Source organism: Eschrichtius robustus, chromosome 1 (assembly GCF_028021215.1).
Source record: "Eschrichtius robustus isolate mEscRob2 chromosome 1, mEscRob2.pri, whole genome shotgun sequence".
Lineage (NCBI taxonomy): Eukaryota > Metazoa > Chordata > Mammalia > Artiodactyla > Eschrichtiidae > Eschrichtius > Eschrichtius robustus.
This window is the reverse complement of record NC_090824.1, coordinates 186,823,300-186,891,448: the sequence shown is the minus strand read 5'-3', so window position 1 is coordinate 186,891,448 and position 68,149 is coordinate 186,823,300. Positions and strand designations below refer to the sequence as shown.

Sequence of the window (68,149 nt, the reverse complement as noted above, 5' to 3'; positions counted from 1 at the left end):
TTTCTGATACTAGTTTTGTTATTTATCTCACAGTAAGCGAGTATTGTGTCTTTATAGGTACAAACCCGCGCATGGCACCTATATCATGGGGCATTATGAGAAATTTCATTAAAAGGTATTCATTTCAATTATATTTTCAGTTGATATTCCGTTAATGGCTTTTGGAAAATTCCATTTAATGAAGCATATTAATCTTACTAGGTGATTTTTTTAAACTCACCATACCGCCTAGCAAGTGTCCTGCACGTAGTAGGCCCACAATAAATATTCATTTAATGTACAGTATTGTTGTTTAAAAGCTAATTGCTGTCTGAGCTTTATTCTTCAGAGTAAAGCAAGGCTTTATTTTGTATGTACACCTGAACTAAAATTTCTAAGTAATGATTAGGAAATTTTCAGATAAATTAGCTTTAAAGATTTTCAATAGTTGAAATTAATATAGGTGAAGAGTTTTTATTTACCGGGTAATTTAGAATTGTCTGTATTTAAATAGCCCTCAAATGTTAACCACCTCTCCATGTAAAAGTCATTTTCTTACAAAACAGACTCTAACTTAGAATCAATCATAATATTATTGTTACATACACTTAATTGTTAAAAAGTTTAGTTAGGTAATTCTGAAATTTAAATTGTATGTAATTTAAATTTTAAAATCTTTTTAAGAATCAAGGCCTAATATTTACTTTAAAGGGTTTAGTTTGGTTAATCCTGTGTTTGGCTTCAGAGCCACTCCTTTTGCTATAAAATTGATATGCATTGGTTATATTTACATTTTTAGGTAAAACACCGTGTAATTACCAACAGAAAAATAATATCTAAAAGATGCCTTTAGATCCTCTAGGCGTTACACAAACCTCAATAACATTTCAGAGCTGGGCTATTTTTTTCCATGATGCAATAATACTTAAAGGTGTCACACTTTAGACTTTTCAGAGTATCATCAATATAATGTAAGGGCAGGAGTGTAAGGTCCATGTTCCCATTTTTTTACTGACACTGAAGATTTGCATTTCTGTTATAATTAAAGTGTGATTAAAGTGACATATTTAAGTGTCCGTTTATAGGATACAATAAGGTTATCCAAGTGAAAAGATTCTGGACATGGAAAAGAGGAAAATCAGTTTTTGAAATGGAAGAGAACCTTGCAAGAAATGAAACATATCTTGGACTGAAAAAAAAGAAGAATCAGAAATTAAACCGAATTGCTAAATACTATGTGGACCAAAGAAGATTACTTTTTAAGATTTAAATGTTTTCCTCTATGAAAGGGGCCACTGCTTACCAAATCCAGAAACAAGCCCTAGAATATGTTAATTAACTGCATTGTGTCCCAGAAAGAATGAGGTTGACAAATTCATTTTTTTATTCCTTCAATCAATAAACTGTTTGCCTAGTACATCTTAGATTTTTTAAATCTATAACGTGTATATTTACCTCTTGGAATTGTACAGTAACAGTGCCAAATACCACCATGGCCCCATAGGGTGCATCTTATGAAGCTTAACATTCCTGGCGAATTAAACACACAAGCCTCCGATCACTTTTTGTCAGTCTTTACTGTGGCGCGTAAGAGCCAAACTGTAGGTAATTTTTATATGGTGGTAATTTACCCCAATTTAAAAAGCAATGATCTTTGATGCAAGCAGAAGTGGAAAATATAATGACAGAAAACTAAAGAAAGGTATTACAAAGACTGACCTGGAACGCTTCTTGTCCCTCTCCATCCCCACCCCCATTCATGCCCTGTTTTCCGCCCATTTGTTGTTTTTCTCACAAGTATATCATGACTTGCAACATATTTTTTTTAATTTAAATAAAACCCCCAAATGCCTGAAACACTAAAAGGTGTAAAAAGATTCACCTTCTGCAATCAACTACATAGCAGATAAACTTATAAAGCTATTCTAAACATCCAAAGACTTATAAATAAAAAATGTAAATTGAATCCAAGTAGTTGGGGAGGGGGACCATGGGAGGATGAGTGTGGAAGGAATGAACAGATTGAGAGTATCTAATTTCAACACCAATTTTTTTTCCGTTCAAACCTTTCCATAGTTACACCTCAAATGATTTCTTATATAAGAATTTCTCCCTATATTTCGAAATTACTGAATGATTTCCGTGAGGAAATGCAAGTTTAGGAAGATCCGCAAAATGAAAGTGTTAAAATGCAAACCACTTCTATAGCATTTCAAATGCAAAATCACAACCACCACTACCTTTAACTGACTCTTAAGGGTTCTTTTCAAACAGATGCTGTTTATGAACATCATCTGTTAACTTCTTTCTGGTAATTCAAAACTCTTGTCAAATGATGTTTTCAAGATGACGTGTAAATATAATATTCCATTAGAGATCAATTCTAATTGGTTTTTAAAAATCCACCTTGGGAAACCAGTGCTGTATAATACACAGACTAGTAATGAGCATTTTAGAAGGAATTTCCTCAAAGTCTATTATCAATCTAAGTCGAAATTACTGTCTTGCCCTAGTAAGGTTTGGGCAAAAGGACTGAAATTATTTCTTCATGAGTTTTCACGCACGATGACTTTGGTCTTGTCTTCAAGATTCGCGAGCACTTGTTGGAAATCTTCATTTTTTAAAACTGTGATGCTTGCCAGAAATATTTTTTCCACATGCCTCACAAAGGAAAACAGGCAGAGTTTCGTAGATTGCTTACAATTATTTCTTTCTAAAACGTGGTATAAAAGCTAATGACACGTTTTTCCCTTTTGAATTTCACTGTTATTTTGAAAATGCATTTCACGTTAAGAAACCAAGCCTGTTTTTGTTAGGGGTAGCTCAACCCAGCCTTTTAAAATTAGAGTCCTTGTATACAACAAAGAGCTGAATAATAACAAATAGAGACAGCGAAACGTGCTTTTCCGAACTCCTTTGAATCCCGACATTCATTTTCGAATCCATACATTTAAAGAGACTTAAAATAGGATATGATGGGCTCTAACTTTCCAGATCCAGAAAAAAAAATCGCCCACATTTGTCTCTATCTACTTATCACTTTGCAAACATATCTATGCTGCTTTCCCTCTTCTTTTCGTGTGTGAGTCGCAGCCTTGCCCAGCTTCCTCCAATTTAGCGGCACGTTGTAAAGCCTTCTTCCTACGCGGTCTGGAGTTGGGAACCCCTCGCGGGCCGACACTGATCATAAAACTTGCCGCGCCGACCCGACCCGGCCCAAGCGTTGCAGTTCGGGGAGGTGGGGGTGGGGGCCGAGTCGGGCCGGGGGACCCCTCCCTCGGGAAGGACGCACCCGGCGAACTGCCGCACGAGGGCCGAACAATGGGGGCGTCCGGGCGAGCGGGACCCGGCTCCCGCTTCCTCGGCGGCGCCGGCCGCGCGCCCGGCCGCCCCCGCCCACCGCGGCCCTCCCCGCCCGCGGTTTCGGGCTCTCACTGCCGGCCTCAGCCTTCCTCCCGAGCGCCGCGGCCCGGCCCGCCGCTCGCCTCGCCGCCGCGCGCCTCCTTCCCGTCCCCGGGCTGGCCCTCCTTTCTCCGACTGCGACACCGAGGCGCTGCCTTCGGCGACTCCAGCTTTCGCTGCGGCCGCCTTCCCGCTATTTCCTTAATATATTTTCTAAATTTCTCCTTTATTTTCGGAAGTGGTTGAGATGTCTCACTTCCACCTTAATTTCCATTTGCTATTTCCCTCTGGAAAAGATGCCCCCAGGAAATCCAAAACCTAGAAGGAACTACAGCAAATCCCATAAAACCTTTAACTCTAAATACGTCTTTTTCTTTTTAATTTTAACGCATTTATGTCGTCTAACCTGGCAAAAGAACTCTCTTCTCTTTTTATTTCCTCCTTTAAATACTGTTATTTTAAACTCTCCATCAAGTGCATTTTGATGAGAGGACAGAGAATGTGTCCGGCAGCACGCAGCAAATCAGAGGTTTTATCTTACGCCTCCTGGGATGGTAAAAAAGTGGAACGTGGACGAGTAAGCTTCTAGGGAAGAAAAGCAACACAATTCGCTGGAGACGAAGCCGGGCCAGGCGGGGGGAGGCGCAGCGGGGGCGTCGAGGGCCCTCGGGCTCCGGGCAGGGGAGCTAGTCTGGGAAAGAGAGAAGGTTTTAAATAGCGGGGGCCGGGAGGGCGGCGGGCCCGCGCATGACGGTACTTTATGAGAAAGGATGGCGCAGCGGATGAGATTACTTTGCTTTCTCATCCCGTAAGAAAAAACTAAAGTTGGAGGGAGGCGGAGAGAACAGCCATCCTTATTTCCTCCCCACGTTTCCGCAGAAGGACCGGGGCTGCGGCGGGCAGGGAGAGGGCGCAGGACGAGGTGGACCAATAGCAGTCAACAGGTCCAGGCCGCCGCAGGGCAGCGGGGCCTGGCCGCCGGGCCCCCTCCTCTCAGATCCCCTCCCCCCTTCCCCTTCTCCTTCCCTCCCCTCCCCCGCAGCCCCGGCCCGGCAGGGGAGGCCGGCTCTGCACTCCCCGCCCCACCCGGTTTGACTGCGGCCGTCTAGGCCTGGGCTCTCGGGGTGGGGGTTGGGGCGGGGGTTCCCTGCCGGAGAATCCTCCCCCGGGGCTGGCGGCGGGAGGGGGAGGGGATGGAAATCGGGGAATGGAGGATTAAGAAGGACTCGAGCTCGGCACGAGCGCGGCCCGCGCGAGGGATCCTGGGTAAAAAGTGGCCGCGCGGCACCGGGAGAGCGCGGAGAGGAGCCGGGGTCAGAGGTCAGGGCCCTGGAGCCCGGCGTGCAGATCCCCCCCACGTGAACGCAGCGAGCAGGAGGAACCTTTTTGTTTTCGACCGCGCCAGCATGCTCCCCTATTGACCGCGCTGCTTTTCCCGGGCCGCTGGAGCAGAGGAGCTCCATCCCGTATCTCCTAACCCCACCCCCCTTCCACCACCAACACACTACCCAACTCTACCCTTCCTCTCAACTCACTTCCCAGCCCCCCGTACCGGGCTTGCAATAACGCAGTAAATTTGCTTTAACAACAAGTGGGGGTGGTTGCATTTACTCCTCCCTCTCTTCTCTCCTCCCCCTTCTCTTGCTGCGGCTCTTGACACTACTACAAACCAGGACTATAAACATAAACATGTGTCACTGTAACTGGGCAGGTAATATACGGATTTGGGGGTAGGGTGGAGGGGGGCTTGGTCGCCGCTTGGGGGGCAGTAAAAAAATGTGTGTTTCACGTGCTCGTCGGCTTTGGGGGCTCCCCCCACACACCGATCCATTTATATAATGCCGACTGCACTCGGTCACTTACTCATTCAGCCACACAGACCCACAAAGGCAGACTTGCCGATAACCACCGTACCCAAAAGCACATACATTTAAATACGACTCTCTCCTTTCCCAGCCACCGCTGCTGCCATTTCTTCTATCAGCAAACAGTAGCGTCAATTCTTGAATCCCCTTTCCTTTAGAAAAATTCTTTTCCACATAGCAATAGAGAACATTTTTCTACCTAAACAGTATGCCGCTCTTTTTTCCCATAGACAGTAACCTACATATTTTGTGCGCAGAAGTCATTTCAAAAAGCAAGTAAGACTATTTAAGTGACTGAGTTTGAAATCTGTAAAGGTTCTTCCTTGGGCTTTCCCTTCCTGCATTTAGCAACTTCTGCTCTAAGTTGCTGCGACTGGAGCTGTGGAGATTAGCCACAGCAAGCCTTTATTATTATTATTTAGTCCATATTTACACTGCCGATCAACTTCTTTCTCTTTCTTAGTTCAGCAAGCCTAGCAACAACTGCTTACGGTAGAGTAAAGCGAATCCTCTCGCTTTCTGGCTTGAAACAGAGGGAGATTCAGAAAATGTTCAGATGGAGAAGTGGTTCCCTTTGTTCTTTCATTGTTTCTCTACGAACTGGTGGATACAAGGACAAACACTTACCTTCTCTTCTTTTTGCTCCCAAAACCAGACGTTCCCATCAGCCTTAAAATACACAATCCACCTTGAAAGTAACTACGAATGTCGGGAGAGTTTGTATTCCATTCTTTTTCGTTCTCTGCCCTCTTTTAGCGTAGGATTAAGTTGCCGAGCACGTTGCTGCAAGCTGTAGCCCCCCGCCTTAGTGAATCGGTCACGTTTAGGACCCTCTAAGTCCATCCTAATTCTGCCAGTAGAACTGAGGGTATTGGAGCTCTAAACTTTCAAAAGGAAAGGGGCCCGCAAGTACCCAGAAAACTTACGTATCCCTTGAAATTTTTTACTAGTGTATTTTTGTACCACATCACCAAATAGAATTTGCCAAGAAATATTAGATATTTCTTCGAGGAAAGTGTGTGTGTGTGTGTGTGTGTGTGTGTGTGTGTTTAAGTTTCTTCTTAGCAATGTGCTGCTTAGACAGATGGAGTAACAAGGCAGGTTTGTATGGACATTTAACGGAACGAGTGGGTTTTCCATAACGTTTGTTATGCCATGTGTTTTTTCAAAACACTACTGGAACTGAGAAAGGAAGCAAAGAGAAATTTGAATTATAACGTTGTGGAATGACTTAAAGAGAGGCGCTTGCTTGAAATGAATTAGTGTAAAAATTGGCCTCAAAAGCAAAAAGTGAGATTTTTAAAGTTGAAAGACAATTTTAACTCTATGATTCCAAAATTTAGCAAGTGACTTTTCTGGTTAGCGTGTGATATGTGTCAGTATTTAGTGTCCAGCCTGGTGGGCATTACTGCCCAAACCCTGTTTAAATCTGATTATGATGTGATTTGTTGAAGTCATGAATACGAAATGATCCTTGTGTATCCATAAATGTGAACTTGGGGTTTTTTGATCTCCCGCTTTTTTGTGTGCGCCCAGTAGCTGCAGCAGTGGAAGACAGTGATTGGCTCCAGTGCTCCTAGAAGGATTTGGGCTGAAGCCAGGGGAACAGAACCAGAGGATTCCCTTTCCAGAGACCATCAGGCCCCACATGCCTTATCTTTCCTTTCTCCCCTCATGGGTGCTCAGAATTTCAGTATGGCTTCAGCAGCCCATAGGTAGGCCTCAGCACTGAGTGTCATCACTTCGGTTTCTACACGTTTGGCCCTGATGGGAAATAAACAAAAATTGGGGTAATCCAAATAAATTGTGGGTCTTGAGGTTTGTGTATTATTTGATACACCAACATTGAACACTACTTTCTCTGATTTTTTTTTTCTACATTCAGGATCAATTGTGAGAGGCCCTGGTGTCTCATAGGAAAATATTGCAACAAAACAAGATAATTGGGGGAAAGGCAGTTGCAGTAGGAAAAGTGGCTTTTCTTTGATGGCATTTAATTGGAATTAAAAGATTCTTGAGCTGTAAACATTATTTATTCAGCACACATAAGCAGGCATTGTTTTATCACCATCATAATTATGGTGTCCTTTAAGCTGGCTGATAGCAGGAAAGATAAGGGAATGTGCCTGTAGATTCAGATCAGGTCCTGCTCCTTTCTTTTTTTCCCTGCCACCCTCCCTCCCTTCTCTCTTTACTACCCTCCCCCCCCCATTCCTTCCATGGTCACTAGGGTCCCCCACAGCCCTTGAGATGAGGAGAGCAGGAAGATTGTGGCCTAACCATTTCTTACATCGTGAAAGTGATTTGTACCACACTCTAATTTGACACAATCTGTAACCTTCTTGTCTCCCTTGTTTATAACTGCTTTTTAGCTTGCAATATGTGTTATCTGAAGAGTTGCCTATTGCTCACCTGTATAAAATCTTGTCCACTAGGGTTTGTTGCTTTACCTTTGTCTAATTTAGAAAGCACACTCTTAGGGCTTTTTCAGAACAAAGCCTCACAAAACCCCCTTTACCTCCAAGGATTTGCAAAGTTATAAAGGCTGCATTGAATTCAAGATGGGTCAGGGGGTAAAAAAGGGTAGAAGGTCACTGCATTTTGATTATGGGTCAGTAGACAATATGGCATATACTCTGTGTCCCAAACTTCTGTTAAAAACAGGATTTTTAAATGCCTAAGAAGAGAAGGATGGGCCCTTTTGGAGACTTGCCCTGATTTGTTTGGATGAGACAAAAAAGAAAAATATTAAAGAAAATGTACTAAGTTATAATTTAAGTTGTTCCTTAATTTAGCCATTTCCTCCTCCTCCATTCTCATTTTCCCCTCCCCAAAAGCAGAGAACATGTGATATGACATAAATTTAGGTAAGGAACTGTTGACTCTCACACAAGATTTTATTGTCCTATATCCTCAATTAATTCAGCCATATAAGACTTTAAATTATTATTATTTTAGACTTTGTTATGTTGTAAGTATTATAGTTACTTTTGGCTAACAGTACAAGGGACTTCTTTTATTCTTCTAACCAGTATACTTACATTGTTGAGGCCTTTGTGATGTTCCTTAGTCTTTTCTGTCTGAATTCATTTTGAACAAAATGTGCCAGCAATCACTAAAACAAATGTATATGGTGAAGAGTTAGGTGATGGTGGTGGGATTGGGAGGGGGGTGATCCTCATTTAAATTATGTATGTATGGGTGAAGGCTGGGAAGGGAAAGGATTATTTTAATGCTCTTCAGTACTTTAATTATATGACATTGTAGTGTAGAAATGCAAAAGTACTCTTAGGTTTTCCTTCAGGTTTTCAAAAGAACTTTCCCCATTAGTAAACTACTTCTGCAAATTGCTATTGCATTTCCCAGCTAACCATTTAAAAGACTGTAAATGCCGTGTGCATTACTTCGCTCCAGAGGAAAGAGGTCAGACTGAATTGCAATGGTATTTAAACATAAAATACAGTGAAAATAAATCAAAATAGAACATTTGAAGATAAATGTAGCACATCAACACAGGATAAGTAAAGACAAATATGTTCATATCTTCATAGCCCATCACTTTAAAAACTGAAAGTGCTGATTTTTTACAATAAATGCAGAAGTAAGTGGACATTTATGTATTTCTGTCTGTATTTGCCACAGAGGATCTTCCTCTAGCAAGCAGCTTTGTTTTCAAAGCTAAAATACTTTTTATGAAAGTGTGTAGGTTATGCATTCCTCACTGACTAAATAATCGCATTTAATTAACAAACTCAATGCATATCATATATATGCCTGAATTCTCAGTTAAGTAATCCCCTGGACCCTCAGAGATGGATATACACATAAATGTTAATTTGGGCGTATCCACCCACATATGTATATGTGTTTGAGAAACATAGAAGTTGATATATCTTTTCTTAAAAAAGAATTTGAATACAGTCCATCATCTGAATTGGGTTCATCTTTGATTGTAGAGGCGGCTGACATGGTCAACATATTTATCAAAGAAACCCCCTGGCTTTTGAAGAATAGTACTTTATACATCTGGATCTGCACATCCAGGCAAAGTAAGTAAATTATTGCATAACTTTAAGCATAATTGATAACAGACACCTTTAATTTTTCATCCCCATTCTTTTGGCCAGCTTTCACATTAATAATCTAAGCCATAAATGTTGGTAGCTATTGATCGAAATCCCCTGTGTGCATGCAAATCCATCTTAAAGTCCCCTGCCTTTCATGTGTGAGCGCTCAGGGGCCTCTGCTAGATCTTTTTATCGGGATCGACCCCCAATGTGCCTGGAGAAGACCCCGGATATACAACGTGTCCTGATGGCCACAAGAAAGCTGTCTGTCACATTCTGTGTGTGTGTGTGTGTGTGTGTGTGCGCGCGCGCGCGCTCACGCCTTCACACACACACACACACACACACACCCCGATGGGGAAGTTAAAGGAACAAAAGAATGTATTAGACAAGAAGAAAGATGTGTAATAGGAGTATTAAAAATGTATAAGTGTGAAGGTACCTGAGTGCACATACAAAGATATTCACATAAATTGTATACATAGACCCAGTTCCCAAATCTTTTGGCCTTTATTTTTCTCCATTTGACCCAACAGATTGTAACTTTAGTTTAAAAAATACTATTCTGTTAGTTTTAAAAACCACCCATATTGCCAGTATTTTAAAGGTGGAAGGGGAGGAAGGAGAGGAAAAGGTGATTTTGAAATGGTTACTAAGTCATGTTGCCTTGTGCAGGAGGAATAGGAGTGTGAGAGTGTGTGTGTGTGTGTGTGTGTAAATCTAAATAGGAATCGAGAACAACTAGAACTACCTGGCCAAAAAAAAAAGAATGTTCTAGCCAACCTTTTGTAATGTCTTCTCAGAGGCTTTTTTTGAGTTTACTATTTCTTGGCTGTTTGAGTCTTTGGTGGAAATCTTAAAGCTGGGGGAGGGGAATTGGACGGGGTGGGGTGGGAGGGAGAGGGCTGGCAGTATATAAGTGCATCAGGAGGAATTTTAAAACGACCTTATTGTCGCTGGCAGTAGATTCTGGTCATTATACTTTAAAAAAAACACCAGCATCTGCTTTTCCTGGAAACTTTGCTTTCTGCTTAAACCTTTAGCATTTTGCCTCCTGCGAAAGTGAAAGAGAAAAACGCGGTGTGATAGATCCAGATGCAAAAGAAAGCCAACTCGGTGGATGGTATTAGCTGTGACGAGGCATTGTTCATTGCTGCCTCTCGGTTACGTTTAAAGCCTGAAATATCACGAGATCCATTCAATGATCCTTCTCTCATTCAAGGGACAAAAATGTAATTTGCTGTAGCTCTGATTTCTTGGATGGAAATGCTAGCCTTAGATTTCAAAGGCAAGAACTAGACATCGCGGTTTGTACACACATTGATTAAGTTGAAGAGCGGCGATTACATCTGTGCTGAGTGCAACAGTAGTCCAGGGCTGACTTTTCAAATCCCAACCTCTGAGTTACAGACTCTCTTAAATAGGCTTTCTTAATTTCCGGATGCACTTCTTGAAATTCCCAATTCTCTTCAAAATTCCTGGGAAATTACAGGGAAGATGAGGGTGGGGGTGGGGAACTATGGCTGAGATTTCATTTCATGCAAACTACCTTTTTGTATGTCTGATTCCTCGGTTTTTAATCTCGCTCTCTCTCTCTCTCTCTCTCTCTCTCTCTCTCTTTGAGCCATACCTGCTTGTGCTAGCCAGACCAGAGCAGGGGAAGCTGGAACTTTTGAATGTGAAGGAAGAAATTATTGTACATTTTTTTTCTTGCAGGCTCAGAAATATCCGTTTATTCTTTTAACCACACGGATGTGTCTATTTTTGGAAGAACAAGGAAACATATAAATGCCTGAGTTGCATTTATGCTGTAGTTCCAAACACCGAACAGTTAAGAAGATTTTGCTGAATTTTGCAAAGCAGCCAACAAACCGCCTTGGGATTGTGGTAATGCGACTGGGAAGACCTTTGCTCTCATTTGGCAATATTTTGGATATCCTTGAAAATGACACCAAGATATACTTTAATTTGACTAAGAAGAGGTTAAACAATATTGATATTCATCCAAAGTGATTTTTTTTGAGCAGATGCTTGGCTTTCATGGGAAAAAAAATGGGAGTTGTGGAAGATTCATTTAAACTACCTACCAACCAAGAGCATCACAGACCACTGAAGTAGTCTGCATCGTACATCAGCACTTTCTTTTCATCGTTATTACCTAAAACCTATGGAAGCACCTTGGGCGTTTTACATTTTCTTTTCTTTGCTACAGAAGCAATCTGCTCCATGGAATTCTGACCTGTCGTGAACAGGACCCTGGCTAAGGCTGTGCTGGGGACTCTAGGACCATCCCGCCTCCAATCCAGCCTGGTTAATTGTGAAAAGTGTACACATTTCTGGCTTATCTATGCTTTGTTATGGGTCTGACGTGAAACTACCTCCTCCCCACCCCACCCCCCAGCAGAGAACCAAAATCCAGTTGAATTGTTACAGTGTTTCGGAGCTGGAGCCTTGAACTGCTTCCTTGGTCAAATAACTTTGTTTCTGGTTGTAAAAAGGCATTTTAGGGGGGGGAAAAAAAAAAAACAAGGAATATCGAGAGAAATTCAAAACGTAAGTCTGTGCTGGGGTGGTTCACTGCGCGGATTTAACTTTGGAGCTCCCAGCCGGGCTCCTTTCCCCACTCCCATAAGGGAAATACCAGGCTATTCTGCACGTTTTCACTTAAGCTCCATTTTCCAAAGGACAAGGGGGTGGGGTATATGTATTTAGGCTTGATAATGTTTTAAAAATGCTTTTCTTTGAAATGATAATAGCTATAGCAGTAAAATGCAAATAAAGCAAAAATAGGCAATATTCCTTTAAAGGCGAATATACAGGGCTTTTTTTTTTTTTTTTTTAAGCGTACACACACTGCTTCTGATGAAGTCTGTGAGTCAGCCTGTTTCTGAGCTCCGATAGTTTAATGGAAAGATTTATATACCGACTGTATTATTTACTTTGGGAGGGGAGGTGGCAGTATAAGGGTATGCTAATTAGTGGGAGATTTTGGGGGGAAGGGGTGGAATATCAATTTTTATTGCATCACCTGTCAGGAGTGTCCAATCAGCGCTGGCTTTAGGGGAATTAATTGATGAAGGTGTCTCCGGACGAGCTCACTTCACTCTGTCATTTTATTTGTAGCTAAAGCAGCGGCGGGAATAGCAGCTGCATTTCTTTTCTCTTTCTCCCTTCACATTCCATTATCATAGTGCTCCAATGGAGAAGGAAGGAATAGAGGGGCCCAGGTACTGATCTGCATCGGGGACTTAGACCAACACACTGGCAGATCAGAAACCGGATGGTTTTTTCCCTCTTTTTTAAAAAAACGAAAACCAAAAAAAAAGCAAGAATCAAGTCAGTGTAATTTCATAGTTTCCCCCCCCCCAATAATTTCGCCTAGAGTTTGGCACTCCCTTCGCCGGGAATAACAGTCTTTGTTATTTTATTAGCAGGATGCCTTGAGACACACGCAGCATCTGGTGGAGGATTAACATACATACATGTGTATGTATGCGTCACGTATATATTTACTGCAAATGGTGGGGATCGTTTAGTGCCCGAGATGGGAGACCTGAAGTCAGGTTTTGAAGAGGTGGATGGCGTGAGGCTCGGCTACCTCATCATTAAAGGAAAGCAAATGTTTGCCCTCTCCCAAGTCTTCACGGATCTGCTGAAAAACATCCCGAGGACGACCGTGCACAAGCGCATGGATCATCTGAAAGTGAAAAAGCACCACTGCGATCTGGAGGAGTTGCGGAAACTCAAGGCAATCAACAGCATCGCCTTCCACGCCGCCAAATGCACTCTCATCTCCCGGGAAGACGTGGAAGCGCTCTACACCTCCTGCAAAACCGAGCGCGTCCTCAAGACCAAGCGCAGGAGGGTCGGCCGGGCCCTGGCCACAAAGGCGCCGCCGCCAGAGCGCGCCGCCGCCGCCGCCGCCGCCGCCAGCCCCCGCCCGGGTTTTTGGAAGGACAAGCACCAACTTTGGCGGGGCCTGAGCGGAGCCGCGCGGCCCCTGCCAATCAGCGCGCAGTCCCCGCGCCCGGGCGCCGCCGTCGTGCGCCCAGCCGCCCATCTACCTCAGATTTTTAGCAAATACCCGGGCTCGCACTACCCGGAAATCGTGCGCTCGCCTTGCAAACCCCCTCTAAACTATGAAACTGCCCCGCTCCAGGGAAACTACGTCGCTTTCCACTCGGACCCTGCTTATTTTCGGAGCCTGCTGTGCAGCAAGCACCCGGCTGCCGCCGCCGCCGCCGCCGCCGCCGCCGCCGCCGCCGCGGCCGCCGCCGCCGCCGCCGCCGCCGCCTACTACCAGGCGTCGGCGGCCGGGCCCCAACCCAAGGCGGCGGCGAGCGCCGGAGGCCCCGTGAGCCTGACCTACCGGTGCAAGCGCAAGCGCGGGGGCGCCAAGGACTGCCTGCTGGAACCCCACGCCGGCGCCCGCCGCCTGCTTCTGCTGCCCAGGTCCTACAAAGCCAAGGCGGCGGCCGCGGCGGCGGCCGCGGCGGCGGCGGCCGCCGGGGCCACTTGCCTGGAGAGGTTTCATCTGGTTAACAGCTTCTGCCCGCCTCCCCACCACCACCATCACCACCACCACCATCACCACCACCACCATCACCACCACCACCACAGGGCCCAGCAGCCGCAGCCGAATCACCACCCCCCTCATCACCACCGGCCGCAGCCCCATCTGGGCAGCTTTCCCGAGAGTTGCAGCAGCGACTCCGAGTCCAGCTCCTACTCGGACCATGCAGCCAACGACTCAGATTTTGGCTCCAGTTTGTCTAGCTCCAGCAACTCTGTGTCCTCGGAGGAAGAGGAGGAGGAGGGAGAGGAGGAGGAGGAGGAGGAAGAGGAGGAGGACGAGGAGGAGGGGGGCAGTGGGGCCTCGGATTCCAGTGAAGTCAGCTCGGAGGAGGAGGACTCGTCCACGGAGTCGGACTCCAGCTCCGGCTCCAGCCAAGTGTCAGTGCAGAGCATCCGTTTCAGGCGCACCAGCTTCTGCAAGCCTCCCAGCGTGCAGGCGCAGGCCAACTTCTTGTACCATCTGGCCTCCGCCGCCGCTGCAACCAAACCCTCTGCTTTCGAGGATGCCGGCAGACTTCCCGACCTCAAGAGTAGTGTCAAAGCGGAGTCGCCCGAGGAGTGGAATCTGCAGAGCTGGGCCCCCAAAGCGTCTCCGGTGTACTGCCCGGCCAGCCTGGGGAGTTGTTTCGCAGAGATAAGGAACGATAGGGTATCTGAGATTACATTCCCACACTCTGAAATTTCCAGTACTGTAAAGAGAACTGAGCTGACAATTAACTGCCTGGCGGAGGGGGCCTCTTCACCTAGCCCAAAGACAAACAATGCATTTCCACAACAAAGAATACTCCGAGAGGCTAGGAAATGCCTACAAGCAACTCCTACTACATACTGTGCAGATAACAACACAATAGCTGCTAGGTTCTTAAGTAATGATTCTTCAGGAGTGGCAGCAAATTCAGAAAAAGATTCCAAAATCCCTCATTGCACTGAATTTGCTACGGATTTGCCCTCTTCGCCAACTGATCCCGAGGTGGATGCAGCAGCAGCAGCAACTAAAGCCGAGAATCCCTGCACTGACACAGGCGACAAGACATTGCCATTTCTGCACAATATTAAAATCAAAGTAGAAGACAGTAGTGCTAATGAAGAATATGAACCTGACCTTATTACAAATAAGCTAAAGTGCGAGTGCAATGATACAAAGGGTGAGTTTTACAGTGTGACTGAAAGTAAAGAGGAGGACGCCTTGTTAACCACAGCCAAGGAAGGTTTTGCATGCCCTGAAAAAGAAACTCCTTCCTTAAATCCACTGGCTCAGAGTCAGGGCCTTTCATGCACTTTAGGTTCTCCAAAACCTGAGGATGGGGAATATAAATTTGGTGCCAGGGTGAGAAAAAATTACCGGACACTAGTACTGGGAAAGCGACCTGTACTTCAGACACCTCCAGTCAAACCAAATCTGAAATCAGCTAGAAGTCCTCGTCCTACAGGTAAAACTGAGACACATGAAGGAACACTGGATGATTTTACAGTTATAAACAGACGCAAAAAGGTAGCCAGCAATGTAGCATCAGCAGTGAAAAGGCCATTTAATTTCATGGCAAATTTTCCTTGTCCACCATCACTCATTATTGGGAAGGATGGGGATTTGTGGCCAGCATATTCCTTAAACACCACTAAGGATTCCCAACCTCCTCACAAGGCCCATCCTATATGGAAATGGCAGCTGGGCGGTTCTGCAATACCTCTTCCACCTAGTCACAAATTCAGGAAATTTAATTCATAAAAGCGTTTTGGAAGATATTTTCTTGAACCATATTCCCTTCCTTTTGTTGTAAACTGCACAGGATGCTTTGTACAAGTCCATTAATGTGTTACACCCCTTTTGGAGTCCTGGTTTATCGCATTTTGAAGACAGAAATCGGATTACTTTTTTTTCCATTGCGGGTTTTTTTTTTTTTTTTTTGGAGTAGGGTGGGGGCGGGGTGGGAGAAGGGTTGGTTTACATTCCACAGACTATACTTCAGGCTAAAGACTCAAGTAAAACTCAGTTATTACAGTAGAGCTGGAACACTTTACTGTTTCAATGCTAATAATGCACCTGGTACCTCAATTCAACTGCTACAAATAAATGTCAAAAGGTTGAATAATAAATATTACAATGAGCCATTAAGTTTATGCACTAGATTTCAGACCTGAAAGTGTAACTGTTAATTCAGTGAAAGTTTGTTAGGTTACATGGTTACACAGTGAGGTAGCAAGAAAGCCCAAAGTGTTCTCTACTGGAGGTCTTGTTTGTGGGGTATCTTTTTCTCCCCTCATTTCCTCTCCAAGAGTCGTTGCACTTATTATTTTTTTGAGTGGAAATATTGGGGAGTCCTGATTGAATGCTGGTAAAAGCTGCCTCATATATACTGAGTAAAGTAAATATAATATTGTCTTTTCTTTTTTCTTTTTTTTTTTTTTTTTTTTTGTAAAGGGTGTGATTTTACTTTTACGGGCACTCCTTGCGATTGGAAAAGTCCTTTTTTGTGTTCTCACCCAAAATTTTAAATTAGGTGACTCTTACTACTGTCCTGCTTACCTTGTGGTCTGAACATGACTCCTCAAACTTGCAAAACAATGAAAATATTTCTCTTAATAGCGGAATATGTTATGGTCTGACTCTTTATAGTGACAAAGCAGTAAAAGCGACCGAGAAAAGTAAAATGGGTCAGAAGTATAAGAATACCCCAAATGAAAAATAACAGTTAGTTCAGGGCTTTTTGGTACCAGAACTCAGGCACTTGGATTTTATTACCTTTTACTTTCTCTGCATCTCTCTAAACTTCTATTTTCAGACCATCCTGTGTATAGAGCAGGAGAGTTTCTACTGCAAGTGACAATCAGAGGTGATTATCTATATTTGCACTTAAAATCAAAGTAGTTCAACATGCAAATGGTTAGGGTCTAGCCCTTGGTAAGGGCCATGCTGGTGTACTATGTTGTGATGATGAAAGCAGTAAATCAAAATTATGGAAATTTGCACTGTTGAAAAGCATGCTTTAGCTTTATTTTCAATTAAAAACACTGTTTAAAATTCCTGGTTCCATACATTTCTACTTATTCCAGATTGGAGAACAGTTAACAGGAATGAATGGTTTTGTTGACATTTTCACTTGTAATGTTTTTGCCTGAAAGAAATGCATTTATTGGGTGTAATGTTTTGTTGTAACACCATGTGATGAGGCCAGTCAGGTTCTGTGCAAAACACTGGTGGATTTCTTCCTAAATAACAACAAAACTTTACACACTTGTTACAAATCAAGTGCAAAAAGTTTCAGGTTTAAGAAAGTGAAGCAGAGATCACTTGCTATTTTGATGAAAGTTAAACCTAATAATTTTGGGTCCACCTCCCCTAGTCTGACAAATTATATATCTCAGATCTTTGCCATCTTAAACCTAAGAAGTTGCATATATAGATCATAAATCAGAAAACAAAACAAAACATCAATGAAATGTTTACTGTGTGAATTTAAGTCACTAGTTCTCATGGAAATTCAGTTTTTTTTTCTTAACCTTTTAATTCCTATTCCCTTTGAAATTTTCCTTTTGTCTATAAATGTTTCAGATAGATCTGGATGGTCTCAGCCCTAATTGCTGTATATGCTCTGTGGTTTTACTCTTATTGTAAAGGACAGAGTCTGAGAGTACCTGCATCCAAATACATTTGGATGGAGTAAACAGATGCTTTGAACTGCCTCCCTTCCTTTCCTTCTTGAATGTTGCCAGATGTAGGTTCAATGGATTTTTTTTTTATTGGGATGATAGATATGGTCAAAGCAAAAATTGGGGGATGTTATCCTTGAATTCATGTTTGTGTAATTTCAAAGACCAGTACAAGTTACAGTTAAAGCTCCAGAAAGCTGAACCATTGGCTTCTCAGTCAGTTCTTTCCTCTTTGGAAGGCAATACAGAATTTGGGTGCAGTGAGTTGTCCTGTAAAATCAATCTGCAAAAAGTGTGACATACACACACTGGAAGTCTGTAATTTCTACTCTTTAATTACTGCTAAGTCAAGAAAGTTCAAAGTATGACTACTACATTTAGACTAGTACTTTTCTTGTTGGCTATGGAATCATTGTGCCTAAATTATAAATTGAGAATATATTTGAAGCTTACAGATCTTGGGTGTGGGAGGACTGCGAGATGGAATAAGCACAATTTAAAACAAATATACCCTATGGAATTTCTGACATAAAATATTGGCCTACAGCTTTGACACTTGGTCTCCAGCCCTCAGAGAATCAATAGTTTCAGTTTATAGCAACTGGAGAATGAGCAGCATGGAGGCCGAGGCATTCCAGAGTGATACCATCAAAAGGAAAGAAATGAAATAGTCAACACAAATTTCACCCCACAGTATTACCACAAGCCAGCCAACCAGAGCAAAACCTGAGTTGGGGCTTCTGTTAGGAAAGTGTACCAAATGGTATACAGTAACTTGTAAATTCAAGGTATTCTTTCAATTTCTGGGAGCCCCTTAGCTGTTTTCCCATTCTGCTGTATTCTTAGTACAGTTTACTTCATTTTGGTTGGTTTATGATTAATGACAGTATCTAGATTTTCTAAGATGCTATAAATGTCCCATTTGTTCAAAAAGTTAAGCCTTATTGAGAGAAAAACAAAAGTTACCTCCATTGATAGATTGCATTTTTACATTTAAATGTTTTCAGGTGAGAGAATTTTTTTTAAAAAGGCACTATATGGTTCCAGGGTCACCGATTCCTGTGTCTAAAGCTCAACACTTATAGGTGTAAGAAAAATGCAGGAAAGGGCTCTTTTTCTGACTTTTTTGTGGAAACAAGTTATTTTTGGTCTCCTGTAAAAGTAGTTTCCTGATAAGACTGTGAAATGAAGATTTAATTATTTTTTTAAGAGATGTGTGTACTCTGTCTTCCACAGTCAGGTTATCTGCCTTTTTTAGCAAATGCAGCGTGCTCTTTCTCAACTATTTACTTTTTAAAGTGGGTATTCTTTTGTACTGGCTTACTTGATTACAGTGGAGTATACTCAATAATGGTTGTTTATTTTAAAATCAACAACAAGGAGCCACCACTAAACAGCAATAACATAAACTAGATGGGCTGGTGTTTGGACTTTTATCTTATCCATGTCTGGGTGACTTTCAATGGTCTAGAAATTCCTCAAAGTTCTAGTCACTAGAATTGGAAGTTTCTGCTGATATGAGAATGCTAGTTTTGTGTGCATGCAGGGAGAGATGTAGACTAATTCCTCAAAAGCATTTTTTTTCTTTCAAAGGAAACAAAAATCCTCTATGGTAAAACAAAAACAAAAACACAACCATTAAAAAAATAATAAAGTATTAGCATCTACAAAAGACAGAAAATGTGGTGAGTTTTGCTTCACCTTGAAAATACTTCCTGCTGAAAAGAATGTGAAAAAGGGAGCTCCTAGAGCCAAACTGGCGTGGCGGGGGGAGCAGAGATTTAAAGGCTCCCCCATCAACTAACCTCAGGAAACTGGCAAGGAGGAGCAGGGCTTCCACCTTAGGGAGTCCTCCGGGTCACCCGGGCCTTCGCCACGATTTTCCCCTTCCCTGTAAGGAAGTGCTATTTTTAATGCTAGCTTTGGTTTTGGTTTGCTCCCGAGGCCAGAGGGCATTTCGCAAACTAGCCTGGTGGGTGGGGACGTAGGGCAGATCTAGGAGGTGGGGGAGGGCTGCATCTTACCTGTTTGGCCCTCTTTTGCTGGAAAAAAAAGGAGGGGGGGGGCCAGCTATCATTCTTTGCCCATGCCCTAGGCCCCCTCTCCTCTCTCGCTCCTTTTCAAACTGTGGCGGCCTCACAAGCTCCTACTTTAAAAGGCCTGAGATGTTTTGCATGAAGCCCTCACAATAGGGGTTGAGGGAATTGACAGTTTCAAAAACAAGGCGTTCAGTCCTTTCCAGCTGCCGGGCCCGCTCTCTCGCACCAACTCCTCGTCCCTCTCTGCTGGGGGCGTCCTCGGGAGCGGGCCGCCTCCCCCGCCCCGCCAGCCCGCGTTCCGGCCGCCCCACCCCGCCCCCAGGCTGTGTTTGTAAACAGGGGTCAGTGTCCAGGGGCTGCTGGCGCGGGGTTGGGGACTGGCAGGCTTTGGGGGGGGAAGGCAGGGGACAGCCGAGCAGGCTGAAGGCCGGCCCGGGAGCCGAGGGGGCGTCAGGGTCCCTTTCTCCCCCGCCTGCTCCGGCCACCGCGCTGACCCAGGGCAGCTCCCGGCTCTCTGGCCTGGGCCACTGCCACCACCAGAAAGATGTGCAAATGCCGCCATTTTGCACGGTGGCAAACAAATTTCTTTGTGACTTTTTTTCCCGCCCAGCTCTTGCTCTCCTCGGAATGAACCAACCCGCTCCCCGGGCGGAAAGGCCCGTACCCCCGTGCGCACGGCCCCCAGCGCCTTTCGTGCGGCCTCACTGCCCGGCGACCTCGTGGCCGGGCCTACCCGGAGCAGGACAGGGGCGCCGGGGCGCGCGGCCGGCCTGGCCTTCTCCCCGGGGCCGGCCCTCGGGGGCTGGACCGCCTTCCGTCCCTTGGCGCTCCTTTTGTGTGGCCCGGAGTCATCTCCCACCCCCGCGCACGCACACGCCGCCTGGCCATTTCTCACCTTCTCGCCCAGGCCTGAGCTCTCTTCCCCAGGCAAATGGGGCCCAGCTTTTCGCCTTGGGCGGAGGGCTGGCCAATGCCTCCAACTGCGTTTGCGGAACGCAAGTGGCAAAGGGATGGGGCTTCACTCTGGGGCTGCCGGCGGGGCTGCGAACGCCCCCTGGGAAGTGGCCCAAGAGCCCAGACCGGGAGTCGGGGGAGGGCGCGGGCGCGCCGGCGAGGCCCGGCGGAACCCCCCAAGTCGGGGAAACGCGATGCGGCCAGGCCTACTTCCTTTGGCGCCGTGGTTCCTGTCCCTTGGAACCGCTCACTGCATCTGAAAGTGGAATGATGACCTGGAAACGGGAAACGTGAGACAGTGACCTGGAAAGCCAGCCTGGGTTGGGGAGGTTGGAGCGCAGCAATGCAAACAAAGCTGCTTCGAGAGGAAGAGGGGAAACAGAGGTGCACCGCAGACAGGTCACAGGAAAGTGCAACAAGCTTGTTTTCCCGGGTGTTTAAGATGCAGTCCCAGTTGTAAAGTGTGTGAAATTACGCACTGGTCTCTAAAGAGTGCCTAATTTATAGTAAATAGCAAGGTCTTTGTAAATGGCTTTATTATGTTGTTTCTTGTTAATTGTTGAGAAAATCCCCATTGTTGAGTGTGAAAGGCTTTATGAGCTAACCTGGTCCTGGCGCAATCAGAGGGCAGTAAATGGCCGCTCGGCCTCCGAGGCCCAGGGCGGAAGCTGACTCCGGCCGGGAGCGCCACGGCGACCCCTGGAGACGCTGCGGGACCTGGGAAGAAAGTGGCGAGGGGGTCCGGGCTTTCGTGGATGAGAAGGCGTGTTTTGAACTCGCGAGCCCACGAGAGCAGCTTGCTGAGTGCTGCGAGGAGAACCGGGCGGGCCAGGGCGACCCAGGCGGCGAGGCCGCGGACGGGCGCAGGAGACCCGGCGCCCCTCTCCGGTCACAGCCTGGACCGCAGGCCGCCGGCCCCGGACGCGGGCTCGAGCCGCGCTGTGTGGGGGGGTGGTGGGGGAGTGGAACTGGTTTTTGGGCTTTGTCTCCAGTTCTCCGGCCGCGTGGAGCGCGGGATCGGGCCGGTTCGGCCACGCCTGCCGAACGCCCAAAAATGCAGGGCCAGGGACTGGAGAGGCTACAGGCAGAGAGGTCCCTGAAGGAGGGCTCCAGACCCCTGCCTGCGCCTGCTCGTCTTTTGTTTAAAGCTTTCTTTCTCCTTTTCTCTCTCCCTCTTTCTCCCTTTCTCTGTCACGCGCGATCTCTCTCTCTCTCCTTTTCTCCCTCTCTGTCTCCTTTAGGAACCTGAAATGGACACAGAAGACAAGAGAAATAAGAGGAACCGTTTTTGGTTTTGTGTGTTTGTGTTTTTAAACAAGGGAAAGGATTTCTTCTTTATTCTAAGATAAGATATTCCCATCTCCTTTTCCCATCTCCTCCAGTTCTCTTTCCAGCCAGTTGGGACCCGGGAAGGGTATGGGCTACCCTATAAGGCGCTGGGTTCATTTGATTAACTTGGAGGGGAAGACCCCGCCGGGCCCTGCAGGCCTTGAGTGGGCGGGCGGAGAGCGCCTCCCTGGGCTCGGCCCCGCGGCCTTTCCAGGACTTAAGACCCGGTGGGTCGGGGGGAAAAGCAGCAGCAGCCTCTCCGCAGCCTCTGAGCTCTGACCGTGCAGCTCGAGGGAAGGGAATTTCTTCGAGAGAGCCGGCACTGGGGGTTGGAAAACCCTGGGTTAGGTGGACGTAGGGGCTTGGACATTAGCGAATGCAAATCACAAGGCAATGTTAATTCCAGTCAGAAAAACCTATATTCAGCTATCTTCCTTCCCTTCTAAGATGGCCCTCTGCTTGCGCACTCTCGCTCTCTCACCAAATTAGCTATTACACGAAATCCCCTTGGGTTTAAAGCACTTGTTTCGCGGATTCGCGTACAACCCATATTAACTATGCACTTTCTGCTATTCCTCTTGTGACTGTCCCTGCCTCTTCCTTCTTTGCGGAGAGTATGATGAATTTTATTTTAGCCCAATCGATGCGTGCAAATACTGGGATAACACAGCCCGTACTCCTGCGATGGAGGCTGTTTTCAAAATTGAGTTTAGGGATCAATATTAAGTCGAAATGCTCCAAATTGCACGAATTCACCAAATTCAAGCCTTGGGCTCCCAAGCCCCTTTCCTGATTAACGGACTCGTGGGCAGTTAACTGCGGTTCCACCGTTCCTGCTTCTCAAAACAGTTTGTTTTCATCATGTGTCTTTGGCTTTCCCTAAAGATGACTCCAGTTTGTTTAGAAAAACAGGATCCCAAAACGTGTGGAGTTAAACCTCCGTCAATGGCTTCCACGGGGGAACTGCTGACTGCCATTCCTTTTCTTTCTCTACCTAGAACCTAACAGCAGCACCTAAGATTGCCAGAGTGGGTGCTCACAAAACGTTTGCCAGGTTGAATAAATGTTTCACTGGTCAGGGAGCAGCCCTGTCCTGGGCCACTAATTGACTCCCACGACTTCTTCCCCCAGAGCCGAGCTATTGGGGCTGTAGCACAGCAAGCTCCCTATTCTTTGGTGGCTGCAGCCAAGGCTTCAGGACAGACTGGTGCCTAACTGGGGGAAGGGCACTGGTTGTCCCCTTGCAGGGGACGTTAAGGCCAGATAGGTGGAGGGAGAGAGGTTTCAAAAGGGAATTAGGAGAGCCTGCTGCCTGCAGATGTGTGTGTGTGTGTGTCCATGTAGTCTGAAAAGAACAGCTACAAGGGAAACAGGCCAAGTACCTGAGATGCTAGGGTATTCCCAATTCCTTAGCTCCTGCTACCTGGATCTTCCTTCAGTTGAGAGGACTGGAGCAAGACAGGAAGAGGTGGAAAGAAAGTGGCAGGCAGCCTAGAGGCTCTCCAGTAAGATCCAGTTATTCATCGAATCAGTGCCATCAGTATGTTTGTGTTTGACCCTCTTGGATGGAAGAGGCTTAGCAGTCAATACACTTAGACCCTAAAATGTCGCCAGTCTAGTGCAGAACAACTGCTCATGGGTCTGCAAGGCCCTCCACAGCCAGGATGCTCAGAAGGAAGGGAGGGAAACAGAGGGGAAACCATCTGAGTGGCTGCCTGCCCTCTTCCCCAAGCCATCAACACAAACAGACAAACAAACTCAATTTTCCTGGAGTCTGGGCTGTTGGGCAAGCACATGTGGGGCATGGAAGGGTTGGAATGTAATTCCCATTGTTAGTGCTTGCCCTCTTCAAGATCAGTTTAAGTTAGCTCCCGGAACAACACAATACTTATGATAGGTGATGAGCAGTAGCAAGGAAAAGCAGTAGGGAAGAGAGAGACTGCACCAAGCTTAGGCAGAAGCCCTCCCTCCTTCCTGTGAAAGTTAGACATGATGCAAATATGTAAGAGATCTTGAGGCTACAACTTGGTCAGGAGGCAAGAGTTTCAGTCTGAAATGACTGGAAAGGACCTAAATTCTTGGATCTCCCAGGAATAAAGGCACATTTTACGTTCATTCTCCCTTGCGTTTCTCTAGATTTCTCTTTTTCCCTCCCTTTCAAAATGAATACCCTCATTGTCAGTGGTGCAAATGTGCAAGATTAGTTTTCTTCCTCTACATTGAATCCAAATGTGCAAACCAGGGGATGGTTAAGCTTTCAAATGCCTGGTTATTAGATCCACTCAAAGTAAAAACCTGCATCCTATAGTAGAAATTGCCATAGCCAGTTTTTTTTTTCTTCTTCCTTTATCATCACTTTTTTATCTTCTACCTTCTCAGCTTGTCCTCTTCTTCCCCTCCCCCTACCTAACACTGCACCCAAGAGGAGACTTCATGGGGGAATACCAACAGTTAGCAACATTTTCTCCAGAGGTGGAAAGAGGGTAAAATCTGGACTTAAAGCAATGCTGATAGAGGCGGCGTGGGAGCCTGTGGTGACCCTGAGCTTCGTTGCTGGGGTGAGGGGCCAGAGCTTCCCAGCCTCTTGTCCTGCATGTGCTGAGCTATTCCGGTTAGGCTATAAAAAACAGTGTGGAGGAGGGTTCAACTCCATAAACACCCAGCTATGGTTCTAACATGGAGTACATTGCCAGATGCAAATGCAAAGAGATACTTTTAATTTTGTTCCAAGTGTTATACATCATGTGGCAAAGTGGTCTTCAGAAAGCCAAATTTGATTTTTATCTGTTATAATAAAGACTTTTAAAAAGCGACCTTAAAAATATATGATTGAGAATTAAAAGGGTGTATGTCACTAATACCAGAGTGTTTCTCATCTGAGTTTAAAAGGAGAGGTGAAAAAAAAAAGAGAGGTGGTACTTTTCCACCCCTCCTAAATAAGGAAAAATTTTAAGTAGAAGAGCTTGGTTAACATGTGAATTGTTCAATTGCTTTGCTGCTCATACAATTCCAGGAAAATAAAAATATTTTAATCCTTGTTTTTTAAAATCTTTTTACATCTTATGTTTTGTAAATTCGGGAATCAGTCATACACGCCTGCCACCTTCTTTAGAAAAATGACCTAAGAAACATCTGCTTTCCCTGAAATATCAACATTTCCTATTATATTATACATTTTGGTCTGTGGTTTGTAGTTTAACAGTACCATTGAATAGGAGAAAAACAGAACTTATTTTGTATAATTTAAATGGGAGGAAAAGATACCTTATTATATAGACTTAGGGAGGTTGCCAAGGGCTTCTAAAATCTTGTTCTTTGTATCAATCTCTAGCTGATTTATCTGAATAGGATGCAATCCTACATAACATGTGGGCTACATATAATATTCTGACACAATAGAAGGATTTCTAGAGGAATTGGAAGCATCCCGATGGTGGATTTCCTCTCTTCCTGTTTTGAAACATTAGTGTATACTCCAAGGTTGATTTTAAATATGGTCTTCTTCAAAAAAAAAGTGCAAAAATGATTATTAAGAGAAAGGAAAGCAGGAAATCTTTTATAAATACTGTTAGGACCATTGATCCCAGTTACCTGCTATAATGTGAATGGAATCATTATGGCTGTTCCATTGACACTGTTTCTTCATTCAGGATCCTGGCCAAAGGAATAGCATGTCGATGTGTAAAATTCTAGCCAAAGATAAGCCATTACAATGGAAATCGCGATGTGCAAAGTCTCATTGAAGCCTATGAAATTGAGTGTAATATCCATACCGCATTCTCATCTGCTTGCCCCAGGATTTAGTATGCGGCTCTGCATTGAAATGAGATTATGCATATAAAATGCCAATATAGAATACAATGCCCAATAAAACATTAGAAAAGCAACTTACAGCCCACATACATGGGCTTTACTTAAATTGGAACTTCATGTGCAAAGTAAACCATAGCGCCATCAGAACACTAAATCTACACAATGTCCTCACTCTGGTTTTTCCTGCTGCTTTCTGCATGATTCCCCCCCCACCCCCTCCTATCCAAACACAATTCTTTTAAGGGCACTCTTCAAATCATCTAACAATTCCCAAAGGATATTCCAGGAGTCTCTTAAAGTGTCTTTCTAAATTAAAAGGCCCCGAACAATTTAAGTGCATTTTTGAACCAAAAATATCAGAAAGTATTTGGACTTGCAAACCTATGGGGGTGTGTGTAAAAAAGAAGAAAGGGGCCAAAGAGAAACCGGCCCCACAGTGGATTACAAGGTTATGGGACAGGTCACTAGGAAAGGGAAATAAAACCGAACGTTAGGTTGGGCTTGTAAATTATGCACCTTTCAGGGAAAGCGGTTTTAAGGTCTCTTCACTCAAGGGTTTTTTTTCCCATCCATTTTGCTATTAATTCTTAACTCTTGGTAGGCAGCTCTTTAATGAGGTTGTTTGTGGCAGGTTAATTTTCTCCAAACTACTGAGCTCCTCATTTTCCCTTTTAAGTGCAGTGCTGCCTAGAGCTTTCAGTATTTTCCATACCAGAAAACAAAATAAACGTGAAGTTGTCGGCGGCGCTGGGCTGAGAATTAAAGGCTTTATGTGGACAGAAAAACAGAGGGCCTGGACAGATGGGAGTGGGAGGGTAGAAATCAGGCTGAGTTGAGGGCATGAGGGAGAGAGAATTCGGTCTTAGGAGAGTGATGACCCAGGGAGTGTAATATATTAAATATTGCAGCGATCGATTTCAATATCCCAAGTGGACACGGGAATAAAAATTCACCAACAAGCTGAAGTGATTAGGAATGCTTTGTTGTGAGGGAAAAAATGTGATTTTCTTCAGATCCTTTTTGTTCAGGTTAGAAGAAGCATAGACAATCCACGTCTAAGCTTTGGACTCCCAGTTTGGGATATAACTCTAAAGGTTAGTCCTATGTCAACGGTGCTCCTGCGTCGTGAAAAGATGAGCCTTTGTACTAAGGAGGATTAAATATCATCCACAATTACAGGCTGGTGCCTCTAGGAGCTTTCCTCCCAAATCAGAGAAGGGTACATTTTGGAAAGGCTACTCCTTTCCTGTGTATTAGTCTTTGTTTCAGTGGCTCTGGGACAAAGCAGTTGCGTTTGCACAGTTCTTTCACTAAAATCCAGGGGAAAATGCACAATATAGTTTAGAGAGGGTTGCTTCACAATAGCAGGACATAAAAACAGCAGTTGGTGCTATGTAGGGAAGAAATATTTTTGAAATGTCATTCCGGGGCCAAAAGTATGAAACCCGTCATATATCCAGGCACAAATACTCACTGCTGCACATGATTGTGTTAGTGACTTCAGAATTGGGTGGGATTTTCTGTTCCTTTTTCTACCAAATCCAGCTCTTAGACATTCATGCTATGAACTGTGTTTCTCTCAGTCCAGGAATCTGTTTAGGGATTTGGGGTCATCACTGAGGAGGCTGCTTGGGGTGGGGGATTGTTTCCAGTCACAGCCTAACGGGCAGGGCCTGGGCTCTTCACACTGGGGACACCGAGTCTGCTGCTAGGGACACACTGCTGGACGTCTGCACGCGGCGGCCACCACAGCTGCCTCCTCCTTCAGTGTGTCTGCCACAAATCTGGGAAAGAAATGCAGCATCATACGAAGGATTTCTTTAATGAGGATGAGTTCCTCAGAGTGACTGGGGGCTATGGCTGCTGCTCAGGCCTCTCCTTCCCTCTGCCAGATCCCATCATATCCTTCCTTATACACCAGCCTGAGGTTGGAAAAGCACACCCTCACGCCCCTGCCGCCGCTCCCTGACCCAGAAACTGATCTCAATTTTACCCTGGTAGCTGAGTGAGGATGAGCTGGAAGGTCTGAGTAGGCTGGAATCCCTGAGTAGGGCAAAACAAAATATACCTATCTCTCTCTATCTATCCTCTATCTTACCCCCTCCCTTCTCTGCCATCAGTCTTCCAGTCTTCTAATCATCTTCCATCCTAGTTAGGATGACTAGCTCCCACTTGGAGCATGGTCCTAGGGACTAGCCATATTTCCATATGAAGCTCTTCTTCACAGCAGAAGGCAGTAGAAGGAACCCTAAATCTCCCATTTCCTTTGCCCCTAAGTTGAGCCGACCCAAGTTGAGCTGCGTGAAGGCCGAGGTTGCTTGTGCAACCGAGCACTTAGGCTCCTGCGGCTGGAAACTACCAGACTCTCTGTGGAATGATGACCGCCTACAGGGAGGCTGATTCCGCCCTATAAAGCTGTTTACTTCCCTAAAGCTACATAGGTCCTTCCTCTCTTGAGGCTGGGGAGAGTGAGTGGGTTGTGTCCATTCAGGTCCAGGAGCAAACTATCACTCAAAAAAGTTACTTTGAGAAGCTAGGGTTCATGAAACCAGTTCTCTCTCTTCCTGAGTGTGGGAAAGACTGAGTCAGGGGCAATTTGGATAAGAAAGGAATCTCTGTTTTGCTATGGTCCCCCTTTGGCCTTCTTTTAGTTTGCATTTCTTTTTCTTCTCCTTCTCCTTCTTCTTCATCATCATCAATGTCACATCAGGAAGAACAGCGGGTTGAAGGCACCAGCGGACTTGCAGTGTGAGGGCCTGCTGAAGCTGACTTGAGGCCTGGCTGTGTCTGGACAGGTGGCTCAGAGCGCAGAGATCCCTGCTCTTGTGTGAGGAGAGGGAAGCTGGAGAGAAGGAATCTCCTGGGTAGGGACTCTCTGTCCCAAGTTACCTAGGAGCAGGCTCTGCATCCAGGCCCTAAACGCTGGGATCCTGAAAAACCTGCTCTGCTCTGCTGTAAAGTACCTGTTGCTTAAAGCTGCTTGGGGAGCCCTTGGGCCCCTGCCCTATTGTAAGTCTTGGGGGTTAGGTCTGGCTTCCCCTGGGGCTGCTGGATTCACCTGTCATTACGCTCACTGCCCAGGGACCCTGACAAACCTCCACAATGTGGGTCTGAAAAAGGGCGCTTAAGGTTCACTGATCTGTGTGTAGAACTTTGCAAAACTGCAAATAAGCGAGAAAATTTGTCTATTCTTGGGAAGGGAAATACAAGTTTGCACTTCACATGGAAGCATGAGAAAAAGTGTGTGTGTGTGGGGGGACTTCTGGCCAAAAGCCCCACTGTAATCTCCAGAACAATTTCATTTCCTCTGCGGCACCCTGGCTACCCTAGCCGAGGCCTGCGAGAGGTCAGGGAGGAGAAGAAGCTTAAAAGCGGGGATGGGGAAGAGGAGAGGTGGCGAGGCCCTTAGCAAGGTCTCAGGTGAGGGCCAGGCCGGCTGCTGAGGAGGGGACCGACAGGATGGAAGGCCGCAGGACGGGGGGAGGGACAGAGCCACGTCTTTTGGAAGGTTTCGGTGTTTTCGAGAGGGGTTTTTCGCAGGAATTCGCACGGCCTGCCTCCGGGGCAGCCCGCTGGCGCTCTCCCCCGCCCCTTCTCGCAGAGCAGGTCACAGGGAGCTCGGGTTTCCGCGGAGGCCCCGCGCCCTGGCCGCCCGCGCTGCGCCCGCCTCGGCGCGCAGGCCTTTCCCGCTTGCTGAGAAAGGGAAAAGCGCGCGCCCCGGCTCGTGCGGGCTGGAGCGTGTCCGTGCCGAGGGAGATCCGGTGCTCCGGGGGGAGCCAAACTGCCCCGGCAGGCCCTATAAATCCGGTCGGTCGCGCAGGCGGGAGAGGGCACTCCTGTCGGGGCGGCCGACATCCCAGGCTGTCGCGCGGCTTCTGGGAACCCGCGGGCTGCTGAGAGAAGCAGGCCCCGGGAAGCTCGTTCTCTCTCCCTCCAAAGGGTGGTTGGAATTTTTGAACCCTTTAAAGTGATTGATCGTGTCCCACCAGAGAGCGGCTCCACCCCCGTCCCCATCTCCACCGCCTTCCCTTGTCACCTCGGCTCTAAGTGTGCGCGGAGACACGCGGGCGCGAGGGTTGGCGCGTCTGGAGATGCGAGCCGCAAACGCGAGCATTTGTGTATGAATGCGTGTCAAACAGGCAGGGCCAGAGCGGCTGTCGCGATTTTGGATGAATCCTGGTGTAAGAACCCATTACGGGAGGGTAGGAGTCGCGTCTCTGCGCCCAAAGCCCTCTAAGAGGAAGACGTAAGCGACAGCTATTCCCAGGAAACCGTCCCGGCACGCCCGCCTCCCGCCATGGAAGTCCTCGCAGGAGCCGGGCTCCGCACTGGGAGCCTTCAGGGAAGTCAGGATGAAGGCTCACAGCCTCTACGTGAAGTTGGTCATTAATTTGGGCTGCTCGGAGCCAGTAACACACTCAACGCCTCTGGCTTTGGGGATTGTCTCGGAGCTGGGACCCAGGCGTAGGCGACCCAGGGCTGCGGATGGGAAATGCGAGTGTTGGAGGCTCTGGGATGTGTCTGAGTGGGCTGGGTAGAGCTCGCGGGGCAAAGGTTGGCTCTTCCTCGCCCCAGATAAATTCTTGGTTAACTTGTGTAGACTAAACACATTAATGTCATTAAATGGGGTAAAATAGAAAGGGTTGAAAGTGGGGGGCATGCCAACTGGACCCAGACCCGGTCATACTTCTCTTCCGGTGACAAGTCAGGATGCTTCCAACACGAAAATAGAAATGTAACATTCAACTGGACGAATTAATTTTTGACGGATTTACGGTATGATTTTCTTTCAAGCGGTACTCATCGGTTCTTTCGATCAGTAGTGCGGTCCAAAGGCAGAAATATAAACAAGCACTTTCTGCTTTGCGGAAACCCCTTAACAGTATCTCCCAAAGAAAGACCAAGACACTTTGTGAATTTTCCCCAGATAATGCCTCATATTCCGAATGACTGATCAGAGAACTCCGGTATTGTTAAATAAAATGAGAGGAAGGCGAGTGACGTGGGAGTCGAACAATGGCATTTCTGAATCAGTTTGCTTGATTGACATTTGGGAGCTTCATGACCCCAGGGAATAGGACTCTTTACGGTGAAGACACCAAAACATCAACCAAGATTAGAACTCTAGATCCTGTTTTAATCCCATTTCAGTCTAAATTACAGTGGGAAAATATAAAATCTAAGAGGAGAGAATTACTCCATCATATATTGACCTCAAGTTTTAATTGCTCCAAGGGGGAAATAAAAGTGGAAAACCAATATTCTTTTCATCACTTTAGGAATAGCACTGACAAGTAAAGTGTAAGTGTTTGGGAGGGTAGGTACTAAGAATATTTAAGTGGTGTAAAATATTTTATATTTATTTCGGGAGACATACTGGAGAAATGTATAGGGAGATTTTATGCATATGTGAGAGAAAAAAATATAGTCCCCCTCTGTTGGATAAAAAGTGAGGCTCATCAGCAAACTGATGCTAAGAAATAATTAGATACCTTTAAGGTGGACTCTAAATTTCCATTATTATTTGGAAGGCTTCTCTATTTCGTGGGAGGGGAAATTTTTTTAATGCCAAAAGTTGTGTTAAATGTAAATTTAACCCAGGAAATTGTTGAGAGCCAATCTTCAAGTTGGAAAAACGGAATGTGTTTGAGCAAAGTCTATTTTTAACCACAGAAAAGTGTGAGATAGTGTGGGCTCTGTGTTAGGTGGGAGTAGAGTCTATGGCAACTTTGCTTTACAAAAAACATTGATTCTTCAATGGAACTTATCCTCAAACCTCAGAAACTTGAAAAACAGGAAGTTTTAAGTATTATATATTAAACTGAACCGATGCAACACAGAAAGACGAAGTTGTAGTAAAAGATGTTACAGTTACATTCTCCCAATTTTTAGCAGATAAACTACAGCAAAGGGGAATGTAACAGGAAGACATAAAAATAGACCAAATATGTTATAAATAATGGAATAGAAAGGGTTGTTGCACAATATAGGTTCACAATCTTATATTTTGAGGGGTAGATTTTAATGAGAAGCCTCTCTGTTGCATGGGAATTGGGAATCATAAGAATTATTTACGCAGCAAGAAGGAACAAAAATTAATTATTAGGAGCTCAGTAATCACCAAATAAACTCTGAGCTTTGAGGTTAAAAATAGACGACTATCTTCATGTTCAATTATACAGTATCAATTACTAATACAACTGATGTTTCAGCGTCTCAGCGAGACCAGATACCATCTTCTATGGAGATATCTTGGTATTAATTAATGACTGCTTTATTCTCATTATTCACAAGGAAAAATAGGGGTCGTGTCACATTAAAATTAAGATTATCTTAGTTTATCTGGGCCCTTAAAGATCATTCAAAGTAATTATATTTTGAATTAACAGAGGTAGGCAATTTATCTCGTTATTATTTTTGTTGTTGTTGTTCAAAGACAGAAAATAAAGATCAGAAATAAGCAAAGTTTCATTTTTGAAGGTAGGAAGAACCAAACAAACATGTCTTGACTTCTGCAATATTTCCCTTGCTAAAGGGGGAATGAGGGAACTGTATAAGACGTGACTTTGCAAAGTCAAGTCCTTTTTTAAAGACTCGGATCGAAATTCTTGCTATGCAACAAGGATTCAGGTTTGATTAATTTTCTGCAAGCGACGTGACAGCGGTGTTTTGAAAGATTAATTAAAATTGAAGTGATAGGGAGCAGGAATTCAACCTGCAGAGGCGTCCCAGGCGCCTTGGGGGGCTTTGCAAGCGAGTCCCAAGCTCAAACTACGGGCTTTCCCGAGCCTGGGACGCAACTCCCCGTCTCCTGGAGAGGAACGCGGAATTTGGCAAGGCGCCCGCCTGGCCGCCTGGCATCCCGAGCTGGCCGCCAGCTCTCGGGGGTGGGGACGGGGTGTGTCCCGGGGAACCCGCTGCCGAGAGGACTGCTGGCGCGGCTCTCGACGAGCCAGTGAGGTCCAGGGTCACGCTGAGAGGCCGGAGGGGACTCCAGAAAGCCTCGAGCTGATAGCCCCGGGCCTCCCAATTTCCGGGGGTAGGGGGACACCTACTTTGTACCTGGGCTCGTGCGGAGCCCCCTCTACAGTCGCGAGCATGCGGGCGCGTGGAAGGCGAAGGCGCATCCCCAGAGACGAGGACGTGAAGGGCTCGGCCGCTGGGCTGCGGCTGCCGGGCCGGGGCGCAGGCCTGCACCGGCAGTCCTGCCTCGTCGGCGGAGACTCGGAACTCTGGGAGGCCCTTCACTGCCCGACTCCCCTTACCTCTCCGCTCACTCCCGCCCCGGGTTCTCCCCTCCCCCCCGCAACCCTGTCCCCTCGCTCCACTACGCGACGCCTTCGTCGGAGTAAGAAATTAGCTGCTTGCAACTGTAACTGTACTGAAGGAGATACAATCGCGGGAGCCCTCGGGGTCGCGCGCGGCAAAGTGGCGATGCGGGTGGCGCCCCAGAGGGTAGGTAGGGGGAAGCCGGGGGCGTTTGTTTGCACTTTGCCTCCCCGGGGCGCCAACTACAGTGTCCCCTTCTCTCGACCTGGGGGGCTCAGGTCCTGACCTTGAGGCCGCGCCGCGCGGGGCTCTCTCCCGGCTGCAAGGGCGGGCTGGGTGGCGCGCCAGCGGGTCCCCGGGCCGCCCGGCGGGGGCGCTGGCCGGGCGGCTTCCCGGCTGGGGCGGGCCCTCCGCCCTGCGGCGGCGCCGGGAAACCCCTGCCTCTGCAGCGGGTCCCCGGGGACGCAGCCTGAAAGTGTCCCCGGGGATTCTCCGTGCCGCGGTGGCAACGTGGTTTCTCCTCCTCCTCGCGTCTGCCTCTCCCACCCTCTTCCCGGAGACCTCGGAGCGGCGGCGAAGTGGGAAGGGAGGCGGTAAACACACGGCGAAGGCCTGGGAGCGGGAGCTGGGGGACTCCGGGTCGAAAAGGAGGCACTGGGATGCGGAGAGGGGGCCGGGGGCCAGGGGGACTCGGCTGGGGAAGGCTGGGGCGGGGGGCGAGGCGAGAGTCCCCTCCCTTCCGAGTGGCGCAGGGGGACCTCTTCCCCGGGGAACCCCCACCCAGCAGCTCCCAACCTCGAGAACAAAGGGTCTGGGAAGCACGGCCGGGGTCGCGGAGCGGAGGTGCAGGGAGGCAGAAAGGCAGGCGGTGGGGGCAGGGGAGGACGCCTCGCCACATTTCCTCTCCCGGCCGAATGACGGAAAAGCTCCCTCCAGCCAACGCCTCAGTGAGGCCGCTTCAGAATCCGGGAGGGTTCGGGTTCCTTACCTAACGGCTGCACTCGCTCCCTTCCTCCCCCAGCGTCCCCACCCCCTCCGGGGACTGCGGCCCGGGAGCCGCAAGGCAGGCGGCGCGCCGCGGCGCGCCGCGGCGCGGGCGGAACCGCGGGGCAGCAGCGCCCCCTGCAGGTGCCGGGCGCCTCTGTAGCCGCCGCGCCGACTCTTTAAGGTGGAACCGGCCTCGTTCCCCACCCGCGCGTTCGGCTCTCCCGCAACCGTGCTTCCACCCGCGGAGTCTCCCTCGAGAAGCGGGCCTGGCAGTCCAGAACGGTCGGAGGCTGCTGGCTCCTACTGCTATTTCCTTGACCCCTTGGCCCCGCTACCTGAAGGTCCTCGTCCGCGGATGCCCCGGTATCGATTTCGACAATCACCATTGATAATTCCCTGCTGGTATAAAAAGAGGCTAAGTCATGCGTCAGGGCTGAAAGACGAAAACGGCGTTTCTTTAACTTGAAAGCAAACTTTTATTTTCGTTTATTAAAAGCAGAAGGCCACCAGGAAAGGGTCGCCGGGGGTTGGTGACCTGTCCATGGGTCTTTCAGATGTAAGTGTTCAGGATGAGCCTGGCCGGTCCCGGAATCGCATTCAGCGCCCACACCCCGCAAACTCCTGGGCAGGTGCCGGTGCAAGAGGCCGGGGAGGAGCGGCGGGCCCACAGGAAACCTCTCCTTGTGCACCTCCGGCGCCCCTGGCTTCAGCTCACTCTCGCCCGGATGCTTTGTTTATTTGGTGAAAGCAAGGAACGTGGAGAGGATCGAAAAGCAGTTTTTCTTTCTTTCCTTTTTCCCTTTTAACTAAAGAGTGTGCGTGTGAACTCATCGTTTCTTGGGTATAAGTGACCTCAGCGAACTCGAGATTCTTGGGGAAAACCTACGAGCATCGAGCAGGGCACGAACAAGCCAACTCCGGTTCCGGTGCCATCTGCAGTAAATTCCTTTTCTTTGCTCTTCCCTCTTCCGCGTCTTGGAGAGGGGTCCCCCAGGGGTTGTCACAGGATTTCCGCACACCCAGGATCCGGACTCTCAGAGGAAAGCTCAGGTCCCGGCGCCGGGAGGGCGCGGGGGAGGGGAGGCAGTGCCGGCCCGGAGCGTGAAGTTTACCTGCACAGAGGGAACCGGCCTTCCCCCTCCCACCCCCTCCCCACCCCACCCGGTGCGCAGTCTCGGCTCCGCCCTGCCGGGCCCCGCCCCAGGGAAGCCGAGGCCGCAGGTCGGGCCGCAGCGGGAGGAGCTCGCCCCGGCAGGTGCCGCAGGGTCACGCCTTCCCCGGGGGTTGCAAACCGCAAGCGAAAGTCGAGGAGGGCTGGAGCTTTCCCTCTAATCCGTTTTACACTCTGAAAACCGCAAAGCTGTCGCCTAGCCGGCCACTTTTTAATTGGGAGGCAAACAGACGAAAAACCAAAACAAGCGCGCGAGCTGACTTTCCCTGTGTTTTTCCTTCTCAACGAAAAGCCCGCTCTCTGGTGAAGCGGTAAACGGCTCCGCGCTCACATTTGCTCTCTGAGGTCTGTACTGGCGACGCCCCCAGCGCAGGGGGCAGCCTGGACTGGGCCCTCTCACCACCCTCTTCCCCCAACTCTTGGGTCTCCACGCGCATCTCGTCCCTCCACGGGTCACGCCGAGGCCATACGAGCCGTGCAAGCTCCATCCTGCGCTTTCTCGCTCGGGCTGAAGGGCAGATGTGGGTGCCTGGGTGTTGGGGGCTCCGAGGGCTTTGAATTATCCCCAGACCCAGGTTCCCCCGACGCCAGGCGCGGGAGGAGGAGGGCTTTGGGCCTCCAGTCCGGGGGCTCGGAGACCCCAGGCCGACCACAAGAAGCACTTGCCGACGCTCTTCGAGTCTCGCAGTTTTCCCTGGGGGAAAGCAGAAGTTGGTGGCCACACCGCGCGGCGCCAGAGCAAGCTCTCAACTTGCCGCGAGCCCTGCCGGGGGTGCTCAGCCCCCGGGGGAGGCGCCGGAGAAGCAGGACAGCAGAGGGCGGGGTACGGGGGAGGCCGCCCGGGTCAGGTGGGCCGAGTCCCAAGATAGTGGGTGTCCACTTATCACGTTGATGTGTTAAGAAAGGTCCTATGTGTTAAGAAGGGTCTTTCGTGGAAAATCCTTTTTAGTCAAATTAGTGGTCGTGGAGGTACAAGGAGGGAAGGAAGGCAAAAGAAAGGAGACGGACCTTACTTAAAAAGAAAAACTGGGGAAAATGGAGTGGTCAAATTGTGGAGAGGAAGGGAGGGAAGGAAGGATGGAGGAGGCTTTCCTTCTTTGTTCTTTAAAAGCCCGAGCACTTTCTTTCTAAATCAAAATACAGAGAGCCAGTCTTTCGTGAAGCATGGTTAGGTAGCTAAGAGATACTGCTCATTAGTTCACTTTTAAAGCATTTGCTGGGTTGAGCAAAATTTTTAGAAGGTTCTTTCTCACCAGCCCCAGACTGAGCTCAACTCATTTTAATTTAAAGCAGATTTGAAATAAAAATTTCAGAAGAGAAAATGTGTGTATGTATCTGTACACGTATGCACATGCAACAGAGTTTGTATTCCCTCTAGTCTATTTCTAAGACAAGCAATTCTATAGTAAATTACATATGACGCCTGATTTTTTTCCTAGTATTGTATTGTCACCAGAGAGAAGAGTCCTGGGTTATCTTTCTCTCCATTCCCCATTAATAAATCTAAGAGAGAGAACGATTATATGATTGTGGCTCTTTTCCCCTCTCTTTCTGGCTTTCATTCCCACACATGAACACACACACAGAATATACATTATGTGCTTCCCTAGTCAGCCTGTAATGTATCATCTATAAATCCATGCCCATGTCTTGTTTCCATTGAAATTTGGAACATGTTGAGGACCTAACTTTTGTTCTTGGTGGTGTGTGCATTTCATCAGGGATCTTTGGTAAACCAATAAACCAATTATCTTTGCTTTGAATTTATTTCTTTGTGATTAATGGAAAATAGCATTAATGAGTGGTTTATACAGTATTTTTATATCAAATATCAACAAATAATTTTTAAAAAACTATAGTTTCCAAATGTTCAGAATAATGGCTTCCCATTTACAGTTATATTTTGGCAAAACTACTTCATATTAATTGAAAATGACTAAAACATGCATTCTATTTAGAGAGGCTTATTCACTGAGATTGAACTCCAACAACTTAAACTATCTGGATCAAATTACTTAAGTCATTCCTACTGAAGGAGGGGTTGGAAAATTAGAAACTGTGGAATACTTTTTAGCCTTTTCATAAAGCTTTAATTAAATCTGACTTTTGTGAAAAATAAAACTAAAATACAATTATCCGTTAAGTGGTCTTGTAGAATATATGTTAAAAAAAAAAGAGTGCCCAAAGTATATTTTAATGAAACTAGATGAATACAAATATAACTGTTGTTTTCCCAGTGATTTTTCTCTCTCAAACGTAAGACATGTAGGACTTCAGAACATGCTCTTTTATGTGTTCTGATAATAAGAAAACCATTGCTGCTTTTCTCAGAGGAGCACAGTTATCTAGGGGCAATGCCAAAATCATTAGATAAGCCTCATCTTTCCTATCACATTATTGTCTACATGAAATTCCATCTTAGAAAATATGCAAGAATATTACATTTTCTTGAAGCTTGAAAATACAATAAAATTTGAAGTGTTGAAAATATGATTCTTAGTTGACAGTATCTTAGAAGTTGCAGAAGTATCCATCTTTTTTTGAGATGGCTTTAATAATGACCGACTTTAATAATGTTGGAAAGTAAGGAAAGATTTCAGTAGCAGGCAAGATGTGATGAATGGACACAAGGAACAATGAAGCTATTGACAAAACATGCTAAGTTTTTAGAATTCTATCTAAATTATTATTTTTTCCTTTCAGTGGCAGAGGAAGAAACCCAAGTGCATCAATGTTCATCAGATGTAGGGTAATAAAAATGTGGGCGGGTGACAGTCAATGAGCTGTGACTGTAATATGGTTGTTAGTGTAGGTGAGTGAGTGCACTGAAACATTTGTTCCTGTTTTAAAAAGGTCTCTGGTCCTCAGTGGAAATAGGGGAATTTTGTAGAAACTTGAGGCCAAGAGGGAAAGAAGACTAAAAAAAGAATAAAGGAAATTCAGTAATTAAAAAACTATTTGTTTTCTATTTTAGATTTGATTTTAGATTCGATTTTAGTCAGTTGTTCCTGCGAGCTATTTAGATGAAATAAATGGAATGTCACTTAATAGGCAGATGCTCTGATACATTTTCTTCTTCAAGGATCTGGTTCCTGGCATTCAAAGAAAACTAGGATTCAAGTTAGTATTAGAACTTGAACTTGTTCTGCCAGAGTGAAAATTGGTTCCATTAGGCGTCAGTCACAGAACTCTTACAGACCTGGCTAGAGCTGTGGTTATGATGTATCCAACTAGCTGAAATAATAAAGTCGTAAGTAATGCTGGATGTGCTTTGGGAAGCCATCCAGGGGGTTTAATTTTTTTTAATGAAAGTTTCCTAATTTTACAGTCCTCATAAATCTGAAACAAATCTGATTATGGTCATCAGGGTAAATTAAAACTTAATGCCTGAACCTTTGGAGATAACATAATAAGAATAACTTAAAATGCAAAATATTCAGTTGTGTGCAATCTTTAGTACGGATTCATTCCTGGACGTTTTTCTTACTCGCTTGCCCATACTTCCTTCTCATTGCAGATTTATAGTGCTCTGGGGGAAATGCTCGTACGAAGTGATATATTAGACAGATCTAACCAAAGCTTAAAAGTTAGTGTCTAAAAAAAAAAAAAAAAAAAGTTAGTGTCTGACTATATAAATAAAAATCTAAACAAAAACAGCCACTAAAAGGAAAATTAACTGTACCTTAAGTGAACAATTGTACCCAATGTGGTAAGAGGAATGGGACAAATATGCATGTTTTTCAAAAGTTCATAATTTATTAAATATAGGAGAATTTTAAATAAATCCAATTCATAATACACATGTGGATTTATGTATATAAATATAATGATCATTCCTAAATTAAATAAAATTGATTGGAACCCTGGGGTGTTCCTTATATGAAAATATGTGATAGCTTTCATTAAATAATGAATTGCATATTATAAAAATTTTAAAAATACTAATAATAGAATATTAGACTCAATAGAAAAATTAAAATAAATTTAAATTCTCCTAATTTATTATAGAAATCTGTTTTCTCTTACTTTTCCTTTTGAGCAGAAAATTTGTCAACTTGTTATTTTGGCATCAATTTCTCCTTCTATGTATTTTATTTACTTGTGAACAAATGTTATTAGCTAAGTTTTAGTACCAAATACCATAATCATAAAATCTCAGAGATCATGTTTTGATGTGAATATTAATTCAAATTTAGAAGTATTTATGGATAACTCAGAAAGCTTACTTACTTTATTTTCTTATTACTCATAGCCACCAGATTTTTAACTTCTTTTGTCCATAACGGCCGATTTTTAAGACATGTTAAAAACAAACACTGGGACTTCCCTGGTGGCGCAGTGGTTAAGAATCCGCCTGCCAATGCAGGGGACACAGGTTCGAGCCCTACTGCGGGAAGATCCCACATGCCACGGAGCAAATAAGCCCGTGCGCCGCAACTACTGAAGCCCGCGCTCCTAGAGCCCGTGCTCCGCAACAAGAGAAGCCACCGCAGTGAGAAGCCCCGCACCACAAGGAAGAGCAGCCCCTGCTCACGGCAACTAGAGAAAGCCCACACAGCCAGAAATAAATTTTTTAAAAAAATGCTATCTTCAACAATTTTTGTAATTTGGAACTTGAACTGAACCTGCTTAAATTTTTAAACAAATGGTTAAAAGTAGATAAAGGGAGTAGTTTGAATTTTTTTTTTTTTGCCAATTAAGGAAAAAAATTGAGGAATATTCCTCTCAGTAAATTTAGATATTTTTTTTAGTTCTTACAAAATATCTGTTGGCTCCAAAAATCACTGAACAACTAAAAAGGCCGCACTGACAGTTAATGGTCACCCAGCTATTAAAAAGTAGCTCTGTAGACTTTACCAGAAGCTGAATGTCAGAGTTCGCTCTTCCTGTTTTTTTTCCCTTCCAGATTCAGAGGAGATTGCTTTGCCCTATGCGGAGATTTGCTCTTCCTAAGTGTGGAAAAAAATGTGATAGGCAGTTCCAGGAATGTTGCCTTTGACAGCTTGTCTCAGAGGACTTAATATTCTAGGTGGCAATTGGCCAGAATAAGTAGGAAGCTTAGGTAACTGCCAAGCTACAATACCGATGAAAATTCTGCCATAGCTAATTAGAAAGCGGAAGGAAAGTTTTTACATTAAAAAAGAACTAGGAGGGACTTCCCTGGTGGTGCAGTGGTTAAGAATCCGCCTGCCAATGCAGGGGACACGGGTTCAACCCTTAGTCTGGGAAGATCCCACATGCCACGGAGCAGCTAAGCCCGTGCACCACAACTACTGAGCCTGCACTCCAGAGCCCGCGAACCACAACTACTGAGCCCGTGTGCCACAACTACTGAAGCCCACGTGCCTAGAGTCCATGCTCCACAACAAGAGAAGCCACTGCAATAAGAAGCCCGTGCACCGCAATTAAGAGTAGCCCCCACTCGACGCAACTAGAGAAAGCCTGCGCACAGCAACAAAGACCCAACGCAGCCAAAAAAAAAAAAAAAAAATTTTTATTAATTATAGAAACAAAAAAGAACTTGGAATTAAATGGCTAGTGGTGAGGGACAACTATTCCTGGTGTGTGTGTATTTGTAGGGAAAGGATAAGCATTTGTTGATTTTTATAATAATCTTATTAAAAAAGCTATTTGACAATTGATTTAAAAATATTATAACAGTGCTCACTTCGGCAGCACATACACTAAAATTGGAATGATACAGAGAAGATTAGCATGGGCCCTGCGCAAGGATGACACGCAAATTCATGAAGCGTACCATATTTTTAAAAAGAAAAACTATATTATAACAGAGCTATCTGAGAATAGCTTTACTTGAACGTTGGTTTCAGAAATCAGAAGCACATCATTAACAATACTTGCCTTTGTCTGAGCTATGAAAATAAGATAATGCGGAATCACGAAAATTCTTTTAATGGTTGCAAGTTTGTCCCATTCCAGAATGCACAGCCCTTTGCAATGTGAGTTTGCTGCTCCCATCCAGAAGTGGACTCTATCCTCCACTCCCTGGAATATGGGCTGGGCTTGTGACTTTGACTAATTGGATAGAGTGGAGATAATGTTATACAAGTTTTGGAATTAAGGCCTGAAGAGATCCAGCAATTCCACTCCTGGGCATATATCCAGACAAAACTCTAAAAGATACATGCACCCCTATGTTCATAGCAGCACTATTTACAACAGCCAAGACATGGAAACAACCTAAATGTCCATCGACAGATGAATGGATAAGGAAGATGTGGTGTATATATATATATATATATATATATATATATATATATATATATATATATAGTGGAATATTACTCCGCCATCAAAAAGAATGAAATAATGCCATTTGCAGCAACATGGATGGACCAAGAGATTATCATACTAAGCGAAGTAAGTCAGAAAGACAAATACCATATGATATCACTTATATGTGGAATCTAAAACATAACACAAATTAACATACCTACAAAGCAGAAACAGACTCACAGATGTAGAGAACAGACTTGTGGTTGCCAAGGGGGAGAGGGTGGGAGTGGGGGAAAGAATGGGGGTTTGGGGTTAGCAGAGGCAAACTATTGTATATAGGATAGATAAACAAGGTGTTATTGTATAGTATGGGAACTATATTCAATATCCAGTGACAAACCATAATGGAAAAAGAATATGTATATATGTATGGCTGAGTCACTTTGCTGTACCAAAGAAATTAATACAACATTGTACATCAGCTAGACTTCAATAAAATTAAAAAAAAAAAAAAAAAAAAAAGCCTGGAGAAACTTTGCACCTTCCATCTTCATCCTCCTGGAACACCATGCCACAAAGCAGACTGGGATGAAAGATCGTGAGGAGAGAGAGGGGCCCAGCTGTGTATCAGTTGCTCCCGTTGAGCCCAGCGCCTAGCATATCCACCAGCTGAATACCACTACATGAATGAACCCAGGCAGAGGAACCACACAGCCAAAAGAATCATGAAAAATAATAAATCTTCTTGTTTTAAGCCACTAAGCTTTGAGGTGATTGGTTATACAGCAATAGACAACCACACTTGTCTTGTTAGCTGCAGTTATTACAATCATATAAAGTTGAGAAGGAATTTGTTGATATAGCAAGTGTCCAAATCATGATCAAATTAAAGAGCTCTCCATATTTTTAAGAGCCCGAGTTAGCACCACAGGCTCAAGGTTACTATCTGTGATTGTTATCATGATAATTAATTTTCATCCCTGAGGCTGGTGAGATTTAAGGAAGTCACATTATTTTATATCATTTGCACAGCAACTCAGTGAAGCAGGCAGGGTGGTTATTATCTACATTTTAAAGATGAATAAACAGGCTCAGGGAAGTGACAGAAGTATTGAGACCAACATGTGGCTTGAGAAGGGATATCCCCAGGGAAATGTCGATGACCTCATTTTTCTTAGTTGGAAAATGAAAGGATTGGATTAGAGGATCTCTGAAGTTCCTGTAGTCATGTCAGAGGTCTCAGGCTGGGTCACATTAATCAGAGCCAGTGGAGAGGAGAAGGAATCTGGGACCATCAGGAATAGAAGCTGAGAGACCCCAGCCTGCATGAGGATTTGACGGAAAGCCATTCATTCACTTCATTCATTCAACAATAATTTTCTGAGTGCTTTTTACATGCCCAGCACTGCTCTAGGCATTGGAGATGTAGTGGTGAATAAATCCCACAAAATCTCTGCTTCTATGGGACTTACGTTCTGGTAGGGGGCTTATGACAACAAGTAAACAAACACACTGATTTCAAATAGAGATAGGTGCTATGAAAAAAATAAACGAGTAACCTAATAAACAGTGATGGTGGTGGGTGTGGAAGGCACCTTGGAATAGGTGGTCAGGGAAGACCTCTCTGAGATGACGTTTGACATCCATGGGTTCAAGTCCTGGTGATGCTACTTACTAACTATGTGAAATGAGACAACCAAGTTACCTCTCTAGCCCCTTTTCTGTTAAGTGGGGCTAATCATAGATAGTTGTTGCATAGAATCAATGAAGTAATGCATGTAAAATGTCTGGTACAGATAACCCACTTAATAAATACTAACTTCCTTAAACTCTCTTCCAATCAGGGTGGCAAGCTTGGTTGTGGTGTTCTTTGGTGGGGACCCTACTGGCGACTGGGTGGAATAATTCTTCACTGTGCAGGACTGCACGAGTGCATTGCTGGACATTTAGCCCACCTGGCCCCTACCAACTAAATGCCAACAGAATTCCCCTAGTCATTTTGACAATCTAAAACCATTGTGTACCTGTTAGCTTTTCCTGAGTAACAAATCATTCAAAACTCAGTGGCTTAAAGCACACACAAAATATTTTTCTCATGATTCACTGGGTTGGGGTGTGGAACATATACGCTGAGTCAAATTGACTGAGGTTGAATGGTCTAGAATGGCTTCCCTCACATGTCTGGAGCTGGGATGTCTGGTCCTCTCTCCGTGGGGCCTCTCATCTTCTAAGAGGTTAACCTGGGCTTCTTTACAAGGGGCTTGCAGTGTTCCCAGCAGCAAAAGAAGGCAAGCCCCCAAACATAAACATTTTTCAACTCTCTGCTTACACTGCCTGTGCTAATATCCTGTTGACCAACAAAAGTCCTAAGGTTAAACTCAGATGCAAAGAGTGGACTCCGACTCTTGACGGGTGGGGAGCTGCAAAGTCACCCAGCAGAGAAACACACGCACAGTGAGGAAACTCTGTGGCCATTTCTTCAGTTTACCAAAGTCCATGCTCTGGCTATAAATTATTCATTCACGTTCCTCCCAGCTATGAAATATACCTATCCACATCCTAAGACCCTCAAAACTCATGCCAAGTGTTGTGTCAGACTTGAAGTAGGGAACTTTTAAAAAATAAATTTATTTATTTATTTTATCTTTGGCTGCGTTGGGTCTTTGTTGCTGTGCACGGGCTTTCTCTAGTTGCGGTAAGTGGGGCTACTCTTCATTGTGGTGTGTGGGCTTCTCACTGCGGTGGCTTCTCTTGTTGTAGAGCATGGACTGTACGCACGTGGGCTTCAGTAGTTGTGGCTTGTGGGCCCTAGAGCACAGGCTCAGTAGTTGTGGCACATGGGCTTAGTTGCTCCGCAGCATGTGGGATCTTCCCGGCCCAGGGATCAAACCTGTGTCCCCTTCATTGGCAGGTGGATTCTTTTTTCTTTTTTTCATTTTTCCAGCTTTATTGAGATATTATTGACGTATAACATATGTAAGTTTAAGTATACAACATGATGATTTGATACGTGTACATACTGCAGAATGATTACTGCAATGGTGATAGTTCACACCTCCATCCCCTCACATAATTACCTTTATTTGTGTGTGTGTGGTTGACAGTAACATTTAAGATTTACTCTCTTAATAATTTTCAAGTGTACAATACAGTAGTATTAACTATAATCACCATGCTGTACACTAGATTCCCCAGAACTTATCTTAAAGATGAAAGTTTGTACCTTTGACTAACATCTCCCCATATCCCCCTCTCATAACCTGGCATCCATCATTCTACTCTCTATGTGTATGAATTCAGCTTTTTATTTATTTATTTATTTATTTATTAACATCTTTTTTTTTAAAAGTAGATTTTATTTTATTTTATTTTTATTTTTGTGTGTGTTGGGTCTTCGTTGCTGCGCGTGGGCTTTTCTCTAGTTGCGGAGGGCTACTCTTCATTGCGGTGCGCGGGCTTCTCATTGTGGTGGCTTCTCTTGTTGTGGAGCACAGGCCCTAGGCACGCGGGCTTCAGTAGTTGCGGCACATGGGCTCAGTAGTTGTGGCTCACGGGCTCTAGAGCGCAGGCTCAGTAGTTGTGGTGCATGGTCTTAGTTGCTCCGTGGCATGTGGGATCTTCCTGGACCAGGGCTCAAACCCGTGTCCCCTGCATTGGCAGGCGGATGCTTAACCACTGCACCACCGGGGAAGCCCATATTTTTTAACATCTTTATTGGAGTATAATTGCTTTACAATGGTGTGTTAGTTTCTGCTTTAAAACAAAGTGAATCAGCTATACATATACATATATCCCCATATCTCCTCCCTCTTGCATCTCCCTCGCACCCTCCCTATCCCACCCCTCTAGGTGGTCACAAAGCACCGAGCTGATCTCCCTGTGCTATGCAGCTGCTTCTCACTAGCTATCTATTTTACATTTGGTAGTGTATATATGTCCATGGCAGATGGATTCTTAACCACTGTGCCACTAGGGAAGTCCCAAGTAGTGAACTTTTGATCTTCATCAGATATCAATGTGGCTAAGGCTCTTTGGGTATGGCTATTATTTTTCTTTTAAAAATTGTGATAAAATACACATTACATAAAAAAATTACCATTTAACCATTAAAAAAAATTGAGGTATAGTTGATTTACAGCATTATATAAGTTTCAGGTTTCACATAGTGGTTCACTTTTTTTTAAAGGTTATCCTCCATTTATAGTTATTATAAAATATTGGTTATATTCCCTGTGCTGTACATTACATCCTTGTATCTTATTTATTTTATACATAGTACTTTGCACCTATTAATCCCCTACCCCTATCTTGCCGCTCCCCCCTTCTTCTCCCCACTAGTACCATTTAACCATTTTTAAGTGTACAGTTCAGTGGTATTAAGTACATTCACATTGTTGTACAACTGTCACTACCATCCATCTCCAGACCTTTTTTCATCTTGCAAAACTAAAACTCTGTACATATTAAACAACAACTGCCTATTCCTCCCCTCCTCACAGCCCCTGACAATCACCATTCTACTTTCTGTCTCTATATATTTGACTACTATAAGTACATCATATGCGTGGAATCATACAGTATTTGTCTTAGATTATTTCACTTAGCATAATGCCTTCAAGGTTCATCCATGATGAAGCATGTATCAGAAGTTTCTTCCTTTTTCAGGACTTCCCTGGGGGTCCAGTGGTTAAGAATCCCCTTTCCAATTCAGGGGACACAGCTTCGATCCCTGGTCAGGGAACTAGGGTCCCACATGCTTCGGGGTGGCTGGGCCTGAGCGCCGCAACTGCCGAGCCTGCGCACCTCAGAGCCCATGTGCCACGACTAGAGAGAAGCCCGCACACCGCTATGAAGAGCTCGCGTGCCACAACGAAGAATCCTGCGTGCTGCAACAAAGATCCCAGGTGCCACAACTAAGACCTGATGCAGCCAAATAAATAAATAAATAAATAATAAAAAATAAAAACAATAAAATCTATCAAGAAAATTAAAAAAATAAAAGAAGTTTCTTCCTTTTTAAGGCTGAAGAATATTCCATTGCCTGCGTATACCACATTTTGTTTATTCAACTGTGTACATAGCAATCATTGGTTCATAGCAATTCTGAAATTCAACTGGGCACGTGTAGCCAAATCCCCCTACTCTGGGGAGAGGGAACGTTCCTAGATTAGGACCTGGTTCTGCCCTGTGGAGCGGCTTCTTAGTCCACTGCTCTTTGAGCTTCTTAGTTCTACCCTTGGGGATCTTGACTTTGCTTTCTGAGATATCCTGTTTTCCATAAAAAATGGCCTCTGTTTGTAACTGAGTAGTTTTCTCACCTGCTTCCTAACCATAGAAACTTGGGGGACAAGAGGTCTACTTGCAATTTGGACGACCTCAGTCTTTTTTAGTCTGAGCTGATACAAGTCCCTTAAAAAACTTTGTGGGCTTGGGCATTCCCTGGTGGCGCAGTGGTTCAGACTCCGCCCTCCCAATGCAGGGGCCGCAGGTTTGATCCCTGGTCAGGGAACTAGATCCCACATGCATGCCACAACCAAGGTGTGGGCCTGCCACAACTAAGACCCGGCACAACCAAATAATAAATAAATAAATTTAAAGAAAAAGAAGTAAAAAAAAAAAAAACTTTGTGGGCTTTCTATGCATCAGATTTATAGTCTACTCCATTAGATAAAATCATATCCACAATTCTTTTTGAGACAGGCCCACCCTTTAGACTTCTTCATAGCTATTTTAGGATTAGGCTTCTTTGGGACCATGTTCTTAAGATTCCTAGAAGCCCTTTTGTCTAACTGAGAGTATCTACTAGGCACCACCTTTAATGTTTCTGAAGTTTTGGCAAAGGGTCTTATAGCCAAATCCTTGATTTGATCTTTACCTGAGGCTATTTCTTCCTCAGAGAATCTTTTGCTGCCTATAGCAGCTGGAGATGTGACACAGTTTTGTTTTCCAACATAAACAAGTCCTGGATTTTTTGCTTCTTCTAAATTCTACTTGCAAACTGGAGTTCCTTCTTTTCCCTCCTGCCCTCCCTCTCTTGTGATACTTTATTAAATGCAGCTAGGAGTAACCAACTGGTTACTCCTCATTTCTGTACTGATGACTATCACACCTTTCATCTCCACTTCAAACATTCTGCTTGGAAATAAACTTAGCTAGATCCAAAAATTCATTAGGTACATTGTCTTTCTAGTTACCACAGGAGACAGCGTTGCCAATTGTTTTACTGCTATGTAACACAAATCACCCTTTCAATCTGCAAAAACAGGTTTTCACCACCTTTCCAACCTCTACTAATGATCCTTTCACCATTTTTCTAGCCTTTGCTAACAGTTTCCGTGCTGCTTTTCCAGGCTCTACGCATTGCCCCATCCCCAAACCAAAGCCACATACTGTAGGTTTTGTTCTGGCTGCACTTCACTCCCAGTATCAATATTTGGGTCAATGAGAACTCAATCAGAGAAACAGAGCCATCAATAGCATTGTGGGGAGAAGGGATTAGAAATCAGAGACTTTACACAAATGTAAGAGAAACTAAGGAAGTAAGGAAGTGGAAGTCTGGGAGGAGACTTGAAGGATCAAAAGAAGAGTCATTACTCAGTTTGTCTGTAGCACTGAAGTGGGTAGACAAGTTGGAACTGCAGAGAAATTTGAGAGATCATGCACTGTCCAGACCCTGAAGCGGGACCACAAAGGGAGAGCTCATGGACAGGTTTCTGGGAGACTCTTTCCTCTGTGGGTCTGTATCCACACATCTGGTGGTTTACCTGGGGCTGCTGTTGGTCTTAGGGCCAACAGCTGGGATGATGATCTGAATGCAGAGTGAAGGAAGATGATGACCGGCTGAGGTCTGCCAAACACTTCTGAGTCTGTCCTTCACCATATCTGACTAAAGACCTCCTGAAGATAATGGTTGCTGCTTCATTGCTGCCTCCAATTTCACTCAAGTTCCTGTTCCGGGCAGTTCCAACTTGGAACACACAGGGAAGGGGATTCTGGGAATTGTAGTTAACCAAGTTGACAACAGCACAATCCAGCACGTACCCTATACATTTTTCCATGCTTCCTGGGGAAATGGTACCACTTTACTTGGGATCCATTGCGAGAAACATAGAAGTACATAAATCTAGGCATTTATGTGTGTGGGGAGTGGAATGGGAGTGAGGGATAGTGTCATTATGGTTTTGAATGATTGGTCCATCTTTATTTTCTGTTGGAAAATAGAATCCAGCCTGATTATTCTTGGCGTCCAAGAATTATCTCAGTTGTAGTTTCCAAGCCTTGATTTCACATTAACCTCTAGGCCCACTGTTACCTGCCTCCATTAAAACTGATCTTACCAAGGATACTAAAGACCTCCTGATGCTAAATCCAATGGACACATTTTAGTGTTTATTGTATCTGATTTTTTTTGGTGTGTGTGTGAGTTGTCAACCATTTCTTCCTTCACATTCTTTCTTTCTGTGGACTGTAGGATGGTTTCTTCTTTTGAGATTTCTTTTGTTCTGCGCATTCCTTAAATATTCATGTTAGGGTTATTTGCAGGCTGTCTGCTATTCAGTGGTGTGCTGGAGCCAGCTCCCAGCAGCTCTCTAGAACCAACTGAGTGCATCTCTTCAGAACTCCACATTCGGACTTCCCTGGTGACGCAGTGGTTGAGAATCCGCCTGCCAATGCAGGGGGACAAGGGTTCGAGCCCTGGTCTGGGAAGATCCCTCATGCAGCGGAGCGACTAAGCCCGGGAGCCACAACTACTGAGCCTGCTCTCTAGAGCCCGCAAGCCACAACTACTGAAGCCCGTGCGCCTAGAGCCCACGCTCCGCAACAAGAGAAGCCCGCGCACCTCAATGAAGAGTAGCCCCCGCTCGCTGCAACTAGAGAAAGCCCTCGAGCAGCAACAAAGAACCAACACAGACAAAAAAAAAACCTCCACATTCAGTGATGACAAGTTAGTAGTCTGAAATTGACTGCAGTGGGAGTAGTTACACCACAGACATTAGCAAATGCTACAAATCAGGGCTTCTTTTGCTGGACAGCTGATCCTTAAACACTTAACAGCACATCACTGCTTCCATTTTGGCTCTTCACACCCCCCTGGATAATCCACAGTTATAGTTTTAAGCACCATCTCTATATTGATGACTATCACACCTTTCATCTCCAGTTAAGATCTGTCTTTAGGCCCAGCTTTTCAAATATCTTCTGGCTTCCCTTGGCTATTCTACAAGCATATCATATTTCCCCTTAAAATAGCTCTTTTTGTTTTGTTTTGTTTTTTAAAATTGTCTGTTTCAGTGAAAGGCACCGTCCTGGCTCTCTTTCTCACCCCTCAACTCCCCACTCCTTGTCCAGCCAATCACCAAGTATGCTCAGTTACTACACCACGTCTGCCTGAAGTCTACCTGCTCTGCTTCATGCCCATTGCCACAACCCCAGATCAGATCAGAGCTTCTCTTCTAGAACACTGCAACAACCTCCTGACTTCCTGCTTTGGGTCTTACCTCCTTCCAGCTGGCTCCCTACACTGCGGCCAGGATGAGCTTCCAGAAGCACGAATATGGTCATGTCACTCCCTTGTTCAAAATGCTTCAAAGGCTTTCCGTCACTCTCAGGATAAAAGTCCACTTTAATTTACACGGTGCCCAGACCCTTTATGATAAGGCCCTGCTTACCTTTTTAGCCTCATGTCTTATCACAACTTCCCCTGACATTTTTATTCCAGTCATTCTACACCAAGATCTTTCACCTCTGGGATTTTTCCTCCGCAGGGCCCTCTATCTGAAATGCTCTGTCTCTTCCTTCTCACCTTCTCCGTTCACCTTCCTCACCCTTTAACTTAGAAACTGCCTCTGCCGTGTGGCAGAGATAATGCTATGCGGCCACCACGTCGTTTAATTTTCTTCCTGGAGCCCAGGAAACCCACACGACCCACTTCTTTTGCATCTAGGTGGGGCCACGTGGCCAGTCCTGATTGATGGAATGTAAATGAAAGTTATGTGTGTTACTTGCAGGCCCAAGTTGTTGAGAATCTGATGTGCCTCTCCCTCACACACCACCATCCCCAACCCCACCTGTGCCCTATATGCCAGCTGGATGATGCGGGGGTAGCCTTGAAGCGATAAGCTGGTGTGGGCACAACGCAGAAGCTGTCCTTGGGACACCTTTGGAGGAGAATACCAGGAAATGTGCCTGAGCTGAACAAAACATAAGTATTGTGCTAAAACACTGAAATTTAGAGGTTGTTTGTCCTCCCAGCTGGCAATTAATGTCCTGATTAATGCAGTTTGGGAATCTGTTCCTACATTCCTTTTTTTTTTTTTTTAAAGGACTTTTAAAAGGTTTTATTTATTTATTTATTTTATTTATTTTTATATTTATTTTTGGCTGTGTTGGGTCTTCGTTGTTGTGTGCGGGCTTTCTCTAGTTGCGGCAAGTGGGGGCCACTCTTCATCGCGGTGCGCGGACCTCTCACTATCGCGGCCTCTCCCGTTGCGGAGCACAGGCTCCAGACGCGCAGGCTCAGTAGCTGTGGCTCACGGGCCTAGTTGCTCCGCGACATGTGGGATCCCCCCAGACCAGGGCTCGAACCCGTGTCCCCTGCACCGGCAGGCAGATTCTCAACCACTGCGCCACCAGGGAAGCCCCCCTACATCCCTTTTGAGACTTGGTTGAGTACTTCTCTATCTGTCCCCATAGCACCCTGTACTTATTCCTAATATAGAACTTCTTTCTATGGAACACAAATGCCTATTTTATTTATTTATTTTTAAAAATAAACTTTTTATTTATTTATTTATGGCTGCTTTAGGTCTTCGTCGCTGCGCGCGGACTTTCTCTAGGTGCGGTGAGCGGGGGCGACTCTTCGTTGTGGTGCGCGGGCTTCTCTTGTTGCAGACCACGGGCTCCAGGTGTGCGGGCTTCAGTAGTTGTGGCATGTGGGTTCAGTAGTTGTGGCTCTCGGGCTCTAGAGCACAGGCTCACTAGTTGTGGCACACGGGCTTAGTTGCTCCGCAGCATGTGGGATCTTCCCGGACCAGGGCTTGAACCCGTGTGCCTTGCATTGGCAGGTGGATTCTTAACCACTGCGCCACCAGGGAAGCCCCCACAAATGCCTATTTTCTGGTTTCTTTCTGCAGCTGTAAGCAATTTGAGGCCAGGGATTGTATCTTGTTCATGGCTGCCCAGCACAGCATCCAGCACAACTGTAACTGGCTTGTTGGCATGCTATGCTAATACAAACACCTTTTTTAATCCTTTCTTTCTTTCTTTTTTTAAGTTTTAATTTTTTGGCTGTGAGGCACAGCATGTGGGATCCTAGTTCCCCGACCGGGGATGGAACCCTTGCCCCCTGCGTTGGAAGCTTGGAGTCTTAACCACTGGACCACCAGGGAAGTCCCTATCATTTCTATTAATCAGTTGAAGTCTCACATGTGCATGATGTCCAGAATCTCTCCTTTGAAGCTGACTTCTCCCCGCCAGTCTTCCCAGTATAGTAGGGGCTTATTCAGTCCAAAGGGATAAGTTCTGTTTTCAAACATCAGGCAGAGAGAGTTAGAGAATTGAATCCGTTTGTCAGTGGGCTCCGGGTTAAGGCTGCTGCTCCTTTCCTCACAGGTCTGTGATCTCACTGCACAAGAGTCGTTCAACCCAGGCCTGGCCCCCATTGCTGGAAGAATGGCCCTACTAGTCCAGAGGCCCACATGTGGGCTCCCAGGGAACAGCTCTTCTGGTTCACATTCATTCCAATCATTATTCCTGAGGCTGAACCAAGGGGACAAGGTAGCTGGATCCAAAGAGGTGCAAAGTATGTGGATCCACCCTCAGGTTCACACTCAGTGTGAACTCTTCCTCTTTGTGGCCTTCTAGGTGCTGCTATGGGACCGGGGTCACCTCTGCAGAATTCTCCATCACAGTGAGCTCCTCTCTGAAGACTTTGATGGTCTTTGTTCCCACCAGTCCTCATGCCTTCACAGCACTTGGTTGCAAGGACACTGATTCCCACAAGGAAGGGGTCAGGGTTGGATCACTTTCCTCCCAGGATGCATCTTGGTCCCCGTGCAAATGTGCACACAGTGACCACCTCTGTATACTAAGCTTTGAGAGACAGCCTTTTTCAGGCCAGAAAAGGTCCTCTTACCCTTTCCGCCAGAGCAGCAGGTGTCTGTTCATTGTATATTTCATAACTAATAAAGGCCACTCATGGATTTTTCCTGAGCAAAAAGCAGGTACATTCTAAAGTGATTTTCTGTGTTCAGTTAAACCAGCAGTTCTCAAACTTTTTGGTCTCCAGACCTCTTTTCACTCTTAAAAATGATTGAACTTTTATTTCAGGGTTCTGTTTATCTATATTTACTATGTTAGAAATTAAGATAGAGAAACTTTAAAATATATATATATTCATTAATTCATTTAAAAGTAACAATAATAAACCCTATACATGTTAATGCAAATATGTTTTATGAAAACAGCTATGTTTTCCAAAATAAAAAGGGTTTAGTGAGAAGAGTCATGTTGCTTTACATTTTTGTATATCTCTTTATTACCTGGCCTAATAGAGGGGACTAGATTCTCATATTTGCTTCGGCATTCAATCCATTGCAATATATTGTTCTGGGTGAAGTAGGTGGAAAATGGATGAGTATTTTAGTAGCCTTTTTAGATAATCATAGGTATTATGCTTTGATATCACACCAAAACTTGATGAGTGGTAGTTTCTTAAAATTTAGTTGCAATGTAGAATCTAAAATCATATCAAACCCATTGAACTACTTTGCACTTTGGGTTTTTTAAGATTAATTAATTAATTAATTAGGTTGCGCCAGGTCTTAGTTGCAGCAGGTGGGCTCCTTAGTTGTGGCACTTGGGCTCTTTAGTTGTGGCATGTGAACTCTCAGTTGCGGCTTGCATGTGGGATCTAGTTCCCTGACCAGGGATTGAACCTGGGCCCCCTGCATTGGGTGTGTGGAGTCCTAACCACTGCACCACCAGGGAAGTCCCTACTTTGCACTCTGAATGGATATTTTACCCACACATAATTTTGTCACATCATGTGTTGGTCACATGCAAAATATTGGTCCATCTAATTGTGCAGATCTTCCAAATTTTGACACACCTCCTTAAACAATATTAAAAGATTCAAATTGTCACTGTCATCACTGGTCTCAACAGAAAACCCTTAAGTATTGGGAAACTGTTAAGCTCAGAGTAGCTGCTAGAAGTTTTCCAAAATTCTAATTTTCACTTAAAAGCTCAAATTTTATCACTGGCAACCAACACTGTCAGTTGTTTTCCTTGAAGTGACAGGCTCACTTCATTTATGTTTGAGAAAATGTGCCAAATACCCAAGTCAAAATAATCATAGAAGTCTGTCAGTTCTCTCAAGTAAAAACAGTGTTCCATGAAAAAACCGCTAGTTCAACTCAGACCACATACAATCACACAAGTGCTTTCCCTTGGGGCAACCATCCCACTTGGGTATGAAGCAGAAGTGTTTTATTTCCATTTCCTCACACAGGATATTAAAAAGATGTATAAATAGGTTTGAGGTTTGATATAATCAGTGATTAAAAGCAGCTTTATTTTTATCTGTTGTCTATCTTTTTATTTAACTTTTTTTTTTTTTAAATTTTTATTTATTTATTTATTTATTTATGGCTGTGTTGGGTCTTCGTTTCTGTGCGAGGGCTTTCTCCAGTTGCGGCAAGTGGGGGCCACTCTTCATCGCGGTGCGCGGGCCTCTCACTGTCGCGGCCTCTCCTGTTGCGGAGCACAGGCTCCAGACGCGCAGGCTCAGTAATTGTGGCTCACGGGCCTAGTTGCTCCGCGGCATGTGGGATCTTCCCAGACCAGGGCTCGAACCCGTGTCCCCTGCATTGGCAGGCAGATTCTCAACCACTGTGTCACCAGGGAAGCCCTTTTTTTAACTTTTTATTGTGAAATAATTATAGACTCAGAAGAAGTTGCAAAAATAGTACAGAGTTCCATTTACCCTCACTCAGCTTCCTCCAATGGTGACATGTCATATAACTAACTGCAGTACAATACCAAAACCGAGAAATTGACATTGTCTAACACCGTTAAGTAGTTTATAGGTTACAAGAGGTCTTACTCAATCTTCACCATTTTTTACATGCATTCGTGTGTGTTTGTGTAGTACTATGCAATTTTATCCCTTCTATAGATTCATGTAACCACAGCAATCAAGGCATAGAACTCTTTCATCACTACAAAGAACTCCCTCCTGCTACCCTTTTATATATGAACCCCTTCCACCCTTGCCCTGTCCCATGGCAACCACCAATCTGTTTCCATCTCTGTAGTTTTGTCATTTCAAGAATGTTATACAGAATCATCCAGTACGTAACCTTTTGAGGTTTACTTTTTTCACTAAGCATAGCGCATTTGAGACCCAGTTTTTTGCCTCACCAATAGTTTAGTCCTTTTTATTGCTGAGTAGTGTTCCATTGTATGAATATTCCAGTTTCATCCCTTGAAGGACATGTGGGTTGTCTTTTTTTTTCTCTCTTGCTATTACAACTAAGGCTGCTATGGACATTTATGTACAGATTTTTCTGTGAACATAAATTTTCATTTTTCTGGGATAAATGTCCTGGAGTATAGTTGCTGGGCTGCATGATAGACGTATATTTAGTTTTATAAGTAACTGACAAACTCTCTTCCAGAATGACTATACCATTTTACATTCACACAAGTAATGTATGAGAGATCCAGTTTCTCTGCATCCTCCCCAGCAATTGGTATTATTCCTCTTTTTTCTTTTTAACATCTTTATTGGAGTATAATTGCTTTACAGTGTTCTGTTAGTTTCTGCTGTATAACAAAATGAATCAGCTATATGCATACATATATTCCCATCTCCCCTCCCTCTTGCATCTCCCTCCCACCCTCCTTATCCCACCCCTCTAGGTGGTCACAAAGCACCGAGCTGATCTCCCTGTGCCATGCAGCTGCTTCCCACTAGCTATCTATTTTACATTTGGTAGTGTATATATGTCAATGCTATTCTCTCACTTCGTCCCAGCTTACCCTTCCAGGTCCCTGTGTCCTCAAATCCATTCTCTACCTCTGTGTCTTTACTCCTGTCCTGCCCCTAGGTTCATGAGAACCTTTTTTTTTTTTTTTAGATTCCATATATATGTGTTAGCATACGGTATTTGTTTTTCTCTTTCTGACTTACTTCACTCTGTACGACAGACTCTAGGTCCATCCACCTCACTACAAATAACTCAATTTCGTTTCTTTTTATGGCTGAGTAATATTCTATTGTATATATGTGCCACATCTTCTTTATCCATTCATCTGTCAATGGACACTTAGGTTGCTTCCATGTCCTGGCTATTGTAAATAGAGCTGCAATGAACATTTTGGTACATGACTCTTTTTGAATTATGGTTTTCTCAGGGTATATGCCCAGTAGTGGGATTGCTGGGTCGTATGGTAGTTCGACTTTTAGTTTTTTAAGGAACCTCCATACTGTTCTCCATAGTGGCTGTACCAATTTACATTCCCACCAACAGTGCAAGAGGGTTCCCTTTTCTCCACACCCTCTCCAGCATTTATTGTTTCTAGATTTTTTGATGATGGTCATTCTGACCAGTGTGAGGTGATACCTCATTGTAGTTTTGATTTGCATTTCTCTAATGATTAGTGATGTTGAGCATCTTTTCATGTGTTTGTTGGCAATCTGTATATCTTCTTTGGAGAAATGTCTATTTAGGTCTTCTGCCCATTTTTGGATTGGGTTGTTTGTTTTTTTGATATTGAGCTGCATGAGCTGCTTGCATATTTTGGAGATTGATCCTTTGTCGGTTGCTTTGTTTGCAAATATTTTCTCCCATTCTGAGGGTTGTCTGTTCATCTTGTTTGTGGTTTCCTTTGCTGTGCAAAAGCTTTTAAGTTTCATTAGGTCCCATTTGTTTATTTTTGTTTTTATTTCCATTTCTCTAAGAGATGGGTCAAAAAGGATCTTGCTGTGATTTATGTCGTAGAGTGTTCTACCTATGTTTTCCTCTAAGAGTTTTACAGTGTCTGGCCTTACATTTAGGTCTTTAATCCATTTTGAGTTTATCTTTGTGTATGGTGTTAGGGAGTGTTCTAATTTCATTCTTTTACATGTAGCTGTCCAGTTTTCCCAGCACTACTTATTGAAGAGGCTGTCTTTTCTCCATTGCATATTCTTGCCTCCTTTATCAAAGATAAGGTGACCATAGGTGCGTGGGTTTATCTCTGGGCTTTCTATCCTGTTGCATTGATCTATGTTTCTGTTTTTGTGCCAGTAGCATACTGTCTTGATTACTGTAGCTTTGTACTATAGTCTGAAGTCCGGGAGCCTGATTCCTCCAGCTCTGTTTTTCTTTCTCAAGATTGTTTTGGCTATTTGGGGTCTTTTGTGTTTCCATACAAATTGTGCAATTTTTTTGTTCTAGTTCTGTGAAAAATGCCATTGGTAGTTTGATAGGGATTGCATTGAATCTGTAGATTGCTTTGGGTAGTATAGTCATTTTCATAATGTTGATTCTTGCTATCGAAGAACATAGTGTATCTCTCCATTTGTTTGTATCATCTTTAATTTCTTTCATCACTGTCTTATAATTTTCTGCATACAGGTCTTTTGTCTCCTTAGGTAGGTTTATTCCTAGGTATTTTATTCTTTTTGTTGTAATGGTAAATGGGAGTGTTTCCTTAATTTCTCTTTCAGATTTTTCATCATTAGTGTATAGGAATGCCAGAGATTTCTGTGCATTAATTTTGTATCCTGCTACTCTACCAAATTCATTGATTAGCTCAAGTAGTTTTCTGGTAGCATCTTTAGGGTTCACTATGTATAGTATCATGTCATCTGCAAACAGTGACAGTTTTACTTCTTTTCCAATTTGGATTCCTTTTATTTCTTTTTCTTCTCTGATTGCCGTGGATAAAACTTCCAAAACTATGTTGAATAATAGTGGTGAGAGTGGGCAACCTTGTCTTGTTCCTGGTCTTAGAGGAAATGGTTTCAGTTTGTCACTATTGAGAATGATGTTGGCTGTGGGTTTGTCATATATGGCCTTTATTATGTTGAGGTAGGTTTCCTGTATGCCTACTTTCTGGAGAGTTTTTTTTTTTTAATTAATTAATTTTTGGTTGCGTTGGGTCTTTGTTGCTGCACGCGGGCTTTCTCTCGTTGCAGCGAGTGGGGGCTACTCTTCGTTGCGGTGCACGGGCTTCTCATTGCTGTGGCTTCTCTTGTTGCGGAGCACAGGCTCTAGGCACGCAGCCTTCAGTAGTTGTGGCACGCGGGCTCAGTAGTTGTGGTGCACGGGCTTAGTTGCTCTGCAGCATGTGGGATCTTCCCGGATGAGGGCTTGAACCTGTGTCCCCTGCATTGGCAGGCAGATTCTTAACCACTGCGCCACCAGGGAAGCCCTCTGGAGAGTTTTTTACCATAACTGGGTGCTGAATTTTCTCAAAAGCTTTTTTCTGCATCTACTGAGATGATCATATGGTTTTTATCCTTCAACTTGTTAATATGGTGTACCACATTGATTGATTTGTGTATACTGAAGAATCCTTGCGTCCCTGGGATAAATACCACTTGATCATGGTGTATGATCCTTTTAATGTGCTGTTGGATTCTGTTTGCTAATATTTTGTTGAGGATTTTTGCATCTGTGTTCATCAGTGATATTGGCCTGTAGTTTTCTTTCTTTGTGACATCTTTGTCTGGTTTTGGTATCAGGGTGATGGTGGCCTCGTAGAATGAGTTTGGGAGTGTTCCTCCCTCTGCAATATTTTGGAAGAGTTTGAGAAGGATAGGTGTTAGCTCTTGTCTAAATGTTTGATAGAATTCACCTGTGAAGCCATCTGGTCCTGGGCTTTTGTTTGTTGGAAGATTTTTAATTGCAGTCTCAATTTCAGTGCTTATGATTGGTCTGTTTATATTTTCTATTTCTTCCTGGTTCAGTCTCAGAATGTTGTTCTTTTCTAAGAATTTGTCCATTTCTTCCAGGTTGTCTATTTTATTGGCATAGAGTTGCTTGTAGTAATCTCTCATGATCCTTTGTATTTCTGCAGTGTCAGTTGTTACTTCTCCTTTTTCATTTCTAATTCTGTTGATTTGAGTCTTCTCCCTTTTTTTCTTGATGAGTCTGGCTAATGGTTTATCAATTTTGTTTATCTTCTCAAATAACCAGCTTTTAGTTTTATGGATCTTTGCTATTGTTTCCTTCATTTCTTTTTCATTTATTTCTGATCTGATCTTTATGATTTCTTTCCTTCTGCTAACTTTGGGGTTTTTTTGTTCTTCTTTCTCTAATTGCTTTAGGTGTAAGGTTAGGTTGTTTATTTGAGATGTTTCTTGTTTCTTGAGGTAGGACTGTATTGCTATAAACTTCCCTCTTAGAACTGCTTTTGCTGCATCCCATACGTTTTGGGTTGTCGTGTTTTCATTGTCATTTGTTTCTAGGTATTTTTTGATTTCTTCAGTGATCTCTTGGTTATTTAGTAGTGTATTGTTTAGCATCCATGTGTTTGTATTTTTTATAATTTTTTTCCTGTAATTGATATCTAGTCTCATAGCATTGTGGTCGGAAAAGATACTTGATACGATTTCAATTTTCTTAAATTTACCAAGGCTTGATTTGTGACCCCAGATATGATCTATCCTGGAAAATGTTCCATGATCACTTGAGAACAAAGTGTATTCTGTTGTTTTTGGATGGAATGTCCTATAAATATCAATTAAGTCCATCTTTTGTAATGTGTCGTTTAAAGCTTGTGTTTCCTTATTTATTTTGATTTTGGATGATCTGTCCATCGGTGAAAGTGGAGTGTTAAAGTCCCCTACTATTATTGTGTTACTGTTGATTTCCCCTTTTATGGATGTTAGCATTTGCCTTATGTATTGAGGTGCTCCTATGTTGGGTGCATAAATATTCACAATTGTTATATCTTCTTCTTGGATTGATCCCTTGATCATTATGTAGTGTCCTTCTTTGTCTCTTGTAATAGTCTTTATTTGTTAAAATTTATTTTATTTATTTTTGGCTGCGTTGGGTCTTCGTTGCTACGTGCAAGCTTTCTCTAGTTGTGGTGAGCGGGGGCTACTCTTTGTTGTGGTGCACAGGTTTCTTATTACAGTGGCTTCTCTTGTTGCGGAGCACGGGCTCTAGGTGCACGGGCTTCAGTAGTTGCAGCACGCAGGCTCAGCAGTTGTGGCTCGTGGGCTTAGTTGCTCTGCGGCATGTGGGATCTTCCCAGACCAGGGCTCGATCCCATGTCCCCTGCCCCCTGCATTGGCAGGCGGATTCTTAACCACTGCGCCACCAGGGAAGTCTCAATAGTCTTTATTTTAAAGTCTATTTTGTCTGATATGAGAATTGCTACTCCAGCTTTCTTTTGATTTCCATTTGCATGGAATATCTTTTTCCATCCCCTCACTTTCAGTCTGTATGTGTCCCTAGGTATGAAGTAGGTCTCTTGTAGACAGCATATATACAGGTCTTGTTTTTGTATCCATTTAGCCAGTCTGTGTCTTTTGGGTGGAGCATTTAATCCATTTACATTTAAGGTAATTATCGATATGTATATTCCTATTACCATTTTCTTAATTGTTTTGGGTTTGTTTTTGTCTACCCTTGTGTTTCCTGCCTAGAGGAGTTCCTTTAGCATTTGTTGTAAAGCTGGTTTGGTGGTGTTGAATTCTCTTAACTTTTGCTTATCTGTAAAGGTTTTAATTTCTGCATTGAATCTGAATGAGATCCTTGCTGGGTAGAGTAATCTTGGTTGTAGATTTTTCCCTTTCATCACTTTAAATATGTCCTGCCACTCCCTTCTGGCTTACAGAGTCTCTGTTGAAAAATCAGCTGTTAACCTTATGGGGATTCCCTTATATGCTATTTGTTGCTTTTCCCTTGCTGCTTTTAATATTTTTCCTTTGTGTTTAATTTTTGATAGTTTGATTAATATGTGTCTTGGCATGTTTCTCCTTGGATTTATCCTGTATGGGACTCTCTGTGCTTCCTGGACTTGATTAACTATTTCCTTTCCCATATTAGGGAAGTTTTCAACTATAATCTCTTCAAATATTTTCTCAGTCCCTTTCTTTTTCTCTTCTTCTTCTGGGACCCCTATAATTCGAATGTTGGTGCATTTAATGTTGTCCCAGAGGTCTCTGAGACTGTCCTCAATTCTTTCATTCTTTTTTCTTTATTTTGCTCCCTGACAGTTACTTCCACCATTTTATCTTCTAGCTCACTTATCTGTTCTTCTGTCTCAGTTATTCTGTTATTGATTCCTTCTAGAGTATTTTTTTTTTTTTAATTTAAATTTTTTTATTTATTTATGGCTGTGTTGGGTCCTCGTTTCTGTGCGAGGGCTTTCTCCAGCTGTGGCAAGCGGGGGCCACTCTTCATCGCGGTGCGCAGGCCTCTCACTATTGTGGCCTCTCCCGTTGTGGAGCACAGGCTCCAGACGCGCAGGCTCGGCAATTGTGGCTCACGGGTCCAGCCGCTCCGCGGCATGTGGGATCTTCCCAGACCAGGGCTCGAACCCGTGTCCTCTGCATTGGCAGGCGGATTCTCAACCACTGTGCCACCAGGGAAGCCCCCTAGAGTATTTTTTTTTTTATTAGAGTATTTTTAATTTCAGTAATTGTGTTGTTCATCACTGTTTGCTCTTTAGTTCTTCTAGATCCTTGTTAAATGTTTCTTGTATTTTCTCCATTCTGTTTCCGAGATTTTGGATCATCTTTACTATCATTACTCTGAAATGTTATTATTATTATTTTTTAATAAATTTATTTATTCATTTATTTTTGGCTGTGTCGGGTCTTCGTTGCTGCGCGTGGGCTATCTCTAGTTGTGGCGAGCGGGGGCTTCGCCTCGTTGTGGTGTGTGGGCTTCTCATTGCGGTAGCTTCTCTTGATTCAGAGCTCGAGCTCTAGGTGCATGGGCTTCAGCAGTTGCAGCACATGGGCTCAGTAGTTGTGGCACACAGGCCCAGCTGCTCTGCGGCATGTGGGATCTTCCCGGACCAGGGCTCGAACCTGTGTCTCCTGCATTGGCAGGTGGATTCTTAACCACTGCGCCACCAGGGAAGTCCACTCTGAATTCTTTTTTAGGTAGGTTGCCTATTTTGTCTTCACTTATTTGGGCTTGTCGGTTTTTACCTTGCTCCTTCGTCTGTAACATATTTTTTGTTGTTTCTTTTTTTTTTGATGGGTGGTGCTGTATTCCTGTCTTACTGATTGCTTGGCCTGAGACGTCCAGCACTGGAGTTTGCAGACAGTTGGATAGAGCTGGGTCTTGGTGCTGAGATGAGGACCTCGGGGAGGCCTCACTCCGATTGATATTCCCTGGGGTCTGAGGTTCTCTGTTAGTCCAGCAGTTTGGACTTGGAGCTCCCACCACAGGAGCTTGGGCCCAAACTCCGGCTTGGGAACCAAGATCCCACAAGCTTCATGGCGTGGTAAAAAAAAAAAAAAAAAAGAAAAAGAAAAAAAGGAAGGAGCAGTGCAATATCAAAGAAAAAAATAAAATAAAATTAGAAAGATAAAAAATATATTAGGAAAAATAAAACTATAATTGAAACAACTGCAAGGAGGGAAAATAAAACCACAACAGAAAGAAGAAGAAAAAAAAAAGGTGCGGGAGGGCTTCCCTGGTGGTGCAGTGGTTGAGAATCCGCCTGCCAATGCAGGGGACACGTGTTCAAGCCCTGGTCTGGGAAGATCCCACATGCTGCAGAGCAACTGGGCCCGTGAGCCACAACTACTGAGCCTGTGCGTCTGGAGCCTGTGCTCCGCAACAAGAGAGGCCGCGATAGTGAGAGGCCCATGCCTCTTGATGAAGAGTGGCCCCTGCCTGCCGCAACTAGAGAAAGCCCTCGCACAGAAACGAAGACCCAACACAGCCAAAAACAAATAAATAAATAAATAAATTTAACAACAGCAACAACAAAAAAGTGCGGGGAACAAGCCAAAAGGAGAGATCACTAACAAAGTATAAAGAATAAAATAAAATTAGAAAAATAAAAGATTAGGAAAAATAAAAATATAAAAGAATCAATAACAATGAATCAACAGGTAAAACCGAACCCCAATCTAAAAGAGGAAAAAAGAAAAGAAAAAAGAAAAGCCTTGGCTATTGGGGTGTTTAGGTGGGGGTGGAACTTAGGCAGTGGCGCAGTTTAGGGTGGGGCGGGACCTAGGCGGGTGGGGGGGCTCTGTTCAAGCATGGGGCAGGGCCTCTGCTTAGGACCTGCGAGGAAGGGGAGAAGTAGCCTGTCCAAAGGAGGGCCTCTGGAGTGTGGAGTTCCGCAGTTTGGAGGTAAGACCCTGAGTGAGGGTGTGTGAGTGGGGTTTAGTCCCAGCTAGTTGGAGGGGGTCTCCGAGTGTAGAGGTGGGGCCCTGGGTGGGGGTGTAGGGGCGGGACTTGGGTTCTGCGTGGCAGGAGGGAGGATCCGAGGGCAGAGGTTTAGGCCGGGGAGCCCAACAGGCTGCCCGGTGCCTGAGTGGACAGGGAAAGCACTGGCCGCGTTCCCTTCCGTTCCTTCGTGCCCCTCCCCCACTGTCTCCCCCAGGATCTCTCCCATCACTGCTGGACCCCTAACCATGGGTGGGTCCCCCTCAGTGTAGGAACTCCTTCCCTTGCCCAGCCACTCCTCAGAGGCGCCGGTCCTGGAGGTCCGGCCTTTACTTTTGCTCCCCCTTCCCCCCCTCACACTCCCTCAGGACCTGCAGGGCTGGAGGAGGCCTAGGTGGGCAGAGGATCAGGCCCGGGATCTCAGCAGGTTCCTGGGGGCCCAAGCTGGCAGGGGAACCCTGGCCACGCTCCCTTTTGATCCTCTGCCCTCCCAACGGTTCCCCAGTTTCCCCCTTCTGGCATGGGATCCCTTCCCTTCCCCCAGCCACCCCTCGGGGCACCAGTCCTGTCCCGCCTCCACTTCTCCTCCCCCTTCACTCCCCCCATGCCCCACTTCCTACCTGGTTACTGGGGGTTCCTCCCATCCCCTTAGGTGTCTGTGGTCGCCCACCAGTGCCTGGTAGGTGCCCTAGTTGTGAGAAGACGCGAATTCTGCATCCTCCTAGTATGCCACCTTGACTCTGCCCCCATCTATCTTTTTTTGTTTTGTTCGTTTTCTGTTTTTGCTGTCACTGCATAATAATAAAGAACACAGGGAATTCCCTGGTGGTCCAGTGGTTAGGACTTGGTGCTTTCACTGCTGTGGGCCTGGGTCCAGGTTCAATCCCTGGTTGGGGAACTAAGATCCTGCAAGCTTCATGGGCATGGCCAAAAAAAAAAAAAAAAAGAACCCAGTGACTACCAGTACTGGTTGGTGCTAAGTGGCCAGCATTTTTACCCACCTTCCTTTGCTTTTGTAATATCAGTGTAAATGTAAGTAGTGGAAAAAAGGCAAGTAATATTTTGGTAATATTACAAAAATAGTTTTGACCTTGCAGATCCCCTGAGAGGATCTTGGGGTCACCCAAGATTTTCAGATTATACTTTAAGAACTATTGAGTTATATAGTTATTTTCCTGTTCCTTCCTCCTAATCAGAAAAACTTTATTGAGGTATACCTGACATACAGTAAACTGCACATATGCTATTGGCTTCTTTACCCAGGGAAAGTCTTGAATTCTACTTTATCAGGCACACAGCGTATAGTAGCACTTATTCCAGCCTTACCATGTATTCCCTGCCTCAGACTCGGAGTTAGCTATTTCTCCAAGGAGGCTTGCTCCCATTTAGAGGAGGGTGGTACTTAGAACACAAAATTTGGTTACTAGGCACGCTCATTGCCACTGGTTTAAGATTGCTTCTAGGTCCTTTGAGTGACTAGAGTTAGGAGATAGATAGGTAGTATGGGGGAGGAAAAATAATTTTTCCTGCTACCCTCTGTGTCTTGGCTGAGACTCCTGTAATAAAAGACAGATTAAAAAGAGAAAAAGAAACAGAAATTTGTCAACGTGTATACTTCATGTATACATGGGAAATACCTGGGGAAAAATGAGTAACTCTCAGAGGTGACTTAGAACTCCAGCTTAAATACCATCTTCAGCTAAAGACAAAAGAAATAAAGGTGTGGGGGAGACCAGTTATGGGGAGGTTACAAGGAAAAGCATGGGAAACAGGAGTACAATTTGTTATTCAGATTTAAGTCGGTGCCTTCTCCATTGATAAGGGTCTAAAGTTGCATCCAGGATCAACCTTTGTCCTTCTGGATAGAGAAGAGAGGAGGGTCCCCTTTGTAAATTTATGTCCTGTCTTAGAGGGAGGGTAGGGAGCTTTTCTTGTATCTGCTTCTTTTCAGTTGCTTTCAGCTCAAAATAATGCTCATGTTAAAGTGGCATATTTTGGGGTGGCATATTCTGCTACCCTTCAATAGATAGATAGATAGGTTTAAAAATCAAGTTCATGTTGATATTTCCAATTAAAATTTAACAAGTTCCGGGTATTTATTTCTTCTTTTATTTTATGCTCCTATCTTTTTTTTTCTCATGCTGAAAATCTTGGTACCAAACAACAGTAATGTAACTATTTATTTTCTTGATCCTATGATATACCTGAAACAGTGTGTGAACACTCTTTTTTTTTTTTTGCCTTTATTTCTGCTTTTTATTTTTATTTATATATTAAAATTTTTTTAAATTTTATATTGGAGTATAGTTGATTTACAACATCGTGTTAGTTTCAGGTGTACAGCAAAGTGATTTTTATACATATATATATATATCTATTCTTTTTCAGATTCTTTTACCATTTAGGATATTACAGAGTATTGAGTAGAGTTCCCTGTGCTCTACAGTAGGTCCTTGTTGATTATCTATTTTATATATAGTAGTGTGTATATGTTAATCCCAACCTCCTAATTTATCCTCCCCCACATTCCTTCTTTTTTTAAATTGAGGTATAGTTGACCTAAAACACTATGTTAGGGAAGCAAAGGAGTCTAAAGTAGTCCTTTTTTTTTTTTTGGTCCCACTGTGCGGCTTGTGGGATCTTAGTTCCCTGACGAGGGATTGAACCCGGGCCCTCAGCAGTGAAAGCGCCAAATCCTAACCACTAGACCGCCAGGGAATTCCCTAGAGTAGTCCTTTTCAAGAATGGGTAAGGGAATTTGCTAGGAGGTATAGTAGGATGGTCTGGCAGTGTTAATTCTGTACCTGGGATTTGTAGTCATTAATTTAACGTGGCAACAATCAGCATGATTCTGAAGCTGCTCACATGCAGTCACGGGATATAGACGTAGGAGTCTAGTCAGGGCTGGGGTTTTCCAGGCAAATGCAGAGAAGAAAGAGAGGTGCAAAGGGGTTAAGTGTATTTTCAGGGGAGTAGTGCTGGATCATGATATCTAAGATGAATAAGGAGGGAAGTGAGAACACGTAGGCAGTTACGGAAGTGAAAAAACAGTTATACCTATGGATTAAAGAGCCCCGTGAGGTCAAAAATAGCTAGAGCAGGGGATCTAAAGTTAGCAAGTTTGAAGGATAAGAATAAGAGGGAGTGGTCAAAGGGTGGGATGCTTTGAAAACACGATTTTGAGGCGGAAAAATCTTCACAGGATGACATGTGAGAATCCAGCAGAAGTAGGGCATTGGAACAAGAGATGAGGAGAAGTATGTTTTTCTCAAGAATCCCCAGAGATATTGGAGGCGAGACCCTAGATGTCCAACCATACGCGGGATGGTACTTGAGTCATTTGAATTTAAATATCATGGTACGGAGTAAACCCTGCAGCCTGGAGGACTGGGAGACACCCAGCTGACTGACTTCTGGGTTACATTTTGGGAGCCTGTCTAGAGCAGTTTTGAACTCTGGTGCAGTACCAGATGCATGTTGGATTCAGTCATCGCTCTAGACTTAAGCCAGGAATACATCTTTGCTAGGACTACCACATGTAACCAACTCCTGGTGATAAATTAACCTGCACAAGATATGTGGATTCTTGAACAAGACTTCAAAGTCAGAGAACTTATTGAAACTACTTGAGATGGTCCTTGAAACTATAGTTCAAGAAGAAAAGTTTTAGGGGGAAGAGAGCATTGTGTATACAGGATTGTGTGCATTTCCTAGAGGGATTAAGACCAAGAAATTCCAGAAATAGCTAGTGAGAGAGGATCTGGGAAAATAGTGTGTAGATAGTGTGTAGGCCACAGAATTCCTGAAGGGGAAAAGATCTTTGACAGGTGTGTTTTGATTGATCCAATGTTCTTACCCTGTTGCATTTGCTGGGAGAGGATCCCTGACAGGCTGGGCTTATACGGTAGGGCAGGCAGCTAGACAAGCAGCAGAGGACCTGGAGGAGGCCATATGCGGCCAGAGACTGTGGATATTGGATCAGGACAAGAGTCGAGGACTTCGATTTGTGACCTGGCCACACCTCAGAGATGCTCAGTAGTGGCAGGTCTCTGGGAAACGGTAGTGAAGGACAAGAACAGGATGCGGATACTGCTGGTACCACTGGGATGGAGGCAGCTGGGACTCATACATCAAAGTGTTTGATTGTGCACTAACCAGAAGTAGAAACTAACCTACTTGAAATGCACTAACCTCTGCATTTGTGTTACTACTTTTAAAAAAAATATTTTTTTACATGATTAATAATTTTTTTAGTATTTATTTTATTTTCGGCTGCGTTGGGTCTTTGTTACTGCTCATGGGCTTTCTCTAGTTGTGGCGAGTGGGGGCTACTCTTCCTTGCAGCGTGTGGGCTTCTCATTGCGGTGACTTCTCTTGCTGCGGAGCCCGGGCTCTAGGCTCAGGGGCGGCTTCAGGAGTTGTGGCTCGCGGGCTCTAGAGTGCAGGCTCAGTAGTTGTGGCACATGGGTTTAGTTGCTCCACAGCATGTGGGATCTTCCTGGCCCAGGGATCGAACCCGTGTTCCCTGCACTGGCAGGCGGATTCTTAACCACTGCACCACTAGGGAAGTCCCTATGTTACTATTAAAGAGAGTTTTGCAAAGAGCTCTGAGACCAGGACAGGGAGCTTTTAAGGAAAAAACAGGCTGAATTAGAGCCAGCAACTGCCGCTACTGTTCAGAGTGATGTGTAGCATATGTAGAAGGCCAGACTCAAAGTTGAGCCTAAGAAGCCAGAGAAATCAAGATTCCAGAGAGGAGGTGACTGGGAGAGATGTCAATCCCTGTTTCCCTCCAAGAATTCTTGGACTTATTGGGAGAGACACTAGATTTCCCCCTGTATATGGGAGGGGCCGGTGAGACATTTTTATAAAAATATTTTTCTTCATCTCATTTGTAAATGTTTTCTTGCTTTAAAAAAATCTTAGTGATTGCTTATTCTTTAACTTTATTTTTTGAACAGATATTACATACACATGGTATAAAATTAAAAAAGCAAAAAGAGGTATACAATGAAAAGTAAGCATCCTTCTCTCCTCAGTTTCCTAGCTATTCAGGCCTCCATTGTTATCAACTTCTTGAATATTTTTCAAGAGATATCTCAAGCATTTTTATAAACATGTGAATTTATACATTATTTTTTCCTTACACATATGGCAGCATACTTTACATAATCTTCTTCACATCTTTTTTTTCACTTAATGGTATGTCTTGGGTATATCTTAAATCTCCACATAGAGTTTTGTTTTGTTTTTTTAAATTTTGGCTGCATAGTATTTCATGGTCAGAAGTACCATCACTTCTAATTATGATACCCTTTCTTTCACTTTGGGTGTGTAGAACTTGCTTCAGTCCACTAAACAAGGTACTATATTACTAAACTAGTTAGAAATGATAACCAGATATGATTGCAACTGATATTTCATACTTAAGATCTATATATTAATAGCTATTCTC

General features: G+C 44.5%; 1 protein-coding gene and 1 non-coding gene across 2 annotated transcripts; both read left to right on the top strand.

Annotated features, from left to right (window-relative positions):
• The first annotated feature begins 12,857 nt into the window (after positions 1 to 12,857).
• Positions 12,858 to 15,614, top strand: SKIDA1 (SKI/DACH domain containing 1). The gene has a single exon (XM_068538599.1). The coding sequence runs from the start codon at positions 12,858 to 12,860 to the stop codon at positions 15,612 to 15,614; it is 2,757 nt and encodes a 918-aa protein (XP_068394700.1).
• A 25,144-nt stretch (positions 15,615 to 40,758) lies between these two features.
• LOC137754420 (U6 spliceosomal RNA) lies at positions 40,759 to 40,865 on the top strand. The gene has a single exon (XR_011071848.1). It is a non-coding gene; the product is annotated as a U6 spliceosomal RNA (small nuclear RNA).
• The last annotated feature ends 27,284 nt before the right edge of the window (positions 40,866 to 68,149 follow it).

Coding starts and splice junctions, on each gene's coding strand:
- SKIDA1 (XM_068538599.1), top strand. CDS start 12,858: ATGGGAGACCTGAAGTCAGGTTTTGAAGAGGTGGATGGCGTGAGGCTC.